The sequence below is a fragment of the Arachis stenosperma genome, chromosome 6 (genome assembly GCF_014773155.1).
Source record: "Arachis stenosperma cultivar V10309 chromosome 6, arast.V10309.gnm1.PFL2, whole genome shotgun sequence".
Taxonomy (NCBI): domain Eukaryota; kingdom Viridiplantae; phylum Streptophyta; class Magnoliopsida; order Fabales; family Fabaceae; genus Arachis; species Arachis stenosperma.
Genome location: NC_080382.1, coordinates 141,532,540 through 141,604,628, shown reverse-complemented (window position 1 = coordinate 141,604,628; position 72,089 = coordinate 141,532,540). Strand labels below are relative to the sequence as shown.

The 72,089-nt window shown below is 29.4% G+C and overlaps 3 protein-coding genes across 3 annotated transcripts; 2 read left to right on the top strand and 1 right to left on the bottom strand.

Annotated features, from left to right (window-relative positions):
• Window positions 1–323: 323 nt before the first annotated feature.
• LOC130936186 (ethylene-responsive transcription factor ERF016-like) lies at window positions 324–1,436 on the bottom strand. The gene has a single exon (XM_057866218.1). It carries the CDS (start codon window positions 1,423–1,425, stop codon window positions 691–693), a length of 735 nt encoding a protein of 244 aa, XP_057722201.1. The 5' UTR covers window positions 1,426–1,436; the 3' UTR covers window positions 324–690.
• Window positions 1,437–4,222: 2,786 nt separating this feature from the next.
• LOC130934863 (glycine-rich RNA-binding protein blt801-like) lies at window positions 4,223–8,399 on the top strand. The gene is made up of 3 exons (XM_057864388.1): window positions 4,223–4,408; window positions 8,120–8,194; window positions 8,340–8,399. The coding sequence occupies exons 1-3, from the start codon at window positions 4,223–4,225 to the stop codon at window positions 8,397–8,399; spliced, it is 321 nt and encodes a 106-aa protein (XP_057720371.1).
• A 53,043-nt stretch (window positions 8,400–61,442) lies between these two features.
• LOC130932586 (probable flavin-containing monooxygenase 1) lies at window positions 61,443–65,551 on the top strand. The gene is made up of 5 exons (XM_057861933.1): window positions 61,443–61,877; window positions 62,749–62,989; window positions 63,676–63,739; window positions 64,508–64,864; window positions 65,173–65,551. Exons 1-5 carry the CDS (start codon window positions 61,443–61,445, stop codon window positions 65,507–65,509), a joined length of 1,434 nt encoding a protein of 477 aa, XP_057717916.1. The 3' UTR covers window positions 65,510–65,551.
• The last annotated feature ends 6,538 nt before the right edge of the window (window positions 65,552–72,089 follow it).

Here is a 72,089-nt window from a genome sequence, read left to right as displayed (position 1 = left end):
ATATAAATTAGAGGACTATTAGAATTTATTATTTTTGTCATAAATTAATTATTAATATTTAAAAAATATAAAATAAAATATATTATTAAATTACTACTAGACTAAAAAAATTAAGTTGATGACGAAAAAATAAATGATTTCTAACATTTTTCATATATATATATATATAGAGAGAGAGAGAGATATATATATATATATATAGAGAGAGAGAGAGAGAGAGAGAGAGAGAGAGAGAGAGAGAGAATTTTGTTGGATAGTAACTAAGCTATCTACACAAACCCATACAAATATCTATGCATTTATTATAGATTTAACTTAATATGAACAAAAAAAGTATACGTATATAGTTTACAATATAGTAGTTTATCATAAGTACAAATCATTATAATATAGTACTAGTACAACTAGTCAAATACATATCACTAGAATAGAAATCATAAGTAGGTATCTTATCAGATATTGTTGGTATTTTTTAAGGGAGAGGGCCGGATCAAAGTGCTATTAATCAGACTAAAAAAAATGGCACTAAAAAAACTTGGCCACGTTCCACAATAATACCAATGACATGTGGTATGGTACTATATATTATAGTATATATATATATGATGTAAAAAAAAAAACAAAGATACTTGTACTGATAATTAAGAAACTTGGCATAGTGTATGAGGGATTTAGGGCCTGCAAGGTGAATCAAAAATTCCAACTCCAAAGGAATGAATGGTTAGAAAGAGCATCATCATCAGCATCACCATTATTGTTATCCTCAAAAGTTGTTGGTGGTGTAGTAGTATACAAAAACTCACCTGAGTGCACCTTATCTATCCCTCCATAGTAGAGGCCAAAATCATAGCCAATAGTGTTATCAAAATTGGAATCATTTTGATCATCCAACACGTTCAAAAATGTCCAATCCATGTCCCCATGGTCCACTTGCACGTTATTATTATCATTGTTGTTGTTATTATCATTATTATTATTACTCCCATCATAATCACACACAGAGCTTGCACTATTAGCGCCATTTTGTGATGACGGTTCCTCTTCTTCCTCAGCATCAAAATTATTGGCGAATTTGGACGCAACTTGTTGAATTTCATGGTGGGAGAGAGAATGGTAGTGACTTACATTGTTGATCTCCAAATGAAGAGGCGTGTCGGGGAAGTTGAAACTGGCGTGGCGGCCGCGAAGGCAGTAGAGGGCGGCGTCGAAGGCTCTAGCCGCCTTTTGTTGGGTGTCATAAGAACCCAACCATATCCGTTCTCGGCTGTTGGGAAGCCTAATCTCCGATACCCATTTGCCCCATTTCCTCTTCCTCACACCTTTGTACATCTTGCAACTACTTGAACTAGAATCTACGACTCTGTTCAAAGTAGAGTTTTGCAAGGTTGAATCAATGTTAGGTGTAGTAGTCATGGTAGTAGACATGTATGTGTATGTATGGGTGTGGGGTTTGACGGCGGAAGGGTGGGGAGTGTGGTTATATAGTAGCCATGGATGAACCAGATTTTGAAAATCAAAACGTGTTGATTTTAAAGACTAAAGTGCGTAGAAAGAGTGGGCACGTGGCTAATCATAGGAAGTTGATATCGCTGCAGTGACGTAGGGTAACGCGGTAGGACCAACCACAGTGAAAGAAAAATTCACGTGCGCAAATTCTGGGTTCAACTTGACAGGGACTTCCAAATAGAATATAACCATACACTACATCATAATTATATGGAAAAGATCGAGGAGCCAATGAAATATTTATACAATGTGTATAATAGAGATTTATAAAGTATTAGAGATATAATTATTAGTGTTATGCTTATTTATCAGCTGAAACTTTTGGGATGAGTGATATCATAACATAATATTAAAACATTAGATCTAAAATTATTGTTCCTAGTACTCAAATAATTATTTTAGATAAAGAAGAATCATTGTATTATATAATCACCTACAACCAATCATATAACTAATTTTTAAATTTGTTATTCAGAAACAGAAATAATACGGGTATTATAATTTTAGTCTAGCTACACATCTAAAAAGTATTTTTGGTAATCAAATTTAATTAAATTAATTTAAACCCAACAAAAATCATTTTCGTCACATCAGCATGTATATATGCACATATTTTTTTTTTGTCTTTTCCTTCTCCTTTTCCATTTCATCCTCTTCCTTCTCATTCTTATTTTTTTTCTTTTTGTTTTTTTTTTAAATTTGTGTATGTAGGTTCTCCTCCTCCTCTTCTTTTTTTTTCTCTTTCGTTATCATCATCACCAACAACACTAATATTTTGCTAACATTTTTATTGATTCTGATTTTCTCTGGTACCATCAGTAAATAATTTCGGTTTATTTGTGAATTAATTAATGTTCACTTGATACTGCTAATAAGTATTGACTAAATTTATTATTTTTTAAGTAATTTCAGTTTATTTCTTAGTTTAATTGATGTTCATTTGGATTTAAAAATAAATTGTATGTATGTTTTTTATTATTAACTTCTTTTGACTGCTTGTTCAAAATTAAATTAATTTTAGTTCATTTGTGTCTTAATTAAGGTTCACCTGATGTTGTTGATAAGTATTGACCAAATTTTTTATTCCTTAAGTAATTTTGATTCATTTTTTAGTTTATTTGATGTTCATTTAGATCTAGAAATAAATTCGATGTGTTTGTACTAATTGAGGTTCACTTGATATTGTTAATAAGTATTAACCAAATTTTTTAGCAAATATATATATATATATATATATATATATATATATATATATATATATATATATTATCACTTTATTCAATTGTATTAGATTTCACTCTATTCCATTTAATTAGTTTAGATTTGAACAAGCAGTAAAAAAACTCAATTATCAACAAAAAATAAAAAATACATCAAATTCATTTATGAATCTAAATAACCTCAATTAAACTAAGAAATGAACCTAAATTACTTAAGGAATAAAAAATTTAGTCAACACTTATTAGCAGCATCAAGTGAACCTCAATTAGCACACAAATAAACCGAAATTAGTTTAGATTTGAACAAACAATAAAAAAGACTCAATCATTAATAAAAACGCATCGAATTCATTTCTGGATCCGAATGAACCTCAATTAAACTAAGAAATAAACCAAAATTACTTAAGGAATAAAAAATTTGATCAATACTTATCAACAGCATCAAGTGAACCTCAATTAACACACAAATAAATCGAAATAAATTAAGAAATGAACCGAAATTATTTAATGATGACATCTGAGAACATCAGAACTAATAAATATGTTTACAAAATTTTGGTATTATTGGTGATAACGATAACGAAAAAGAAAAAGAAAAAGAAGAAAACGCAATATTAGAGGAGGAGGAGGAGGAGGAAACGTGTGATTTAAAAAGTTGTTATAACAACTTGGTTAGCCTTGGTTAAATATTTTGTTTAAATACAGAATTTTATTGTTAAAATTTATTTTTTTAAGGGATAAGTACGATTTTGGTCCCTAATGTTCAGGGTCAGAATCGAAATCATCCATCTTGTAATTTTCGATTTAAAATCATCCTTAACCTTTTTTTCGTATTAAAATCGTCATTTTAAATAAAATTTTTAATTTAATTCCTAAACTACCCCTATTTTAATAAATAAAATAAAATTTTAAAATAAAATAAATATAGAATAAAAAAAAGAAAGAAATGGATCAGAGAAGCGGGGTGGGTGGGGACTGGGGAGAGAAAGAAAGAAAGGGGGGAGGGGGCCGAGAAAGGGGGTGGGGGAGGGTGGAGGGGGGAGAGAAGGGGGACGCACCGCCGCCGCACCGCCACCTGCCGCCCGCCGCTTCTTCTTCTTCTTCTTCTTCTTCTTCTTCTTCTTCTTCTTCTTCTTCTTCTTCTTCTTCTTCTTCTTCTTCTTCTTCTTCTTCTTCTTCTTCTTCTTTTCTTCTTCTTCTTCTTCTTCTTCCCGCCGCCGCACTGCCGTTCACCACTTATTCTTCCCGCCGCTGCACCGCCGCCCGTTTTTTCTTCTTCTTACCGCTGACCCACCGCCGCACCGCCGCTCGCTAGTTCTTCTTCTTCTTCTGTGAATTTCTGGATTTCTTCTTCTTTTGTTGTGGAATATTATTGTTGCTGATTTGTTGATTTATTATTTTCTGTTTGTTAATTTGTTGATTTGTTGTGGAATATTATTGTTTCTGCTTGTTGATTTATTGGGGGTGGGAAAAGAGAATACGGGGAGGGGGAGGGAATGGGTGGAAGGGGGAGGGGAGGACGCGGGGTGGGGGTGGGGGGAAGGGAAAGGGGGGAGGGGGACGGCGGTGGCGTTGGTGGTGGTGGAGTGGCAGTGACTGTTGATGATGCTGATGGTGGTGATGATGATGATGCTGATAATGGTGGTGGAGTGGCAGTTGGTGGTGGTGGTGGTGGTGAAGAGGTAATTATGTTGGTAGTGGTGAGGGTATTTTTGTCCAAAAAAAATAAAAGGACGATTTTAATATGAAAAAAAACGTTAAAGACGATTCTAAATCGAAAATTAGAAGAGGGACGATTTCGATTCTAACCCTCAACGTTAGAGACCAAAATCGTACTTATCCCTTTTTTTAACCATCACTTATCTATTTATTTAATTCTTTTAATTTTAGTCTAATAATTCAACAACGTACTTTATTTCATACTTTTAAATATTAATGATTAACTGATGGTCAAAAATAATAAATTCTGATAACTTTTTAACATTTTTCATTCAAAAATTTATCTAGATATATAAAATTTTTAAACACACGTATATATACACATAAATCAATATAACATATGTATATAATTATATGAAAAATACTAATAAATTATCAAAATTTATTGTTTTAACTATCATTTAACTATTAATAATTTTTTTAGCCTAACTAGTTCCTCTAATTTATTAATTTAATAATATATTTTATCTCATATTTTTAAATATTAATAATTAATTAATAATTAAAAATAATAAATTTTAATAACCTTCTAATATTTTTTAATATTATTTGAAAGCTGCTGCATCACCTCCAAAAATCATATGGATATGATAGCATAAGATTTATCAATTAGATAAAATTTAAAATGCTAAATTTATACAAAAAGTTACATTATTTTTTTTTAAGTGAGGTAGTGACTTTCAACCTTGATTGCATATATATATATGGGGAATGTTAGGGGATAATGATTTTATTGAACAATGTGAATAACCACCAATCAAATAAAAACACATGATACCTCTAAATTAAATTTCTAAATTTTAATATTAAAATAACCATTCGTACACTAATAAAATGAACATCCGATATATCTAATGTTTACATTGTTTAATATTTTTATTATTTACCTATACTCTTTCTATATATATAATGAAATAGAACATATATTAGATTTATCAAATTCAGATCGGCATCAACAAATAATTCAATAATCATTCTTTTTTTATTTAAAATATTTATAAAATACTATGATAACTCCGTTGTTTTATTATTTCGTCTGTTCTTCAACAATTTTAAAATGTTTTTTAATCAAATAATTAGAATATATATATATATATATATATATATATATATATATATATATATATATATAATATTTTTGTATAACATAAATATTGTTTAAATCTCCGACTTTATAAACTCCCACTTAATAGGTAAGCATTTGCTACCAATGGAATATATATATATATATATATATATATATATATATATATATATATATATTAAATCGCAATTAAATTTTAAAGATTTTGATTACTTTAGATTAATTAATTTTTTAAAAAAATATTAATTTGGTCTTTTATAATAACAAATAGTAGACATATTATATTTTTCTATTAATTTATTACGTAAAATTTATCAGTAGTACTTATATGTATCTTTAACTATTGTGACGTGTTTATTTATAAAAAATTATTATATAAATAACAACTTTTAGAACAAAACTCTATCTATTTTAATGGAATTTGTGATAAATAAAAAATAGTTGATAAATATTATATAAAAATTCAAAGAATAATAAATATTTTATTGTCTAAAATTATATTATTTTTATATTTATATAACAATAACGGAATATATACTACTGTAGATAATAAAATATATCAATAAATTTTTTTTCGGATTATTTATTAATAAAAGAATATATATTTATTATTTATTATCGTAAAATATTTTTTTTAAAGAGTACTTAAATCAAAATTTTCGAACATCTTATCGTCACTTTATTTTTTGTATAATGTAATTTCCTTTTTCTCTACTGCTTCTAGTTAGTTTGTTAATAGGTGGGGTACCCTTTCAACATGGGAATCCCACTTCTCTGACCTTATGGGTTATATGATCTAATGTCAACAAGTATCTATTTTTGTAGGTTTATCTTTTTTTTTAAATATTTTAATATTTCCTATTGAGTATTTTTTTTTTTAACGAGAAAATTTTATTAATAAACGATAAATTTCTGCAAGTTAATCACTGTTTTAAGTAGATAGATTGGACAACTCCTAATTCTTTTAGATATTATAGGTAAGCTTTAAAAGTCCATTTACAAGTTAAAAGAAATGCTAAAGAATCTATCACTATCACTAGTCAATAAATTATTACATGTATAATTTACTTAAGCGGACGAGTAAGCTGATCACTCAACCAATCCAAATTAATTTTATGTGTCTAAAAATATTTCATGACATAGTATTACAATTTCTATACTTAAAATCTAAAATTCGATTGTTAGTTTGCTAACCTTAAAAAAAATTAGCATAGACAAATAAAAAAAGTTTATAAAAAATAATGTAAATCTAAAATAAATTCTTATATAAAATTTTTATAATTGATTTTTAGTAAATATAAGTAATATTTTTATTAATAAGGTTAAACATAACAGTTTTTTTATTTTTGTTTTTTCCCTAAAAAAATGACTCACTGATGACTTGATCCCAAAGGATTAAAAATGCTAGTAAATAAGTCTTTAAAAAAAGTCAATATGAATTCTATTTTCTTAGTTATTTAGTACTAGAAAACCATATTTTATAAACTAGTTTGTCAACTCATTAATATTTTAACAACTACATTCAAACTTTATATAAACCTCTTATCAGAATTTTAGTTCTTATTAGTAGATCAAATTGATAAATTTATTAAAGAAAGGTCAAATTTTATATAAACATCTCACCCTTTTTTTCTCTTTGTTATTATATATTATAACCACAGAATAAAAAAAATTCAAAATAAAAAACAACAGAATACAAAAATATAAAAAGACAGCTATACTGATTATGTTATATGCATTTAAATTATCACTGATAAAATAAACTGAGTGATATATATTCTTTTGATTTTAAAAGCATGTATCTTATAAAAAAAAGTCACGTGGTGTTAAAAAAAATAAAGACAAAATTAAATTATATATATATATATATATATATATATATATATATATATATATATAAACTAAAAATTAAAAAGTGGGCGCAAACCCGCGCTGGCAATTTGATTGTGAACCATGCAGTGTAAAAAATAAAATAAAAATAATTTATCTAAAATTTTTAAAATTTAATTATTTTATAATAAATTTTATTATTTATTCAACATGTATATATAATATTAAAAATTTGATTAAAAATAATAAAAATATTTATTTGTCCCCCTAAATTCATTAGGGAAAAAGTTGAACTTATTATTGATAAATAATTTAGCGGCAACTACTTAATTAATTTATTATACTTTATAATTTGTTACAAATGAAGCTGAGGGTAACTAATAAGTACAAAATAACACTATTCCAGGTTAGAAGGTCAACTGAACATCAATCAAATTAGTCAAAAAATGAATATTATATATGTTTTATAAAGGTCAATTATTGAACTATAATATTGATATTTTAAATATTATATATGTATTTGTTACATCTTTCAATGATATGAATTGAGTTTGAAGATGAAAAAGCTTATATTAGAAGAGACATAAAATCAAAATTTTGTTTAATTATCGAAGATTTTATAGAAGTCATGGTTCTTTTGCAGCTGATTTTATTATTACCAAATTCAAATATAAAATAATTGGTTATTGAAAGAAATAAGTATTTTTCTTATATATTACCACTTGTATGTGGTCATATATGTTGGCAAATTGATATGCAGCCCAGTAATGTTGTCAGAAAATTATTGACAGGTTTGGTTCCCAATTCCCGCTACTCAATAGTCCTTCAAACATGTGTAAGTGGAAAAGATAAATTTGAAAAATTAAAATAGAAAAAAGCTAATAAAGTAATTAACTATTTTTTTTTATATGGAAAAAATATTGGTGTTTTTGTTAAAAATGGGAGTATTTGGTGTAATTACATATGAGTGGATTTTTTAGGTGGAAAGTCAACATGTGGGAGGCGTGTTGCAATACGTGGGAGGCGTGTTGGACACGTAGCAGCATTCTGGCCAACACGTGAAGGGCGTGTTGGACACGTAACAGTATCTTAGCCAACACGTGGGGGGCGTGTTGCACCACGTGAAGGACGTGTTGGACAATATCCACAATACTATAAAATATTTCAAATATCAATATTTAACTAAAACACCATCTCTCTTTTCATATTAAAAATAATTTCTGTAATTTCTAATTATATATACATATATATTATTAAGTGATTTTGAATGTCACTTAATATGATGGTAATTGAAAGGGGTACAGTAGTGTACTTGTCTTTGGAGAGTACTGACGGCGATGAGTTCCACATGGTTTTAGTCACTATCTATTAAAAAACGGCGGCACTACTCCTCACTTAGAAGTTTGAAACAAAACTTGGACCGGATCAAACTACTATTAATTTTTGTTCTTAATGTCTCTCTCAAGTCTCAAGGGAGATTGATTCTCTCTATTTTTTAATAATTAAAAAAATAAAATATAATTTTTTACTACTAATTTTATAAATAAAATTAAAAATAAATATAAAAAATAATAATAAAAAATTAGTGATTATACTTTATATTTTTAATTTTTTTTAATAACTAAAAAGATTTATTATCCTCAATTTATTAGCATACTAACAGTTATTTTGCTATGAATTTAAATTTTATTTAAAAATTTGTATTGACTAATAAATTATTATATATATAAAATAAAATTTAAATGTAATATTTTATTGTTGATGAATAAATTACTATATATATAAAATAAGATTTAAATTTAATATTTATTTAAATAAGTTAGTAAGCTAACTATTAGACTAATTTAAATTAATTTTAATATAGATTTAACTATAACAATATTATTGTTGGTAAAAACTTTTAAATATTTATTTTAATAAATATATTAAAAATTTAATTTTTATAGGTTTAATTTAATTTAGTGTAATAATCTAAATTAATCATTAAAAAATTAATTGTATATTTTAATTTCTAACAAATTTCAGCTAGCAAAACAATTTCTATTTTTTTTATTTTGATATGTAAATTAGTCTACTAAAAAAATTAGATAAACTTATCAATTATTATTTTAAACAGATAGAAAAATCTTTAAAAATTCTTGAAATTTTTAGATTAATTTTCCAACACAAACAAGTATAATATGATGTAGGGACTTTTGTTTACGAAATAAAATTTTTAGTATTGATTTAGTAATTAAAATTTATAAATGACTAAATTATTCACCAAAAAATTCTTTAGGAATTGATTTGTGGTATTATGTAATTTTAAATTATGGCTTCTTAAAGGATTTTTTCAAAAATTAAATAAATTAATATTTTATTTATACACATGTGTTATTAATATAGTTTAAATTGATTTAGAAGATAAAACTGATATAACTTATTACAATTTTAATTGAAAATTAATAATTTTAAATTATAAAATATTAAATTATTAAATTTAAAATTTAAAATTTAAAAAAAATATAATATAAATAAGTCTAATTGAAATTGAATTAAAAAATAGGTTCAAATTAATATAATATATAGTCGTTTAAATCTCAAATGGGTCGAAAAATAAAATTAAAATCATGCAATTTAAATCACAATAAATTATATCAATTTTATTTATTAATACTTTTTTAATATGCAAAAAAAGGCCTTTTTTTTTACCGCAGAAGAAAATACAAGGAAAAAAAATGCGAGAAGCTTTTAACCCCATATACTGAGGTTTCACCAATACGCCCCATTTGGGGGCATTTCACTAAATCTAAAACCATAAAAGAAGTTTCAGCCCAAGATGATAGTGTAACCTTTTTAAATTAGCCTAGTTTATTATATATGTATTGTGAAAGTGAAAGATGTTGGTCGGTTCAAAACCATGGACGAAAGGGTATAACCGTTGTTTTCAAATTAGTTCAGCCCAATGTTTTGGTTTTGACTTGGGTACTGGACTTGGTCAGTGACAGATTAGTCCATGGAACACGAATTAATCAACATGCCGAAAGAATTAAGATTATGATTGAAATCAATTTGGATTAATACAGTGATTAATCTTTAAATAAGTGTTAAGAGTTTAAATATTATTTCATTTCGTACATGTAATCAGGGTGACAAATGAGTTAGTTTGCTTCGTCAAAAGTTCACTATTTTGTGGATTAATTTGTCCCGTTTTATCTAATAAGACGGTCCCAAATTTTTATCTGACTCCGTCTAATAGTAGATTGGCAGAATAACTCCGTCAATTTTTTTTAATTATTAAATATTAAAATAAATATATAATTTTACAAACATTTCAATAATCTTATAATTTCTAAAGATAAAAAAAAAATTATAATTTTTAAATTTACAAATACTAAAATCTTTATAATTTTAAATATCTAATAAACATAATTATTAATTAAATTTTTTGAAGCAAAATAATAAAACCGACAGTTCTAATTATCTAAAAATATATAATTAAATTAAATATTGTCCAAATCTCTAATCAATCAAACATAGTTCAAATTATAATTTAAAATAAAATGGACAAACATTCTAAATACAAGTACAAAAATAATGTTCTAAATTCAATTATTATCTTCATCCTCTTGAGAATATATAGCGGTCTCAGCAGATAAGCTCGTCCCCACCCCACCAAAACTTATCAAAATTTGTGGGTTAGACCGTACAAATTAAGCGAATTTTTATTATGACGATCTCAAATTTTTAGCTTGGTCCTTTTTTTGAATGACACGTACCAACTCGGCAGGTTTTGCTTTGTTTGTTACTCTTTTATCTAACAATTCACACTATTAAATAGAATTTAGATTTGTAATAAATTAATCTTTAATTTGTTGAGTTAGAAGATATTACAAAAAAATGTGATTGAAAATTAACCAATTAGAATTATTGACATGCACCATCTAGGGAACAGTATTCTTATAAGAGCCATTAAGGTTCAATTTTTTTTTGGGGGTCTAAAAGTTTCAATAATTTATTACAGGGGAAGTTGTTTTTACATGAGCTAATAAAACATAGCAATATTGTGTTTTGAAACTTCAGTCAAAGAGTAGCTTCAAATTCAACGAACAAATTGACGAATAAAACAAAATTTAACCTTTTTTAATATTTTATTTTCAGGTTTTAAACTTATTTTTCAAATATAAAAGAATATGAGAATTTATTTAATATCCTATTTTATTTTAAATAATGATTACTTTTTTTTCCACCATTCTTTGTTTTTAAAAATTCATATCATTCTCGAAATCTTTTTTTTTTCCTCTTATTCTTCTTCAACATGTTGTATCATAAATAATTCATAATAGAGAATTATAACAACCGTTCACTATAACTCGACATCCCTTATAATTATTGCCATTAATTTGTGTTGTTTCAACGACGACTGGTACTCCAAAAGATCAAAACCATATATAGTTTGATACTTTGATTATTCTTAAAGAAAAATAATGAAAATGTATTTTATTTAAAATTAAACAAATATATATTATGAATAAATTCACAATTTTAATTAAGTTTTTTAATTTTACTAAAAAAAATTTACGTTAATTTTAAAATATTAAATTTTATTTATTATTTAAATTAACTAAATAATTAATTAATATATACTTACATATACATACACTACCTTCTCCTGCACAAAAATAAGTATTCTTTTTTCCTCAAAATAGCTGTTTATCTTTTTATTTTGAAGGTCAAATATATCACTGAAATATTTTTAAGTATTTTAAAAATATCAATATTTTAATAATTTTAATCGATTATTTTAATTAATATTATATATTTTATAATTAAAATCACTAATTAAAATCATAGAAATACCTATATTCCTAAAATGCATGAAATATCTAAAATTATTCTTAGGATAAATGATATGATTAAATAAAACAGAACTCGAAATTACACAAACATAACATTTAAAATTTGATTACATTAAAATTCTCTTTTATATCTATATAAACTGCGTTGACTTCTAACGTAAATCACTATAAAACGTAAGATTTATGTATATTTTAAATTTAAAGAAGAAACTGCTACAAGTGGTAGGGTTTATCGAAGAAGATAAAAGTTGGCCAATAAAATCCCATAGATAGCCGCAGTTTATGAGGCAAGAACCATAAGCCATAAACCACTTTAAGTGGTCCCGGTTTATGCACACAGAAAAAAAACCATTTTAAGTCATAAACCGCTGTGACCTGTCGCGGATCATGTGGAGATTTAGTTGAGAAAAAATCGTGATGAATTACAACGGTTTATGTTGTTGTTCTATGTAAAATCGCAATAGCTTGGCAAGAATTATTCATTTGGAGAGTTTTAAAAGAAATCTTGGAAAATTTTGTAGAGAGTTTTAATGGTGCTTCCCACATTGCTCGGTGCATTAACGAAGAGGTTAGTATAGATTTTTTTTTGTTAGATTCCAAAAAAAAATTGATTTTATTGATTAGAAGTAGATTGTTACTGATAGTCACAAAGTTCATGATATATTATTAGACGTTGTATTTTTGTTGGCTATTAGTGATTTTGTTAAGTAGTATGTGTAGTTTATTGTTGTTGTATCAGATGATATATTATTTTTGGAACTTTTAATAATGATTAGATAACATTATAATTAGGGTCAACTTGTCACTTTATGATATAGCCAACTAGGTATATATACATTGTTTGGAGACAACAGAACATGCCTCTTCACAAATGAGTCATCCCCTACTTAAAGACCGTTGAGTTTTACCACTTAGCGAGACTGAATAACTATTAGTTCAGGCTATATGAGCCTTTAGTAAGCGCATTCATGTGGAGATGGCGTCTTGAGATGCACATTTTTCATATGTTATGCGAAAAGTGCATGATAACCTTACATAACGTGGTGTACCATTTGGAGTTGCCTATCGATGGCAAAGGGGTTAGCGGGTGCCTCACGGACTTTTCATGGTTCATTCCTGATGGAAAGCCAATATGAGAATGGTTTGAAAAGCTTTTGGGTGAGCATCCGCTGCCGAATAAGGTAAAGCAGATGACAATGTACTTTACGTGGTTCCATGGGCAGTTTAGGGTGCTCCCAGCCGATACTACCAAGGACATAGTATACTAAGAGTTATGCCTGTCGAACAAAATGACTATGAAGCATCTTGAATTCCTCAAATTGTGCTCTATTCCCTTCATCAGTGCTTGGCATAACTTATGACTAGACCCTAACTATGCCCCCGCAGCTTGTCCTCGTAGAACAAATAGCTCTGCAAGTCTCTTATAGTAGACTTCACTAACGAAGTTACTAAAAGATTCCTAATGCCTTTTAGAACAAAGTTAATACATTTAGAAATATTTGTGGTCATGTGTCTGAAGCGTCTCCCACTATCTTGATGTTAACAAAGTCCACTTGTTGTAGTTTATTCTGTTTGTCCAATCACACATAGCCGGATCCTTCGTCCACAGAATATCAAACTAGTAATCAAACTCAAATTTCGTCTTCGCATATGCAATATTGACAAGTAGCCTTTTAACATCTTTACTCTTAAAACTCAAAGCAAAGTTTCATGCGGCATGGTGAATGCAGAATGCATGATAAGCACTTGGAGGAAGCCAACTACCATCAGGGGCCTCCCGTTGTGCCTATCAGAGACAACAAGAATGGCCTGTTGCAGAATCATGTGGTAGAAAAGATTGGACAAGAGAAAAGACCACGATTATGCATTTTCACCATCAACAAGTGCAAACGCCACCGACATAATATTTGAGTTCCCATTCTACGCAATTGCCAATAGCAAAATACATCTATACTTGCCATACAAATGAATCTCATTGATGCTCACAAGTGACTTGCAATGCCAAAATGTCTCGATACATGAAGAAAATGTCCAGAACAGACGGTGAAAGTACATCGTAGAATCATAAACCTAATCACCAACTCTAACTGGAGAAGTCTTTAACACTGCAATGCTTCATTGGTAAACTGCATACCGAGAATCTATCATAGCAACTCGCTATAAGACTCCTCTCAGTCTCCATATATATGTGCTATTGCCTTCTACTTTGCGAGCTAAACCTTTATGTAACTAGGTCTGAAACCATAACTTGCTTCTGTTGTTTGCTGCGAAACCTTTATTGTTACCACATCATTTTCTCTAACCAACAGAAAGATAAAAGCACTATCACGTGATAATCAAATGTGAGGTTCATTATACGTCCTAACCTCCTAGGTAACCTTTTTCTGCCGAAGTGAGATCCATATCAACCAATTGTAGCTTTTACCAAATTTCTTGCAATTTTCATGGTATTTAAGATGATATGACTCTAATACTCTATACTCTACTCCATGACGAATGCTATAACTCTTGACACTAAGCATAACTCTCTCTTTATTTTGGAATGATTTCTTAATCTGAAGTTTCGTTGGACCGTTTGTGTCGTGCAATCTCTAGCCACTAAAAGTATACTCAAACCCAGCTATTGCACCATCACATCTAAGTTTAATGTGAAAAAGTGTGCCAGGTATTGCTGTGTGTTAGAACTTGATGAACCATGCTGTATACGTGAATTGCTCCTTCGATCCTTATCATTGTCCCCAACTATCTCAACTAGATCTTCATCCGAATTATCATCTTCTCGCATTGCATTTTCAACTCAATTTGCTTCTCCATCCTCCTTACCAACAATAATCATGTGGGGACTACCACATGCACCCCCATCATTGCAATTTAAATCAACCGCAAACAATGGAGATACAACCAATGCTGTAGTTGGTGAAACACATGCATCGAACTTGAAGCTCCCCCTAAGCTAATCAATTAAGGGTTTGGAGCTGATTCCCTTGAACTGACGATAACATCTTCTAACTTCGCAAATAACTCACGGGTTCTCACCTCTAAAAAAATTCTCTACCAATGAAAAAGAACTTGCATATCTTTATTGGACCTTATGATAAACGTGTCATACTTCACCCCGCTTAATACAACGGCGATAGAGATCTTGTAAAATAGTTTTTTCACTTGCTCAGTTCGACACACCCCAAGATTTTGTAATATATTGATTTAAACATCAACAAAATTATTTGATAAACGGATAAAAACACTCAATAGTTTCTTGTCTGTAAACTTTATACCATATCTTTTGCTCTATTAAATCTTTTTTGTATAGTGCATATGAGTTAAGAAACTATTTTCATAAGACATTGTTTGTTTATTCTATATCACATTAATATTCATCTAATATTTATAGAGCATATAATTCATGTTCATAAACTGCTACAACTTATAAAATATTATATTTAGAGCATAAATTACCACAATCTGTCGCAATTTATACTTTTATTTTTCTTTCTCATAAACTATTGTGACTTGTAGCGATTTATACTTCGTCATTATTTCTTTATAAATTCCTATATATAACTTTATATTTTGTATGATATTGCATCTAAAACTTGATATCCTAAAGTAGATTATATGTAAAAACCTAAATCACCACACCAGGTCGCAATTTACATAGAATTAGATTGAAATTTTAATGTTACCAGATTTCAAATATTATATTTGTATAATTTAAACCCACGTTTTATTCAATCATGTCATTTACCCTTATTCCTATATCATTTGGCCGCATAAGATTGTCAAAGGACATTGTTTTCTGTTCTCTCTAAATTTGGCTTCATTCCCTGTCAAGTATTGTACTAGACCCTAATAGGTTACCGCTGCCACACCCTAGTAGCCTATGTATAGATGCTTTTGTCCATTTCTCATTATCATTTTAATTCCTCTGAATAATTTTTATGTATTTTCTACTGGACTAGCCGCATTTGCTACAGTTAGACTATCACTTAATTCTTCCTTATCATTTTGTATATTTGCTAATGAATTTTGTGGCTAGTTAATTCTGCTAGAAAGGCCATATGTCTAATAATAATTTTGACTTGGACAAAATAGTGTTCTATTTTCCATATCTCCGTGACACCGACATTATTATCTAATCTAATAAGTAATAATAATAGATACAACAAACAAAAGGTCTTCAGTGGTCCATTATTACCAACTAACGCACGAACCATGCACATACATGTACACTTTGTTTGGATATTAAAAAAAAAAAAACAAATAAGATAAAAAAAAATTATTTATATATTATTTAGATAAAAGAAAAATAAAAAAAAATTATTAAGATAAAAAAAATTATAGTGATATTAATTATATTAATATTTTTATTATAAAATAAAGTATAAATATTTTTATTTATTTATATTTTATTATATTTTATAAACATTATAATTTTATATATTTAATTTAAATTATTTATCTAATATATATAATATTTAAATATAAATCTATATTATAGAAATATATTAAAATTATTAAAACTAAATTTATATTAATAATTGTTAATAATAAGGGCAATTTACTATAATAAATAATGTAGGATCCATTATTACCAGAATGCATAAAATGAAAAACGGATACTAAAATGCATTTTTTCCATAATTTATGTAAACCGCGACAGAGGTCCCGCAGTTTACGAATATACGTAATCTGCCATAGGGGTGTCACGGTTTACGTGTGAATGCCATTTGTTCATAAACCGCGACAGGGGTCTAGAGGTTTATGCGTTAGTGAGCAATTTGCATAAACATAGAATAAAGTAAGTCTATGGTTAACAAAAACATACATAACACACACCTAATTCAATGGTAGCGTTGGAAGTGAGTCAAGCCAGCTCATGAGCCAGCTCGAGCTCGACTCGTTAACAGCTCGATAAGCTAAGCTCGTGAGCTTGTGAGTGAAGCTTGAGCCTGGAATTAAACTCATAAATTAAATGAGCCGAGCTTGAACTTGGATAAGCTCAGCTCATTAGCTCGTGAGCTGGTTCGATTATATATATTATAACAATCTTAATTATTTAATATTTATATTTATTTTTTACATATAATTTTAATATAGGACATAAATAAAAAAATTTATAATTTATTGATAGATAAACAATATATAAAATTGATCTTTTCAAATATTTTTTAAAATAAATAAGTTATAATTTATTGATATAGAATTATAAATTATGTATTTATGTTTCTCTTATTTAAGCCAGCTCGTGAGCTCGAGCCAGCTCGTGAATTTTTGGTGAGCCGAGCTTGAGCTTAAGAAATAAGCTCGATTGTTAATGAGTCGAGCCGTGAGCCAAGCTCAATTTTCGTGAGCCGAGCTTGAACTTGGTCTAGCTCGACTCACTTCCAGCCCTATTCAATGGAAACAAACTAAGTACAAAAGTACATGACAAATTTGACATACATAGGTATCATCAATGAAAACATAAAATAGTAAGCTACGGCTCCTGTCTGTCCTCATCTTCCTCGTGAGAGCGAGTCATGTCCAAATGCGCCCAGGAGATGCGACCCTGTACCACATCGAGTGGCCCGTCTCACTCTAGCTGGCCTCTGGTGTTGCTGTGCTGGAGGATCAACAGGCATGCCCACGCCATATGCAGATGGAGGCGTCCCTCTCATGCCTAACCAACTGTCATACATGCTGCCAGCAGGCTCATTCAGGCCTACATGAAGTTCGGGCTGGAACCCATGAGGGTTAGACATCTGCGGCAGGTACCGTTGCATATCCTATATATCTGGGGGATACCCCTGCGCAACGTCCATCTGGGGCTGGGTCTCCGGCACCTAATCTTGTGGGGTCTGCTGCTGAAAATGCGGAGGGTCGTCATCCCGGATGAGATCTGCAAAGTCGGAATAGAACTATGAACTCCCAACCTCGTGGTCCAGTCGGACCCACCAGGTCATTATATATCTGTCCATGGATCTCATGATATATCTGCGAGCTTGAAACATGTGTAAGAAGAACCTCCTGGGTCTCCGCCCCTGTCTGCTCAGTGGGTCTATCACCAGGACTACCAGATGCGACCCCTGATGAACCACCCCGACGCTGAGGACGGCCACGCCAGACATAGTGATCGGCATGTCTGACTCCATCGCCACCAGATTTGTCATCATGAATCATGTCATCCAGCCATCGCCACTCCCAATCTGTAGCGCGGGTACCAACGCGTCGTCGCCGCTCAACGCGCCTGTTATCAGGCACGTCCGACATCGGAACCCTAGAAGGCGCCTGTGACGATCCTCTCTAAACAACATCCTGACTGATCTCCTCGGCCCTAGGATCGGCAATCAAGAAATCTAACGACAGAAACCTATGGGCCACTCTGTACCACCATCGCAGAAAGTCTGCGGACAGCCCGGAATCAGGCACCCGGGGGATACTCAGGACAGCATCAACCCTATTATGCCAACTAAAGTGCCATACCTGATAGTGGCTCGGGAACCATCTGTCCCCACCCCTCCCATCCTTGGCATGGAGCCAGTCTATATTCGAGGCTGGCTCAGGTTTGTCCAACCAGAACCACCTCTCAATGAAAGCGCTGACTAAGGGCTCATCCAACCAAAATCACCTGGCGTTGAGCCTCGCTAGGTGGTACGAACCAGCCTTCTCCAGATAGGGTACGATCCTGTCATGCAGAGGCATGTTCTGCTACCTTCGAACACTATAAATACACCTAGTCGGCTGGAGCATGTGACAGAAGAAACCAAACATATAAAAAATTCAACACTAATTTAAAGTAATTTAACACACAAGAAAATACCATATTAAAGTTTAAACAGGTAACATACAATTCCTATTTTCTAATCACAAAATTCAATGAAAGGCATAAATGATTCAAGACCTTAATCTAAATTAATTAAATAATACATTTTATGATTTAAAATAATAATTTAAATACCTAAATCATAGTCATAGAAAAAATATTATACGAAATACATTAACTAAAAACAACCAAACTAGCCTCTTCGTTTATGCTGCCAGCAACGTGCGCAACGCCGTTGAGCCTGTAAAGACTGCGTGCCTCCGCCATAGTCCCGGTTTCGATCTCAACTCAACCAACTCACACTTTTCTCTCTTTTCCTCTCTCTAGAAAACCTCTCCTTCTCTCTCTAAAAAACTTTATCTCCACTACAAATGTTAATCCGCGAAATCCCTAAAGCGTATTTATACTAACGCATAAAAACCGTTAGACCCCTGTCGTGGTTTATGCACAAATGGCATTCACACGTAAACCGCGACACTCTTGTCGCAGTTTGTGCTTATTTTCCCTAGCACGTAATCCGTACACTCTATAGCGGATTACGTGTATTAGTAAACCGCGAGACTCCTGTCGCGGTTTACATAGATTATAAGAAAAATACATTTTAGTATTTATTTTCTATTTTATGCATTCTAGTAATAATAGATCCTTCATTATTTATTATAATAAATTGTCCTAATAATAATATAACTAAAGATAATATTAAAAATATAAAATATAGCTTTTTTTGTTTTCTTGTTTGTGATGGACTCACAAAATTGTTTTTCTATCTTTTTGTTATATTCAAACAAGAAAAAATCATTTTTTATTTATTTTTTTTTTATCTCCAACCAAACATAATGTAATGTAACATCGTGACAAAAATTATTTATTATATTGGTCTGTTATTGGTGATATGCATGTAAAGGGGAGGTAGAAGGTTGAATAAGTATATGAGGATTATGCTGAGGTAGAAGGTTGAATAAGTATATGAGGATTATGCTCTTCTTCGCACATGCTAAAAATAAATGTAGTCTTATTATTGTACTCATGATTAATTATATTTATTGGATTTCAAAAAAATTAACAGTTTAAAATGAGTAATTTTAAGTTAGAAATCAATATTATTTTTAAATTAAAAATATTAATAAACAAAATTTTATTATTTTTAAATTTTAAATTTAAATAAACGTATTCGTCTTATTTTTTAAATAAATATTTTTGTATTATTTTTTTAAAGAGACTTCAACCGACAAAATATGATCTTTAAGCATCTCAATAAAAGAGATAGATATATATAATCCTTTAAATATGAACTTTAATTATATATATATATATATATATATATATTCTAATATCATTAATTTGAATGATTATATATATCCATATTTTTTGTTAAGGTATTTAAAAGCTATAATTTAAATGTCTCTTTAAAAAAAATAATACGAATATGTTTATTTAAAATAAGATGAATATGTTTATTTAAAATTTAAAAAAATTAAATAAATTTATTTGTATTAATTTTAAAAAATATGAGTTTGTTTATTTAAATTAAAATTATTAATTTTAAACCATTATTTTTTTTTTAAATTAAATAAACTTAAAGCATACGAGTATAATAATATAATTATGTTTATTTTTATTAAATTAAATTTAATTATTAAATATTAGTTAAATTATGACAACAAATAATAAAAAATATTTTTCACAGTAAACAGTTTGATTTATTAATTTAAAAAAAAAAAGTCTTTGTCGTACTAAGGGAAATGTATGGAAAAATGTTTTCTTGCAGCACCCTTTTATGTGGTGCGAGATAGCATACCAAAAATTTTTTAAAATTAAATAAATTTTATCCAGAAATAGAGAACGATCACATCTGCAGATAACATTTTTAATCCTATTTTTAAGCATATTTTTAGTAATATTTTTATATCAAAATCTTTTAACCACATTATGATTTAAATATTCTTTTTATTTTTCAGTTAACATGTCACAAACTAATTCTTCATCACAAATGAAGAATGAGCCTTAAAAATATTCCAACCTATTCATCATTCTTTATACAATTTTTAGGTGCCTTACTATAGACAAAAATAAAATATATTTAAAAGATAAATATTATTATGTAGTTTAAAAATTAAAAATTTATACAATATATATATATATATATATATATATATATTCAATTTTCAAAAGGTTAAAATTAATAATTAAATTTTTTATGTAAAATTATATCAATTTTAGAATAATTAAGATTAAGATATAAGAATAAATTTTATATTATATTTTGTGCAAGTTAACATGCATGGTGAAATGATTAGGAAAATATAATAGTTGAACATATCTATAGCATGATATATGAAGGTAGCGTCTCTTGATAATATAATTATAATTTTTTTAAAACACAAATTTAATAATATTAATTTTTATATATAAGTCATTTAATTAAACAAGTCTAACAAGTTATTTACACTCACGCATCTCTGTTACACATTTTTTTCTCTTTCTTTTTTTTGTCACTTTTTCGTCTTCTCTTTTTTTTTTTCATTATTTTTCTCTTTTATTATCGTCGTCATTAACACCACCTCCTCTTCTTCCTCTTCCTCTTCTTCCTTCTTTAATTTTTATTGAACTTTTTTCTCCTCCTTTTTCTCCTTCTCCTCTATCATCTTCATAATCATAATTATCATCGTTATAATTATTGTCGTCTTCTTCTTATACGTATCGTCGTTATCTTTATCGTCGTTATTGTTATCGTTATCGTAGAATTTTTGCCATATTAATAACGTTGCTTGATCTAAAATTTTTTTCATAGAAATTTCTCAAGTTTTTTTTTGTTTTGCTCTCTTAATAAGAAAAAAATAAAAAAAATCAAACAAAGAAGAAGAAGAAACACGTAATACTACAAAATTACTTGAAAGATGATAAAGCTATGTTCATTCAACTAAAAGAAAGAAAAAATATGAAAAAAAAAAGAAAAAAATACAGCACTAAAAAAATATTTTTGTGTATTTGCAGTAAATTTCGGTATAAAACTAAGATATTTATGTGTATTTTTAAGAATTTTCAGTGTATTTATACTGATAAGTTCTGCATAATTCAAAACTCTTACTCTTCCTCCTCCTCATCTTCTGCTGTTTCTTTTTTTTTTCATCATCATCATCATCTTTTTCTTCTTCTTCTTCTTTTCTTATTCATCTTTTTCTTCTTGTTTTACCTTCTCAATTTTCTTGTTGTTTTACTTTCTTAACAAGAATAAAAACAAAAAAAATCAAACAAAAAAGAAGACAAAACACATAATGCTATAAAATTACTTGGAAGAGGATAAACCTACATTCATTCAACTAAAAATAAATAAATAAGAAAAAAAGAAGAACAAAAAATATAGTATTAAAGAAAATATTGTGTATTTATAGTAAATTTTGGTGTAAAACTAAGATATTTATGTGTACTATTAAAAATTTTCGGTGTAATTATATTGATAAGTTATGCATAATTCAAAACTCTTCCTCTTTCTCCTCCTTATCTTCTACCATTTCTTCTTCTTCTTTTTTCATCATCATCATCTTTTTCTTTTTCTTTTGTTATTCATCTTTTCCTTCTTATTTTACATTCTCAAGTTTCTTCTTGTTTTATTCTCTAAAAAAAAATAAAAAAAATCAAAATAAAGATAAAGAAGAAACACACGATGCTGCAAAATTACTTGGAAGAGGAAGAACCTACATTCGTTCAACTAAAAGCAAGAAAGAAATAAGGAAAAAAAAAGAAGAAAAAAATGCAGCATTAAAAAAAATATTTTTATGTATTTATAGCAAATTTCGGTGTAAAACTAAGACATTTATATGTATTGTTAAGAATTTTCGATGTATTTGTACTGATAAATTCTGCATAATTCAAAACAACTCCTAGAATAAAAAAATACAGCAACAACAATAAAAAAAAAATAATAAAGAGAATGAAATAGGTTTGTTGAGTCAGTGTTAATTTGTCTGGACTTGTTTGCCAAAAAGACTTGTATGTATAATAAACTTCAATTTAATAATAGTATCAAAATCAGAAGAGAGAATTATATTATGAGTTAAAAAAATATTTATAATAATATAACTCCATATGAAAAAGCATTTATTTTATTTAAGTAATTTATCCTTTATATTATTAATGGTTTAATATTTTTATCTAGATTTTTTAAGTTTATTATATATATTTATGTTTAGTTATTATAGGATTATATCTTCTGATCTATATATTTTTGATCTTTTGAACTGTTAAAGAAATGCTATATACACAGTTAAATTTGAACTTTTTTTAAATATTCTTTTACATAAATTTAAATAGCTATTTAGTGAATAAAATTATAAAATCTATTTATTATGCGTTGGACAGTAGTAATATTTTTTTTTTATCAAAACTATTGATAATAACCTTCTGTAAAATACAATCGATTATTTTTCGATGAAACAAAACTTCTTTATTTTTCTGAGTTTTACAATTTAATAATTTTAACATTTATTTATTTATTTATTTATTTATTTATTTGGCAGTGATTAAGAAGTAAGGACACCTAGCTAGTTGTAAATTCTACAGTGAAATTGTGTGGCATTAATATTTCATGTAGGTTGCATAAATACCAACATGTTGTTGTGATGAGTTAAAGTCCAACACCAAACAATGTTGCTTTCATTCCTGGTTGGTGTTATTCTATGCGAGCTCCGAAAAGGGACCATAAATTAGACGCACGTAGAAGTTTTAAGATAAGGTGTAATAATACACTAATAATTATATTTATATATATGCATGGACGGAGAGATGAAACCAAAAATGTATATGTGACTATGTGACTACCTTGCTTTTTGCGGTTTTTGTGGAAAACATAATCATAATTTTCTTAAAAGATAATATATTGCTTATCATAAAAAGTAATACGTTGGCTTCCTTGGAGTTGTTGTTAGCCATATTTTGAGAGTTTTCACACTGTGAACGGTATTATTCTTTTCCAAATACTGGAAAGGTTGAGAAAAAAAAAATGCTACTTCCCTCCTTTTTCTTATTTTAATATCACTCAAGAGAAATGTCGGTTGATGGGAGGAACTTTAGCTATGAAAATGATTTAGAAGTTTTTATATATATTGACCAATTCTTCCTCTTGTACAATAGAATGGAGCAAAGGGATAATGCTTGAGGCGTTTTTTTTAATATACAAAATACTAGTCAAATTTAAATATCAATCATAATAAAGAGTTTAATAAAAACAAATAAAAGGTATATAGGGAAAAGTTAAAAATAAGATGATATAATATATAAAATCTATATATATTTTTTTTCTCAAGGTATTTTTAGCTTGACAAACCAAGGAGACAATAACTAATTACTGCAGATATGATGAGTTTCATTTAAAAATTTATCGTAGGTTAGTAAATTGCTACACATATACTAATATACACAAAATTATAATAATAGATGAGTTGATCATTCGATCAGCCTAAATTGATCATATAAAATCTGTAGCTAATAATAATATAATAATGTGATTTCTTTGATATCCAATTAATTTAAGAGTATTACATATTCTTCTTACATGTTCTAATTAATTGATGACATGTGTATTTATTAATTCTAATCAGCAAATGAATTTTTTATTTTTAAAAATAAAAATTAATAAATTTAATACATGTATAAAATATTATATATACATATCTTAATACACTGTACATACATTTAAGTTTGGTTAAATTAAACTACCATACGTGATAAACCTTAAATAAATTATTTAAAAAAAAATAGAATTGAACCGTTGTATATGTTGTTGGAGAAAGAGGGAAGAACATAGAACCCTAATTCTTTTCATCTAATTTCGTTTTTTTCTCTTTTCTATATTCAAAAAATAATTCGTTTTCGTCTTCTATGTTTTTATTGAAGAAAAAAAAAGAGAACAATAAAAAGAACGATCGATTGTTCTGGGTTCCAACAATAAAATAGGCAACTTTGAATTGAAGAACAGTAAAAAAACAATCGATTGTTTTAGGTTACAGCAACAAGATCGATGACTTTCGAAGATTAGAAGGAGGAAAAAAATGTATATTCTGAGAGTGAAGGAGATGAAAGAAAACGAAGACGAATTTTTTCTGTGAATATAGAAAAGAGAGAAGACGAAATTAGATGAAAAAAAATTAGGGTTTTATGTTCTTCCCTCTTTCTCTTATACAACAGCCCAATTCTATTTTTTTTTCTTTTTAAAATAATTTATTTAAAGTTTAGCACATATGATGGTTTAATTTAATCAGACTTAAATGTATGTACAGTATATTAACTATTAAGATATGTGTATATATAGTATTTTATACATGTATTAAATTTATTAATTTTTATTTTTAAAAACAAAAAATTCATTTACTGATTAAAATTAATGAATACACATGTCATCAATTAATTGGAACATGTAAGAAGGGTATATAATATCTTTAAATTAATTGGGTATTGAAAAAATCACCATATAATAAAAAGGAAAAGTGATTGCTCAAAACGGTAACGTTTCCTTAACTTAAATATATAAAGTGTGGCCATTTACGAATGAATAACTTAACAACACTAAATTTAATAAGTTCTGATATTATATATTTGGCCACCATTTATATAAATGATAAAAATATTTTTTTTAATTTGTTTATTTGGCCATAGTTAAAAAATATATTTTAAAAATGTGAGTTAATAATAGAAGTATAAACTATGAATAAAATGGAATCAACAAGTAAATTAGAAAATTTAAGAGAATGAATAATTAACTGATTCAAATTGATAGATTAAAAATTAATAATTTTAACTAATATTAATTCAAATGATATTAGATTTCTTAAATCAATACAGATAATTTTTTTCAAATTTTTTATTTTATAATAAGTTTTATTCATAAAAATAAAAAATAAATAAGAATTGTTAGACTAAAAATAAAATAATTAGTAATAAGAATTGATACATTAAAATATAGATAGATCATCAAAAATAAAAAAAACAAAAAATTATAAAAATTATAAATAAAAATTAAACTTGTAAAAAATTATTAAATTCAATAAAAATGAAAAAGTATCAAAATGATAATGAAATAGAAGTAGAAAAATGACATTATAAAATTTATAAAAAAAATAATAAAAAGATAAAACAGTCTTCTAATAAAATTTTTGTTAAAAATTTAAATTTTAAACAAATTAAAAAATTGATATCAAAATTAAAGTAACGATTTCAATAATATAGTAACACTTTTTAATAATGACAACACTTTTAATCTATGTCATATGTCAAAAATGTTTTAAATATCTTTGCTTAAATCTTCGTCTATATATTTTATAATCAATTGAATCTAACTTATCCCATAAATTAATTCAAGAAGTGAATGTTTCACACTTATAACATCATAAAAAAAAATTATTTTTGATAAATATAAAACTTGTAATAACGGTAAATAATAATTAGTAATAAATTTCAACCACCAGCTTGCGATGACTTGTGTACCCTCCTGTAGTTATTGGTTGTAGGTTCCCTTTAATTTCTAGTGATCAATTCAGTATTTCCCTCAAAGATATATATGATCTCTTCATGCAAGAATTTTGTTTTTGTTTTCTTACTCGAAGCATGAATAATAATGCACAACGTATCTCATCTTATTAGTATATATTCACGGACGGGTGATAATAATACCGTGGGTAGGGGTAAAATTTTGTTCTATTCCTTAATTCTATTCTGTTTTATAATATTTTGTATAGAATTTATTTCACTTTTATTCATTAGTAGTAAAAAATTGAACTATAACTTATTTCGCAGGTATCCGCATCGTCCTTTCCTTATAATTATTAAAATTTATTAAATTAAATTAAATTTTAAAATTTATATAACCATCATCATATACATAATATAAATTAAAATAAAAATTTTAATATGATATAATATTATTAATTCTACTAATTATTTTATATATATTATATATTAATTAAAATTATATATATTATATATATTAAGATAGGTAGAAGCGGGTATATTACCTAAATTTAACTCCGTTTCATCTAAAATTCTGTCCCACTAAAAATTTATCCCGCACTAAATAGGTAATTATTCGTCCTAAATGGATAATAAAAACATAATATATACCTATAAATTTGAATAGTACTGTCATCACTATTTATATTATGTCAGAATTTTATTTTCATTATAATTAAAGTTTAAACTTTTAATTTTGACCCGATAATTTTATTCTGTTACCATAAAAGAATAATGTTTTTTTTTTTCAGTCAATATTAGTTAATTTTTTAAATATTATTTTATTTATCTTAAATTTTAAATATTAAATTATAAATTATTAATTCTAAGTTCTAAATTATAAACTTAAACCCTAAAATTAGCTAATTAAAAGTTGGTTTCTTTTACTTTTTGATCATAAAATTATCTCCCTACAACTTAGATTATTATTAAATACAAGTCTATAAATTTTTTTATATCTAAAAGTCATGTATGTATTTTGGTTAAGTATTAAAAAAAAAGTCATGTATTTTGGTTAGTTACATCTTCGTCTATCTTTTGTGGAGAATGAGAAGATAGATCATCGATACAGTTATTTTGTGTTTCGCATGTAGCTTGTCTTTTTTTTTTTTTTCTTTATTTTAGGAAAAATGTTGCTATCCTAGGTCCATAAAAATACCGGTTTCACTATTATAAGGAGAAAATTAAGGTTAAAAAGGAAACGAAGTTCAAATAATAAAATGATAACCACGTGATAATTAAAAAAGAAGGCATAAATTTAGATGGAAACACGGATCAGAGAATTAATGTATGTGAAATGTCACGCTTAAAAAGAAGAAGAAAAATTGAAAAAAAGAAACGATATACTTTGCTACGAACCTTTATTCTGTACATTTGGTCCTTTAACAGATTTGATTGTTACGTTACGTATGTGATGTGATAATTAGGTATTTACTTCCTTATATGTCAAACACTGTCTTTATCATTTGATTATGAATCTTGTTTCAAGTAAAATTAGTGGCCATGAATCTTTCATAAATTAAAATATGACCCACTACCTTTTCATGATTTCATATTCATACTAGCTACTATTCTAAAAGGAGAAGGCCTTTTGTTTAAAAATAAAACCTTCTCATGAAAAGGGATTTGATTAATTTCCACCTCCCAAACAGTAATTAAAATGAGGGCACATGTGTGAAAAATGAACCAATTTAGAATGATCTAATAGTTATCTCTTTAGTCTGTTTAAATAAATGTAGGGTTCGAATCTCGTCTTTACATGTAACAACTTATTATTCAGCAACAAATTTTTAAATAGAACTTTAATCCGCTACAAATTAATTTTTGGATTATCAGACTAAAAAATACAAAAATAAATATACTAAATAATACATATTTCTTTTTCTGACTAGGAATAGCAATGGGTCTCTATGGGACAGGAATTCCACCCCCACATCTCCCGTTTCCATTTAATAAAATGCCCCCGTCTCATTCTCATCTTTGTCACATGTTACCGTTTATTTCTTTTCATGAGAGAGACAGATATTCGCAGGTATCTATGAATATTAAGTTTTAGAGAAAATACCATTTTCCTTCCTTGCGAGATACTAAAATGACATTTTTCTCCCCTTTATTTATAAAATGTATATTTTCCTCCTTTATAATTTTTAAAAAACTTTCTCTTTAATCCGTTTTAAATTTTTTGTATTAATTAATGTTAACTTTATCCATTTTTCAAGAAAAAATAAATTATTTTTATAAAAATATCTTTTAGTAAAATTTTTATTTTTTATCATTAAATTTTGCTTACTAAAATACTCTTTAATAAATTATTTTTTATTGATTAAATTATATTTTTACCAAAATATTTTTTTAAAAATTTAATAATTAAATTTTTTTTCTAAGATACCCTTCAATAATTTTTATATATTTTATTATTAATTTTTTGATATCAATATATATTATTTTAACATTAAATAAAAAATTTTAGTAAAATTATTTTTTAATATAAATATATATTAATTGTTATACATATTAACAATAGTAAGGTTTTTTTATTTAATGTTAAAATAATATATATTGATATCGAAAAATTAATAATAAAATATAAAAATAATTGCTAACAAAAATTTTGGTTAAACTATAATTTAATAATTAAAAAATTATTGAAGGATATCTTAGAAAAAATAATTTAATTATTAATTTTTAAAAGAATATTTTGGTAAAAATATAATTTAATTAATAAAAAAGTAATTTATTAAAGAGTATTTTGTTAAGTAAAATTTAATGACAAAAAATAAAATTTTTGTTAAAGGGTATTTTTGTAAAAAATAATTTATTTTTTCTTGAAAATAGATAAAGTTAACATTAGTTAACACAAAAAAATTTAAAATGTATTAAAGATGAGGTTTTTTAAAAGTTATAAGGGAAGAGAATATATATTTTATAAATAAAAGAGAGAAATGTGTCATTTTAGCATCTTATAGAGGAGAAGAGTAGTATTTTCTCTAAATTTTAATATTTTTAAAACAACATTAATACAACCATAATAAAATCTAATACAATTTAACAAAATATATTAAATCAAACACAAATCAAATATAAATTAAAATAAAATAAATTGAGATTACTTATATAACTTTTATATATATATATATATATATATATATATATATATATATATATAAAGGAATTTAAGTAAATTTTTTTTGCAAAAATTTTACAAATTCCTGTGGGACGAATACCTCGATTCGATTTTTGATATAGATTTTTTTTTCATCCCTATTCCTGACATTCCCAAGAATCTTAAGCATAATTGCTTGGAAAATCACATTTGAAGTTCACTGATATAGTTAGTTATATATAGGATTAATTAATGTTTAAATTAAATTTGACTCTATTACTTTGAACAATGGAATAATATGTAGTCCATATCTGATTTTGTTTTCCATGTGTGAGATATACGACAGATTTATTTTTTATGGTAGAAATGATGACAAAATTTTTACATTCATTCATCAAAATATGTTCATTAAAAAAAAAATTTACATCTTTATAAACTATGATTCAGTTTTTTTTCCTCCAGTCGATATAGAATTTCACATTATATGGAGTTTCACATACATTATTATATATTTGTTTGAGTTATTCTAAATTATTTTGTTTTGACCTACTTAAGAGTTGAGAATTGAGATCATTATTAGTAATAATTATCTACCACTTTTTAAAAATAGTCCTGGGCATGACACATATTATGATTTTTTATGTTCAAATTTGCCTAATAATGTCACTTTTAAATCCATAAATAAATTCGAATTAATATTTTTAATAATATATTATTAAAAGTGACTAACAAATATTGTGAGAAAAATACTCCTATTTCACTATTAATATTTTCCAATACATTATACTGCCATATATTTTTAAATCATTTTATAGCCTGAGATATAAGAGAGTTAAAACTTATAATAAAAGACTTAATTAGTGTCAAATACTCATTCACAAACCGTACATATTTTTTTTTGGGTTGACTAAACCGTACACATTTAATGTCAAATAAAGTAATTACAGAAAGAATTAGTCAAAAAAAATGTTGATCAATCTTGATTAAAAAAAAAATTTAATCTCGCGATTACTTTTTTTACGAGGATCTATCTCGTAATTATAATTGCGTATCAAAGACAGGTTTTGCACTATCCAAGCACTAGTTTTTTACTTTTTTGAGTTTTTACCGACCCCTTTCATTCTTTTTTTTTTTTTTTTTTTAACATAAGCATTTTCTAAACCACTCAACCTTCTTTTCTTGCAAGGTAAGAAATTTCACCACTAAACTAAGCACCTGCAAGTTTAATTTCAATCAAACTAATAATTTCAGGATTTTTTTAGGTTGGTACTCTAACGAAAATTTTATAATTATCTTTATATAAATTTTAGGGAAAAAGATAAATAGGTCTCTGACTTTTCAAACTTTTGACAAATACATCCCTGACAAAATTTAAATATAAAAAAGTCCCTGATTTTAACGAACGGAGGACAATTTAGTCCTTCCGTCTATTTGCCTCTCATACACCTAACGGAACTGGCTGACGTGGCTGAAACGGTGTCCAGGTGTCTGTTACGGTGCCACGTTGGAAGGAAAAAAAAGTTCGAAGGACAAATAAGTCCTTGACGTCATTTTACAAATAAAGTTCGAAGGACAAATAGGTCCTTGAGAAATTTTTTTTTCAAAATTAATAAACTCATTTCCTAAATTCTCTCATCTACCTCTCTCCATTTTTATATTTCTCTCTACTATTTTTACTCTATATATAATTATATTTTATATTAGTAATTTGACAAATCAAAATATGTCATTCGATATTTTTTTACAATTAAAATATTTTAAATGTAAAATTATACATATTAAATTATTTTAAATTTTAGATAACGAATGTTAAAATTAATTACTAATAAAAAATTAGACTTTTCATATAAAAATAATAACTAAAAATCTTATTATTTAATTTTTTATCTGCAGATATCTTGGTCTTCTTAGTCAGAAACTTTTGTCAACTTACGACTTTTTTGTAAAAGTATTTTGATTTTATAAATCTTTTGTGTCATGCATAATTTATACTGTTAGAACAAAGTGAACTATAATTTAAAAAAAATATTCTCGTAATGTTATTATGCATAAAAATACTAGTTCTAATATAATACACAAATGCACTAATGCTAACTTAATACATGAATGATGCACAAATGAACTAATGCTAACTTGATGCATAAATGAACTAATGCTAACTAATGTCACTGGTATGATGAAAACTGAACTAATGCAATTTAATAAATTCTAATATAATACACAAATGCACTAAAACTAAACTAATACAATTTAAGAAAAAGAGTAGAAACATAACAAGCCCAATTTCTACAATTTTAATACAAATAATTTAAATTGTAGAATAAAACAAGTTAACTAGATTTCAAAATATAAGCATAATTTTATCAGAAATTATTTTTAATATGGAAAGAAAATTGGTGTTTTGGTTGAATATTGACATTTGAAGTGTATTACAGCATTATGGAAATTATTCAACACACCCCCATGTGTTGGCTAAGATGCTGCCACGTGTTCAACACGCCCCCACGTGTTGGCCAGAATGATGCCACGTGTTCACCACGCCCCCCACGTGTTGCACCACGCCCCCACGTGTTGACTTCCCACAAAAAAAATCTACCCATCTATAATTACACCACATTCTCCCATTTTCAACAAAAACACCAATATTTTTTTCATACAAAAAAAAAAATTAGCCTAATTTTATAAACTAAATTCTCATAATAGAAGCATAATAGAAGTATAATGAAAAAAAAAATTCTCAAGGACCTATTTGTCCTTCGAACTTTATTTGTAAAATGACGTCAAAGACTTATTTGTCCTTCGAACTTTTTTCCCCTTCCAACGTGGCACCGTAACGGACACCTGTACACCATTTCAGCCACGTCAGCCAGTTCCATTAGGTGTATGAGAGGCAAATAGACGAAAGGACTAAATTGTCCTCCGTTTGTTAAAGTCAGGGACTTTTTTGTATTTAAATTTTGTCAGGGATGTATTTGTCAAAAGTTTAAAAAGTCAGGGACCTATCTATCTTTTTCCCTAAATTTTTTTTTACTCTTGGATAATAAATTATAGAGTTAGATTTTGATATATTATAAAAGTATTATTTTTGTTTAAAATATGGTCAAATAAATAAATCACACTTTTTTTATTTCTCACGGTATCCCTAAACCCGACAGGCCAAGGACTAATCTGCCGCTGTACTGAACTCCATCTAAGGGTTAATGGGTTGCTGCATGCACAAAACGAAATTTAAACTTTGATACTTGTTTAAGCGGATTAGTAAGCTAACTACTAGACTAACCCAATATGATTAAATCACACTTTTATACAAAACATTTTCATGAAATATGTTTTGGGCATTTTTATTTAAGTAGTTGTTTATTTTTTTATATTTCTTTTTTTATGCCCAATTTTTTCAGTTTAGAGAAGAGGGCCGAATAAATATACGTTTTTTTGGTCAACAATAAATACACATCGATATATTACAATAGGTTTGCTGTAGATCCACATGAGGTTTTGGCCCAATATGATAGACAATGACATTGGCACATTGTTATATCAGTCCCGTCAATAACCAATACATTTTTGTTTAAATACCAAAAAAAAAATCAGATTTTTTCTTTTTTTTTGTTAATTAAAAAATAATTTTAAATACTATTTTATCAGAAATATTTAATGTATAAACAGTATTAGTATATTATTGTTGCATTAAGGTGGAATGTGGCTAAAATGAGCGTTTACAGTGTCCTGATTGTGACTTGTGAGTGACCTAATGAATGTGTGTCACGTATGATAAAAAGTAATTAAAATCCTGATATTTTTAAAAATTTTTGTTTCTGGCAAAACAAAAATTATATTTATATTTGATTTTAATATACTAACAATAAAAATAATTTTATATGACAATCAAATTCATATATTTAAATAACTTTTTAAATAATAAATTTAAAAATAAAATATTTTTGTTACCATCACAATACACGATTAACTTTGTAAAACTCTTTCACATTTTTGCTAATATGACAATATTCTTCAAAGTTGTAAGTTTATTTATGTATCATTATTTTACAATGTTTTTACTTAAAAAATTTGATACGTTTATAAATTAATATATTCTAATTAATAATGTATTTAAATATATTTATTATTTATGAGTTTTCCAAATTTTTAAAATGGCAATTACTAATTAGTATTTTGTATTTCGCTAAAGTTAGTTACCTTAAATAATGTCGTAGAAAATGTCAGATTTTAATTCATGCACAATTTGTATTTTTTTTTATATTATTCAAATGAAACAAATTATTTTATCGCTTTGAACTATAAATTATGAGCAATTTAGTTCTATGATTATAATTTTTAAAAGGGGATAAATTTATTTTGTTTTCATTTTTTAATAAAACAATGCATATTAAAAACAATTTAGGGATATTTGGTTATACATAATTAAAAACAATTATGTTAGTTCTATACTAAAATTATCTATCAAAATTAATTTTTAGGATAAAATATCCATTGTAATACAAAAGTTATATTGAAATTGAGTTAGACAACACATATATTTATACAAAAATACATAATGGCTGATTTTAGTGCATAAATAATATTTTTAAATTAAAAAATTGTAAGAGTGGATTCACATGTATATATCGAATAATTAAGAGTATAGCATGCTTATTTATTTATTTGTTTATTTATTTATAAAGATGCACGTTTAAGAAGATTAAATTTCAAAAAATAGATTTACATTTTTCTTAATTATAAAATATAAAATGCATATATATGACTTATATTTTATTTTAGTAAAAATTAAAGTGACTTAATTTTATATAGTTTAGGCAGAGAAATTACCTTTTATTTTTACATTATGAAATAGTATTATTTTCAATACAAAAATTTAATCAAACGTGATGAGTATTTTTACGTGAGAGTTATACAGGAATAAAATTTAGGCAGTTTCATATTTACTATGAGCAGAGACACTTTGTGTTTATGTGTCCCACATATTTTAAACATGATATTCAATATTTGTCTAATATATGTGTTTTATATATCTAATTGTGTCTTAATAAAAACTAAAAAAAAATTTTTCGAACACGCTTAGATACACCTAATATTCTTAAAATAAATTTACAAATAGTATATATTATTTTATTAAAATAAAAAATATTTTAAATATTTTATATAATTAAATAAAACATTAAAAATAATTTAAAATTAATTTATATTTTAATGTCAATAAAATATCAAAATATCATTATGATATATCTAAAAATACTTTATATTTTATATATATACATGCTCCTATATATTATAAAATTTAAAAATTCGTGTAGTATCCCGTATCAACATATGTACATCATAGCATATATATAAATGCTTTTTAATTTTCGTATAAGAGACGAAAAGGTGTTTTCCACGGATATTGGAGTTGTGTTGTGTTATTCTTAGGTATGGAAGATGACGACAAACAAATCGTAGGGTCAAAATTTAGAGAATCATAAATCAAATCCTCATATTTGGGTTTTATAAAGTTTAATTTTTTTTTTTACAAAATCTACCATCAAATTTAGATTTTTTATTTTTTTAAATTCTTTTTACAAAACCTACTTTTAGATTTGAGTTTTTAAATTTTAAATTTTTTTTTACAAACCTATCCACCGATTTATTTTTCCTTTAGAATAAAAAAAATTATTCTACACAAATCGAAGGCTCAGTTTTGTTTTTTTTTTATTTAAATTTATTTTGTCACAAATTAGACGTTTTTTTTTATGTCAGCTAAATCTAAGCCTCCGATTTATCATTTAAAATTAAAAAAATAATCTTCATATTAACAAAAAATACACCACTAATCCATAATTGAGCATATCACATACATGCTCATTCTCTATTACTAAAAAATAGCCTATTTATAAAACGTTATATTACATTGTTAAAAAGTCAAATATTTATTTTAAAAAGTCATGCAATTTTTATTTTATTATTAACTATTCATATAAAATTTACAAAATCGAATTTATTTTTAGAAGATATATCAACTGTGGGTCGTCATCATAATTTTTCAGTTGCCGGTCTCAATTTGCAACACCACGCGAATGCGCCGTCAAAACTGAAGAACAAAAGCTTTCATAAATAAACTGCTTATATTATTAGTCAAAAACAGAAAATCAAAAGCATGCTTCTATGGTATCCTTACATTGAAAAACGATATGATTGAAGAAACAATACATCATATCATTGGAGATTAATATAGCATCTGTTTTTAGGCAGTTTCAAAATCCATAACCATACTTTTCTAAACACACACTGTCGTAGTCAAACTAGTTGAAACTTATTATGATGATTCCACCATGTCTTTTGAACGAATGAAATTTCATATTATGGATACAACAAAGCTTCCAGAATATTTGGTCCGCGTACCAATTTTCAGAGGGCATAGCGAAAATGTAAATTAATTCATTATATATCAATATTAGATTCGTTATTATTTTTTTATATTTTAATTTTTTTTCTATTACTTCTGTTCCGTGCGTATGAGGCTGAGGTATAGCAACTTCTTCTGCTAGCGACTGTGTTCAGGCGGAAGAGTTATACGTCGACTGGTAAGAATATGATTTAAGAGAAATGATAATAATCAAATTAGTGTGAGTTATGTGACCTGCTTTGCTCCAATGTTGCTTGTATGTTTATATAGGCGTTTTAGGTTGTTCGGTTGGAACTTGTTTTGGAATTTTCCGTTTTTGCCGAAGTTATCCATAAGGATATCATTTGAATTGTTAGTTGTGGTTCCAAACTTTGAATAGCTCGTCCGGATTATGTGGATTGTTGTTATTTGATTCTGTTTTGTGCCGAGATATGCGCTTATTATGGTAGCCGAGGTATATGTTACGTACCATAGCCCCCAAGCTTGCCTTGTGTTTGTAAGAAAACAAAGGCGAGCTTTTAACTTCTCCATGTACCTCGGCTGTGGATATGTTGTCGGAGATGTTCCTTTCCCCCGAGTTTGTCTTGATTTTCTTGGGAAAGAGAAAGTTGCGCATTTAATTGGCGTTTCGTTTCCCGCGCTGAAATGATTGATGTGAAAACGTGGCTCAACTTACGGTGACATTCTGGTCATTGATTTTTATTGTGATTGTTTGACGGCTAGGATGGAAACGGTTTTATTTAGAGTTGGAAACCGTTTCTCTTTCCCATGTTTTTATTACTTGTTTTATGCTAGGTGAGCCGTTTGCCTTGTCTTGATCTTTCACTTTGCGTCTTCTATCAGAGGAAAAAATGAGTAGCAAATGTTGGTTTTGAAGTATTCTGGTCCCCCCTTCTTCTTTCTTTGTTTTCTTTTTCTTTTGCTTTATGAAAAAAGTCAAGGTCACTGTTGTAGAGGATGATCCTTGTAGCTGGGTTAGTGAGCAAGTTAAATGTTGCGTTTCTAGGTTTAGTGATCTCGAGTCTGTAAAGGTTTTGGGGTCCAATGTGTGGGTTAGGGAAGGGTATAATATCAGGATAGAAATTTTACCTTGTGGGGAGAGTGACCGTGTGTGTGAAAGAGTTGACGGCTGGTCTTACTTTTATGTTTATTCTTGTTTGTTAACTGAACTGGGTGTCCGTTTTCCCTTTATTGATTTCGAGTGTGGGGTTTTATTCTGGATGAATTGCGCTCCATCTCAATTGCACCCTAACTCCTCGGGCTTTGTCCGTGCTTTTGAAATCTTGATGGATATTCTGGAACACCCTCCCTCTCTTAGGGTTTTCTTTTCTTTGTTTCATACTAAGGTGTTAGGCGTGGTTTGTGGGTGAATTTCAGTAGCCATCCTCGCCACTCTATTTTTTCTCTATATAAATCTTCATATAAAGACTTTAAGACTATGTTTGTCAAAGTTCAAAGTTAGAAGTGTTGAGGAGGAGTTTCTGTTTTATTTGAATGAGTTTATAGAGGGGAGGTTTCCCGTTTCTTGGTCGCCTGAGCCTGTCCAGGTGCTTGATGTTGATGATAGGGTATCCAATGATAATGTTGTCTTGGAGTTTCTGTTAGAGATGTTGGAGTCGGGAGGATTGTTGTCTGTTGCAGAATTGTTAAAGTGGGATTCAGATAAGAAGGCGGTTTTGGATTATTTAGGTAATTAGTTTTGGTAATGATTTTTGATATGTTGGTATTGTTGTTATTGACATTTGCCTTTTTGTAATTTCTTGCAGCTGAGAAAACTCCCACCATTGCCACTGCTGGGCTAAAGTCATTCTTCAGTCAGAGAAAGAAAAATGAGAAGGAGGGGTCGACAACCAATGTGGGTAAGAGAGGTGGTACTGCTGTTGCACAGCCCAAGGTTACTCCTCGCCCAAAAAGGAAAAGGGTGAGGGTGCGTGCTGAGGTAGTTGAGAGTAAGGAGGGGGATTCTTCTATCTTGCCGATTGTGGAATCTGCATATGAGTCTCAAAAGAGGCTTCATGCGTATCGTGAGGACGACAATATGAGGTCTTTGTGGTCGAGGTTCTTCCCTTTTGCATCCCTTGCTGACGAGCTGTGTCGCTTTCCTGAGGACTTGAAGATGATTGACGAGGTTGGCCGGGCTGGAATCAGCCGCTTCCTTCAGGTATTCTCATTCTTTTTTATTTTTTTTATCTTAATTCCTTTTGGCTGCACTGATTGCTGTCTTCTACTGCAGGTAATTGGTGCTCGGATTGTTGCCATTGGGAGGGCTCAGGAGCTTGCTGTTGAGTCGGAGATGAAAGATTTTGTTAGTGTTGCTGAGCTGTCTTCTGCTGTTCAAGAGAAGGAAAAGGTGATTATTGAGCTCTCATCTTCTCTTAAATAGAGAGAGACCGAGCTTTTGGAGGAAAAGCGACTTCAATTGTCGGCTGCCGAGGAGGCCAAAACTTTGAAGCCTGAGAATGGCCAGATTGTAGCTCGGGTGAAGGAGCTAGAGAATGAGGTATATGAGGCGTTTGCCCAGGGCTTTGATCGGGCTGCCGCTCAGGTTCGAGTGCTATTTTCTGAGGTTGATGTTGCCAAGTTGGATGCTACAAAGATTATCGTGAATAGAAAGTTAATTGATGACGAAGCAGATAAAAAGAGTGATAGTTTGAGCATTGGGGATAAGATAGAATGAGTAGTGTTTGTTTTTAAATTTGACGCTTTTATGTATTTTTCTTTTGTTGGATATTGCCGAGGTTTCTGGCATTCTGACTTTCACAGGCTGTAAAGCTCAGTTTGTTTGTTTATGACTTTTGTCCGAGTATGAAGCTCGGTTTGCTCTTTGGCTATATATTTTGACTTGATCTAGTTTGTATGACAGTAATGTTCTCATAGTACTATGTTTATTGATTTTGATACATATCATGATTGGTATTTCCTCAAATGGGAAAAAGAGTACCTTCATCCGCTTTGATACATATCATGATTGGTATTTCCTCAAGGAGGATACATTTCAGTTTCCTGGTATTAGATCTCCTAATAGTGTCTCTAGTTGGTATGCTCCCTTGCCGAGAACTCTATATATTCGGAATGGACCCTCCTAGTTTGCTGCTAACTTCCCATGTGATTGAAGCTTTCTGGCTTCTTTTGTTTTTCGAAGGACCAGGTCCCCAAGCTCGAATGCTCGAGGGATTACCCTTTTATTATGTCATCTTTGTATAAGTTGTTTCATTGCTTGTTGCCTTATTCATGCTATTTCTCTTTCTTCGTCAATGAGGTCCAGGTCGGTTGATCTTACATTGCTATTTTTGTTTTGATCATATTGTTCGGTTAATCGGTTCTTATAGTTGGTATGTCGATCTCTACTGGTATGAGCGCTTCTGCTCCATATACTAGTTTGAAAGGGGTTTCTGTTGTTGCTTACTGGATTGTTGTGTTGTAACTCCATAGGATTTCGGGGATAAGGTCGGTCCATTCACCTTTGGCATCGTCCAACTTCTTTTTTAAAGCCTGCAAAATTACTCGGTTAGCTGATTCCACTTGCCCATTCATTTGTGGGTGTTCAACCAAACTAAAATGATGCTTTATGTTAAAGTTTTGTAAGAAGTTGGCGAGGTTATGATCTGTGAATTATCTTCTATTATCGAAGATTATTTCTCTTGGTATACTATAGCGGCATATAATATTTTTCTAAAGGAAAGACCTCACCTTTTCGGCCGTTATTCGTGCGAGAGGTTGAGCTTCTATCCATTTCAAAAAGTAGTCTATTGATAACAAAAGAAATTTTACTTGCCCTGGCGCTTTCGGGAAGGGTCCAAGAATATCCAGTCCCCATCGATCAAAAGGCCAGCTTACTTCTAGGGTATGCAACTTATCGGCTGGTGTTGTTGAGATCGTGGCGTGTCTTTGGCAGTTGTCGCATGCCTTGACTTTGGCTATGCAATCTCTCTTCATTGTTGGCTAGTAATACCTTGTTCTTAGTATCTTGGTTGATAATGCTCGGCCTCCGATGTGGTTTTCACATACTCCTTCGTGTGTTTCTGCCATTATTATTTCAGCATCTTGTTTGCTGATATTGTGGATTTCGTTCCGCCCTTGGGATAATTCCTGCATTGATATACTCGAGGAAGGGTGTCCTCCAGTCTCTTACCTGTGTGATACTGAATACACAATTTAGCTAAAAACTCGGCTTTTCGAGTGTTAATTGTGAGAGTGTTGGTGTGTGCAATGTTAGCCTTGTTGTAGCTAGCTTGGATAATACATCGGCTCTTGTATTTTGTTCTCTATTTATGTGTATGATTTCAAACGTATGAAACTTTGAAATGAGATCCTTTGTTATGAGCCAATATTTCTCTAACAAAGGATCTTTTACCTAGAAGTCACCTTTGACTTGTTGCACTACTAGTAATGAATCACAGTATACTGTGAGCTGAAGTATCTGCAAATTCTAGGCGAGCTTTAGTGCAGCCAGCAGGGCTTCGTATTCTGCTTGGTTGTTGCTTGCTGCGAAGGAGAATTGTAACGACTGTTCGGCTACAACCTTTTCTCCTTCCTTTAGTGTTACCCCTGCTCCACTTCCTTCTCTGTTTGATGCGCCATCTACATATAGTTTCCAGATTTGTTCTGTTTGGTTGTCTTCGGTTGTCATCTCCGAGATGAAGTCGGCTAGTATTTGCATTTTCAGAGTCTTTCTTGACTGATACTATATGTCGAATTCAGAGAGCTCAACGGACCATTTTATCAAACGTCCAACTAACTCAGGTTTTGTCAGGATTTGTCTCAGCGGTTGACCTATTCTTACCATTATTGTGTGGCTTTGAAAGTATTATCTCAGCCTTCTTGTTGTGGTGACTAGTGCTAGTGCGAGTTGCTCTATCTTCAGGTACCTGGTTTCTGCTGGTTGTAGTACTCTACTGACGAAGTACACCAGTCTTTGTATTTTTCCTGTTTCAGAGACCAGCACCGAACTTATAGCATAGTTAGAAATTGACAGGTATAAATATAGGTTTATCGAGTTCCAGCTTATGGAGAATTGGTGGAGATGACAATATGTGCTTAAGCTCGGAGAAGGACCGCTCACAGTCTTCCGTCCAATTGAATTTTTTGTTTTTGGAGATTGTCTGGAAGAAGTGATATGATCGGTTGGCTACTGCAGGTAGGAATCGTGACAGTGCGGCTACCCTCCCTGCTAGTTGTTGTACTTCCTTTACCGTTTTTGGACTAGTCATTTTGAGGATGGCTTCACATTTTTCTGGGTTTGCTTCAATTCTTCGTGAGGTCAGCATGAGTCCGAGGAATTTCCCTCCTTGGACTCCAAATGCGCATTTTCTAGGTTAAGCCTCATGTTGTATGCTCGGATTTGTTTGAAGATCTCTTGTAGGTTGTCACAGTGTGAGCCTTATGCTGAGGTTTTTGCTACCATATCATCTATGTAAATCTCCATGTTCCGACCTATTTTTTGTTGGAAGACTTTGTCCATCAGTCGTTGGTATGTTGCTCTTGCATTCTTTAGGCCAAATGGCATTACCTTATAACAAAAATTTCCATGTTCTGTTATAAAAGTTGTTTTGCTTTGGTCTTTTGGATGCATGAGGATCTGGTTATACCCAGAGTATGCATCCATGAAGCTTAAGCTTTTAAACCCTGAAGCATTGTCTACCAGTTTGTCAATATAAGGTAAAGGATAAGCATCTTTTGGACAAGCCTTATTGAGATTTGTAAAGTCGACGCACATGCGCCATTTACCTGAGTTCTTTCTTACCATTACCATATTTAAGAGCTATGTGGTGAAGCGGATCTCTTTGATGAAGTTGGCATCGAGGAGTTTCTTTGTTTCTTCTAGGGCGGCTTTCATCTTTTCTGTTCCGAGATTCCTCTTTTTTTGGGCAATAGGTCAGACTGTTCTGTCAATGACAAGTTTATGGTAGATTACATCTGGGTCTATTCTTGGCATGTCTGTTGGTGTCCAGAAAAATAGGTCGGCGTTGTCCTGAAGCACCTTTATCAGCTTTGATCTCTCTTCTCCTTCTATAGCTCATCCGATGTAGGTGAAATGTTTGGTCGTTTCAGTCAGAGGGATTTTCTGGAGGTCATCTGTCGGTTGAGGTCTCTCCTGAAAGTTCTCTCTGGGGTCGAGCTCTGCAAGAGACAGTACCTCAGACGCGCTGTGGATTGCTTTAACTTCTTGGTTAGTCTTTTGTGTTATGTTGGTCTTCTTCAGGCTGGCGTTGTAACACTGCTGAGCTTATCGATGATCTGAGTGTACTGTTGCTATTTTGTTATTTTGGGCCTGAAACTTAACATATAAATGTAAGGTAGATACGACCGCTCTGAAGTTGTTCAAGGCGGGCCTTCCGAGAATAATATTATAAGAACTGGGACAGTCGACTATGAGGTATTGGACATCTATAGTTTTTTATAATGGGGTGTTGCCCATTGTTGTTTTTAGCCATATGTGTCCTTTTATCAGGACCCTTTCTCCAGAGAACCCAACAAGTTCTCCTCATGAGGGTTCCATGACTTTTTCGGATAGTTGCATTTTTAGAAAAGTTGAATAAAATAATACATCAGCACTACTACCTGGGTCTAAAAAGACCTTTCTTACCAATAGTTCTCCTGTTTGGATGGAAATTACTACCGGATCGTCGAGGTTTGGGCCTGGTGAAGCTAGGTCGGATTGATTGAAGGTTATCTCTGGCTCTGCCGTGTCCTATTTTGTCGGAGGTATTGTTCCTTCAATTGCTAGCATTGCTCGGTAACTTCGTTTTCGGGCCGAGCTTGATTCGCCTCCTCCTGCATATCCTCCCGATATGCAGTTTATGATTCCTCTTGGTGGATTTGGGGTTGTCTATTTCCCTTTGTCTTTTTCTGTTGAGTGTTCGTCTTAGTCTTTTTTGGCTTCTCTTCTTGTTCGCCCCTCGACATACTTGTCCAGGAGTCCTTACCGAGCTAACCTCTCTAACAAGTCCTTGGCTATCACGCATTCGTTCGTTGTATGCCCATACTTCTGGTGAAAAGCACAGTGTTTACTCCTGTCTGTGAATCGCTGATCTTGATAGCTTCCTGCACGAGCAGGAGGTTTCACTATTTTGGCGTTGAGGATCTCCTTGATTATGTTCTCCCTTTTGGTGTTAAATTTGGTGTAGCTATCGAACTTTGGTGTGAGCTTGAAGGGTTTCTTTTGTTCTCTATTGCTTGACGATTTGAAGGTCTTCTCCTCCTCGTCTCTTCTGTTTGGCTGTTTGTCTGCCTTTTGGGTCTCCCAGAGTTCTTCAATCTCTATTTGGCCAGCGGCCCTTTCTCAGAATTTCTCTAGCAACTTCGGTTTTGTTATTGCGATTGTTTCTCGGAACTTGCCAGGTCGGAGGCCGGTCTTTAGTGCGTGTAAGTGCACTGCGGGGTCTAAGTCTGGGATCTCCATGGTGGCCTCGGAAAACCGAGTCATGTAGTCTTTTAGACTTTTGTGTTGCCATTGTTTGATTGTGCCGAGGTAATCTGATCCGTGCACGTATATCCTTGATGCGGCGAAGTAATCAATGAAAGACCTCGCTAGCTCTTCAAAGGAGGAAATTGTACCTGCAGATAATTTAGAGAACCATAGTAAAGCAGTACCATCGAGATAAGTGGAAAAAGCTCGGCAAAGTATGAGCTCATTATTAGCGCTGTTAAAAAACATCATAGACTGAAATTTTTTAATGTGAGCACGGGGTCACCAATCCTCTTGTATGGCTCAAGGGATGTGGGTAGCACAAAGTTCTTTGGCATTTGAAACTGGTGATCTCCTCAGAGAAAGGGTTGTCTAAAGTCAGCTTCTCCTTTGGCGGGGTGACGCTTAGAGGGTCTGTGTTACCCAGTGCCGAACCTTTGGAGTTTCCTTCCTCATTTTTTCCGGCATTATTATTGGTAGACAGCTCAGCTATTATTCGAACTTCTGCTTGGAGTTCAGCAATCTGAGTTAAAAGCTCGGCTTGTGTGGCTGATGAACTCCATTATCGGTCATGTTGGAAGATCGAAAATCATGCAAAAGAAAAGAATACAGAACTGGGTAGAGAAGATAGTGGGGTTATATTAATTCAAGGCCCTACAGTGGGCGCCAAATGTTCCGTGCGTGTGAGGTCGAGGTATAGCAACTTCTTCTGCTAGCTACTGTGTTCGGGCGAAACAGTTATACATCGGCTGGGCTAGAACACCGCAGTGGGAGCACCTGCAAAAAGTACTCCGACGCTCAAGTGAGAATATGATTTAAGAGAAATGATAATAATCAAATTAGAGTGAGTTATGTGACCTGTTTTGCTCCGATGTTACTTGTATGTTTATATAGGCATTTTAGGTTGTTCGGTTGGAGCTTGTTTCAGGATTTTCCGCTTTTGCCTAAGTTATCCATAAGGATATCGTTTGAATTGTTAGTTGTGGTTCCGAGCTTTGAATAACTCGTCCGGATTTTGTGAGTTGTTGTTATTTGATTCTGTTTTGTGCCGAGATATCCGCTTATTATGGTAGTCGACAGTGACGGACCCAAAAAATTTTAGGAGTGGGGGCAAATATATATATTAAATAAGTTTTGTTAAATATTATTAATTATACGGAGATATAAAAATTAGAAAGAATTAGGGAATACTTTTATTCTTAAAATACTATTTATTATATATAATTTATAAAAAAATATTTTTTTATTTCTAAAACTTAAAATTAAAATATTTTTATTAAACTATAAATAACTTATTATTCTAACCAATTTTTTTATACACATTTAATAAAAAAAGACTGAATTAAGTCAATTAACTGGCATATTAACGCTTAATGATACATTAGTATTTATAATTTGAAATTAGAATTATATATAAATACTAGAAAAATTAAATCTTTATATAAAAAGTATGTTTATATAAAATAATAAAAAACATAATTTATAATTTTTTATTTCTTTTTAAAATAATTAAATTTGTTATATATTTTTTAATTTAATTTTGATATAATATTAGATGAAAGATTTTATACATCTGTTTAGTTATATATTGTAATTAAAATATTTTTTATCATTATTTTTAAAAATAAAAAATATTTTAAATTAGTAAATTAATCAGTTTATTTTAAAATTTTATATGCAATATAGGTACATATAATAGAACAAAAGATAAAAAAAAAATAAGTAATAAGGATGGATAGATCGAGAATAAAATAAAATATATAAAGTCACAAAAAATAAAATATTAAATTAATACCTAAACTATAATTGTTTGAATTAAAAATATAAAAAAGAGAAATAATAAAACTAAAAGATACATAGAGTCATAGAGGGCTATATAAAAAAATTGGAGAATTTAAAATTTATTTTTTGATGAAAAGAAGATGACCACTAAATAAGGAATAGAAAAAGAAAGTTGAAAATATAAAAATAAGAAAAGGGTTTAAGAGAATAAAAGAGTAACGGTACAATAATTAAATTTGATTAGGTTAAATAATAATAAAAATAATAGAAAAATAAAAAAATAAATTTAAAATTTTAGCTAATTGAATTTATTTTATTTGTAATAGGGTCATTTAAAATTTAAAGTAGGAACATATTATATATAACTATATTTTTAAAACAAAAATTAATAATATCGTGGAGGCAAATACTCCCTCATTGCTGTGCTTGGGTTCGTCCCTGGTAGTCGAGGTATACGTTATGTACCAACTTCCTTCTGTCGTTAAAATAATACTAACATATCGCGAATTAATTTACGTTTTCACTATACTTGGTATCATAATTAAATAAAGATTTTTAAAAATAATATTAAAAAATTATAATTAAATATTAAAATTCATAAACAGAACTGTCATTTGTTTAAAATAATAAAAAGTAGTGTGCCCATAGACACCATTTTTTTATTATTCAAATAAATTCGACCTTAAATAGAGAAAAACAATAAAGAACTTGTAATTCATCTTCTTTGTTATTGTCATTGAGGACAAACTAAAAGTTATATGAATTTATAAGTATAGGAATATAATTATTTATATTGTCTTTTTCTATCAATTTAAATTTTTTAGATAAGTGATATCATAATATGGTATTGAAACTCTATATACAAACGATTTAGAGTCCAATTCTTGGTAAATCCCATAAGATAAAAAAAAAATATAAGATAAATAAAAAAAATTTATGAAAAATTCAAACAAATTAAAAAAAAAGACTTTTGCTTAAAAAAAGTATAAAGATATAATCATTTATGTTACCTCTCATATTTTACTAGTTGTATTAAAAAAAAAACTGAAGCTAACTGGATTAACCTAACTAACTTCTTAACCACCTAACTAATAACTCTATCACCTAAATATCTTATTAGGCCCCCCTCAAGTTGATATTTGTTAAGGGAGTTAAGCTAAAAGAAGTTAGTTAGGTTCAACAACCATTCTTAAGCTTTCTGTGTGTATACATGCATGGCTGATGGCTGTATAAATAAACCGATGCAGGGTGTCATTATTATATTCAGAATATTACTCATAATTCTACATTCAGTCTCATGTAACTCTTGTTCTCAGAATGCTTCACAGCACTAATCACAACAAAACCAAACAAAATGAATTAAAACAAGTTAATCCTAACCTGTTGTCATACACACTAAAATAGTGTTGGAGCTGATAACTTAGTGAAAATGTTTACTGTTTGTTATTTGGTCAAAATTGATAGAAGCTTCCCTTATACACAAATTATTCTCTTTCCATTATATCTTGGTAATTTTTCTCTATTATGCTATTTTATTGGGAAATTTCAACAACACATTAAATTTTGATACATATATAAATTAAAGGTCATTTAATTGAAATTCTTTTGAATTTTCACTTCTTATACATTTAATTATGTTTGAAACTATGGAGATACAAATTGGATTATATTCTAAATAATGAGCTAATTTACTAGATTCAAATAATTTCGTTAACAATATTCATATATATCTACTAAAATCATTGACAATGATTAAAAAGAATTTATGGCCATTAGTGGATGGAGAGCTCATTGGTCCATATATCCATGTACATGTAATTATGTAACATATGAAACATTTTATGCATTTGTTGCGTCTTATTCAATGAAAGATGAACTAAAGGTAGTGCCATAACTAAGTGCGGATCGGAGTATCAGGCATTATTTTGTGATGCAATAATGCATATATAGTTTCTTATGTTTAATCCTATCAGTTTTTTTTGTGTGTAATCACGTATCTCATAACCAAATTTCATTACCAGAGTTGAATACTGTCAAATTTATTAGTAGATGTATTAAAAAATATCTGTCGATAATTTATTTATCATCAAAATAAATTCAACGATATAAATTTTATCGATAATTCTTTATAAGCAGATTTTTTTATTTGTCGCTAATTACCGACAAGGATATAAACTTTTAATTGTGAAATTCTAGAACTTGTTACCATCGAATTTTTTTGAAAAATCTGACGGTAAACTTATATTTTAATCTTTTTAAAAATTTGTTTGAAAATTTAATATATAATTTTAAATATTTAAATTTAATCATTTTTAAACTAACACAATTTAAAGTTTTACAATTTTTTATAATAATTTGTCTATAATTTTTAATTGAAAGTTCACAAATAAATTTAAATATCAAAATTTATTATTAAAACAAAATAAAAAGAGAATTCAATTAAATAAAAAAATCAGATTTAAAATGCACGATTAACTAACAACTAACAATTAACTAATTTATCGTCCACAATATCAACCATACATTGTGTAACTTAAGGCAATACAATAGTCAAATCAAACACTAATTCATAATTAATAAAAATTTTATTATCAACTATCATTAATATTAATCATTTGAAACAATTCTAAAAGTTAAAAAATAAATAAGTTTTCTTAGTTACCCAAGCTTTAGTCCGGGTTCTTTAATTAAGTTTGATAAAACTTGATCTGTCAAGTTATTATTTTATAGAAATCTGCAATAGACAAAGAGAGTCCAATAAAAAAAAGATAAAAGAACTACAGGAACAATAAATTAATAATACGCATTAGATAAAATAATGTGCAACCTATGTATGAGTTACTTGAAAGAGAATAAATTACTATATATACTCATTTTTATTATCAACTTTTGTATTTACATCCTTTGGCTTTACAGGTCCATATAAATCATTCTAATCATAACAGAAAATAAGATGTGCTAACAAATTTATGATTGTCATTTTACACCAAATAATGCTTAATTTAATGAAACAACAATACGTTAGTCTAAACTAAAAAAGATGTGTCACATACATATATAATATGTAATGCACTCCAGATCAATTGCAATAATGGAATATGTTCTGTGGACAAACTATAGAAACAACACAGCAAACCACAAATATAGTGCAAACTAACCACAATGTAAAATTAATATGAAGACGATTGAAACTCAAAATTCTAACAAATAACTTGCATCAAATACTCAAGCAACAATAACAGTACTAGTATCATTATTTGTATAAATTTTACAATAATTATTATCTAAATACTCAAGCACTGAAATAGATAACTTTTTCAATCCAAAATCTTTTAATTAACATTCTACAATGAATGATATCCAAATTACAAAACAGTCGCAAAATGATAAAAATTGTGAAAGGAGTAGTAAAAAATATCTAAATGACCTGAATGGAGCAATGAAGCAGCCGTGGGCAGAAGAACCAGAAGCAGCGGTGGACTTGAATGATGGCTCAAAAAAGTGGTTAGGGCAAAAATTAAATGGGTTACGATTTTTTATTAAAAAAAATGAAAACATAATGGAATAGAAAGACGAGAGATGAGGAAACCTACTTGGACGATGGAGGAGAGACAGAGCTCCAGTGACAGAGGAAGCAATGGCGGTAGCTCTTCTAAAGGTGAAAGAGTCAGATGAAACAATTCCGTTTAAGACAACAAAATACGATTCAGATAACTTGACATAGACTTTAGAGGAGAATGGAGGTGGGCAGTGTTGGCAGAGGATGGTCGGAAATGATAACTTTTTAGTCGATGAATTTATTGCTAAATCTATCGATAAATTCGCTGCTAATATCCGATGCTAAATCCAACGATAAATTCAATGGTATTTAGTGTTTTTTCTTGTAGTGTTTGTTGAAGGAAAAATGGCAATTGATTGATACTATGAGTTGAGACATGTATATTATTGTATGCAAATGAAGGAAGATCTAAAACATATTGTGTGATTCAATTATTTTGAAAAATTGACGTGGTCTAAAATTGATGCAACAATGGTTTCATTATTGCGTAGCCTAACTCTAACTAGCTAGTTTTATTTCATTACTGATAAGCTCTTGATAAGCGTTGTTATTATACTACAACGATTTATGTGATTTTTGGATACAGTAGTATAGTGAATTTTATAAAGAAATAATGAAGAAACTCATCATAAGCTATACAAGAATTTATATGTTTGTTTTACTCTCTCAAAGATCGTTGTAACCTATATATATATATAATAATTTTACCCTCATTTCTATCTCCATTTTGAGTATTTCCATGAATATCCACGTTTACGAATTTTATTACCATCTCTATGTATGAAATGAGAGAAATAATTAAACAAAACTATAAGCAACTTGTAATCGTAATATAATCCAGATTCTTCTTAGAATTTTCCTTAACGTGTTCTCGAATAAGCAAACAAACAAAGATGAATTAAATTAGTTATTGGACTTGTTCAAGGGTTGTTGCATTATTATTAGGTCGAGAGCAAAATATTTGTTTTCTCAAGGCACGTGACTCTCTATCAATGGTTTTGGTCATGATTTTATGCAACCATATATAAAAATATTATATTAACAATGACTACTAATTAGTGTGCATATGACATAAGTGTGAACATTAATCCAAATAATTCAAATAACATGTTTTCTTCTATTATCAACCAACAGTGTGAAATGTTAGATTTTGTTCTATATCTAGCCACGATGTGCTTGTACGTACTTAGATATTCGCATATATATATGTTTTAACAAAGGGAAGATGGACCAGCTGGCTTAGGGTTAGTTCTTCTAATAAACAGTTAATCATTTTGTTGACAAGAGAAAATGGAAATGTTTCATGACTTTTGGTTTGGGTAGATTTTTCTTATTGATTATCTACATATTGGGCAGGAAAAAAGGAAGGCTTCAATTAATGACTATGATCTCTAATAAGATTTTTTGTGGTGACTCGTATGCGTGTGGTGAAGTGACGTTTTCTTAATTGTTTTCGGAGTAAATAAGTGGATTCACTCTCTCTCATCAATTTATGCCACGAGGAGTATTATTAGGAGGGAACAAATTTTGTGATTTATCTTCATTAATTAGTTATTATTAGTATTTTCACTACAACAAAAACACCATTTAGCGGCGGTTTTGAACCGCCGCGAAATGTTTCGCGGCGGTTTTATGAAACGCCGGAAGATAGGGCGCGGCAAAACGGATAGCAGCGGTTTTAGTCAACCGCTGGAATGACCGCCGCTAAACATCTATCAATTTTGCGGCGGTTTGCAACCGCCGCTAAATAACAAATAAACGAAAACAACATTTGTTTTGCGGCGGTTCTAAACCGCCGCCAAATTTTAGTATTTCCGTTTATAGTTATTAGAATCGGACCGCACCGTCCGGTGGTCCAACTGACTCAATTGTTAAACCTGCGCTTTCACCATTAGACCCACAACGTGTGGATCACTGTAGAATATCAACTTTGTAAAGCCTTCCACAAACGAAGAAGGTATGGCTCGAACTTGGAACCTGGAGGAAAGAAAAGCTTTAACAATGTCATGTTACCACCAAGCCAAATGTCTTCGATGTATATAGCGCTAATAATTATATTCATATGAAACATTAATTGCACCAGATTTTTGTTTTTATATATATGATCATTGTTATTATGCACCTTATATATTGGGTAAAATTCACAATTAAATCAAATGGAGGACTAAATTACACAATTCTACCAAATTGAAAAACATTATCAGGATCTCCCAAAAGCATATTCTTATGTAATTCGAATCAGTCTCATTTGAATTAGACAAACAAACACTACTTTGAATTAGTCCTATTCGAATTAGTAGTAATGCTTGTAATTGGAATTTGTCCAATTTGAATTATGCTTGCATGTAGTTTTATGGTAGTTCGAACAAGGGTGATTCGAATTATGCACGCTAGGTCGTCCCTAGTAATTCGAATGAGTGCTTCGAATTAATTTTGGATCATAGTAGATCGAATTAATTTACGTATTTATATATGATCCAAGCATATATAAAGAGTACAATAAAGAGTACATCTAATAATATCCATAATAAATTCAATAAAGAGTATATTCAATCATAAATAAAAAAAAATAATTATAAATATTTTTTATAAATTATTAAAAATAAAATATTTTCTAAAAATATTTATTAAGATTTAGAATTTAGTCTTTAATATTTAAAATTAGTAAAATATTTGTCAAATATTATATTTTGTTGGTCAGTTAACATTATTGAATCTATTAACCATAATAATATGTAGATAATTGATTGGTTTTCATATAAAAATATTTTATTCTATTTAGTATTTAATTTTGATAAAACATTTTTTTTAAATTTAAATTAGTTATTATGAATTCTTATATCTAAGATACAAGCTAAGATTGTTATTTAAAAAAAATTAAATTTTTTATTTTAATAAATGCCCAACAAATCATTAAAATAAAAAAATGATAATTTAAAATTATAATTTTTGTAAAATTATAACATTTTGAATTTTTAATGACTTGTAGAAAATATTTTTAATTATTATTTTAATATTTATAGAAGATATATATAATTATTATTTTTAAAAATGTTTGATTTTTAATTATCCAGAATAATTTTATTTTCTTCTTTTACATCCATATTTAAATGCAAATTTAAATGCCAATAAAGTAAACAAAAAAATCTTATTGGTAAATTTGTTCACATGAGTTAACATATATATCTTATTTAACTTGTGAAATTTTTATTTATGTAAAACGAATATAGAAAAAGTGTTACGAGTTTAAGTAACAATGATTTAAACATATATAGTTTAAGATAGTAGTATTTACTTAACTAGATTATACCCAAATGATTATTACTAAAGAAAACATCGCAATATGTGGTAATACTCATTTTGCGGCGGTTTAAAAGTAACCGCCACAAAATGCCTAACAAGAGAAGTCACCGGCGGACATATCGCGGCGGTTTTCGAAAAGAAGCCACGAAATACAAACCTGACCGGCAATATAGCGGCGGTTTGAAGAAAACCGCCGCAAAATGTTAACCTTACAGCAATATAGCGGCGGTTTTAGCAAAATCGCCGCTAAATGTCGTCCTGATTGCAGCCCCAACCTTTAACCGCCGCTATATGTGCCGGAATTTGTCTTTTCGCGGCACATTTACAAAACCGCCGCAAAATAACCGTCGCTATCTTAAGGATTTGTTGTAGTGTTTTAATAATGTAAAATTATATTAAATAATGTGAAATTATATATTCAGTGTTGGTCAAATTTTAATAAAAGTGCTGATCTTATAAACTTTCTCTTATGGTATATTGCATGCATAACCAAACTTATTTATTTTATTCAACATTTAGAAATTATCAAAAAGAAAAAAAATGAAGTCATCTTTACTTTTCTAATTATCTTTTGGTACTTAATGATGACAACGGAGTGAATAAGAATGTATTTTTGTACTATCTAATTTTATTTTATTTTATATAAAATAAAATTAGGATAATAAATTTTTTTTTATATATATAACAATCTTGTAGATAAAAGTCTTTAAATTTAAATCAATCTAAACAAAATCACTTATTTATTTTAATTCAATCAAAAATTAATTAAAATTATACTAATTTGAATAAATGAGGTGGGGGAAATGGTGATGAGATGATGGAGACTGTTGTGGCAATAATGAGATTAGAGGTGTGATAGTAGTGTTGGGTTTGCAGGGATTTGGAAATAAGAGTGTGAATGAATATAAGGGATTAATTAGTTTATATTGGTACTTCACTATATATATATATAGTATTACTTTATTATTAAGTACTGTAGTTACAATTTCATTCAATGAATGAGATTCAGTTTTATCCTTTCACTTCCACTTTTACGTTTCACTCTTTCACCACTTTCACCTTTCACGTTTCAAGTCTTTTTCTCCTTTCCAATTCAACTTCCTGCATCCATGCATGAGAACATACTCATGCTTTTAATTTCTTACTCTATGCCAATTGCTATTATGATATCCAGAGCCTGAGATCCTGCTTCTCTTCAAATTTTAATTCATCTTTCATTTTTTTTCCCAATTTTATTTTGCCCCTTTCTTGATTTCTTCAATTTGGTGTTCCATAATGTCAATTACTCTATCAGAATCTTCAACCAAGAGATCGACCTCTCCAATTTCTGAGAAGTTGGATCACAACAATTATAATACATGGAAACACCAAGCTTTGCTTACAATTCAAAGTTTAAGTCTTGAAGATCACTTGTACCAAAGCAAGATTCCACAACAATATGAAGAAGATGCTGCCAAGAAGACAAAAACAGAAACTGAAGCCTTCAAACAACGGAGATTAGATGATCTTACTCTATCAACGTGGGTTCTTGCATCAGTCACAAAGCCCTTCAAGAACAAGATTCTTCAGTGTCATCGGTTTTATGAGATTTGGAATGCACTCAATGATTATTTTGCTGAGACCTCTGCCACAAGAATTCAAAGCTTAAAAGCTCAACTGAAATCAGTAAGAAAAACTGGATCGATACCAGATTATCTTTCACAAATCCAGGATCTTGTTGACTCTCTACAATCTATTGGATATCAAATTCAACAAGATGACCATATCTCAACAATTCTTGATGGTTTACCTGAGGAATATACTGTCTTTATCACTTCTGTAATGTCAAAATTATCAACCTACAACGTGCCTGAAGTCGAGTCCTTTCTTAAAGCCTATGATGATATGTTGGAAAGATACAAGAAACCACAAGGTGGCATCCCATGGCAAATCTGGCACAAGCACCATCACCCTATACCAATCAATCTCAGAGAGGTTCTTTTCTTCGAAGAGGAAGAGGGGGAAGATTTGGAAGAGGAGGTCGTTTTTTTAATCAAAGTAATCGACCTCAGTGTCAACTTTGTGGTCGCCAAGGCCATGTGGTTCAAACTTGCTTCCATAGATTCGATCCTAACTTTCAAACTTATGGAAATAGCTCACAATCACCACAATCTACATTTCCCTACTCTAACACACAACCACCACCACCATCATCACAGTTCCATCAACCAAGAGCTTATTTCTCAAATCCTCAGAATTATCAGGAATCTGTATGGTACCCAGATTCAGGAGCAAGCCACCATGTTACACCAGATTCACTCAACTTGCTAAATTCCAACTCTTCAATTCCAGATTCTGATCAATTGTTTGTAGGTAATGGTCAAGGTACGAAAATTCTAGCTCAAGGAGCCTCAATTCTTTGTGATAAAGACAGTAAAATCAAGTTTCTTTTAAATAAATTACTTCATGCCCCTGAAATCACACAGAATTTATTAAGTGTATCTCAATTTGCTTTAGATAATCATGTCTATTTTGAATTTTGGCCTTATGATTATATTGTGCGTGATCAGGACTCTCAAGAAAATTTTCTCCAAGGCAAAGCTAAAAATGGCATATACTCCTTTCAAAATTTGTTTGTTCCTGTGCCTAATAAATTTTTAATGCATAGTTCTTTGAATAACTCTGTTTCTTGTAAGCATAGCATTACAGCTTCTTCTATTAAGAAAGCATTTGTAGCTCAAAGCAACAAAAATGTAACCCTTGACCTTTGGCATAAACGCCTAGGTCACAGTTCAATAAAAACTGTACTTTCTGTCTTGAAAACATGTGGAGTTCCTGTCCAATTTGATTCTAATTTTGTTCAAATATGTGAATATTGTGCTATGGGAAAAATGCATCAGTTGCCTTTTGCAAAATCTGAATTAGTCTATACAGCACCATTAGATCTTGTTTTTGTTGATATTTGGGGTCCCGCTTCTATGATGTCTAGAAATGGATATAGATACAACATCTCATTGCTACATACAAATACATAACTATTTTTACTCACTCATAAATCTCAGTCACTACAAGCATTGAAAAAATTATAAAGTGTTTATGGAAACTCAAACAGGATTGAAGATTAAGGCTTTGCAAACTGATAGAGGTATGGAATGTCCTACACATCAACAACAAGGTAGTGTAGAGAGAAGACATAGGCATATAACTGAAGTAAGATTGTCACTTTTGGCTACTGCTGCATTACCAATGTTATTTTGGGAAGACTCCTTTCTATCAGCAGTATATATCATTAATAGATTACCAAGTTCTGCATTAGAGAATAAATCACCTTTTGAAACTTTATTTGGAAAATTACCAGATTATAAGAACTTTAAAATATTTGGATGTGCTTGCTTTCCTTATTTAAGATTTTCTAACAAAGTAAAGTTTGCTTTCAAATCAGAAAAGTGTTTATTTCTTGGCTATGATAGTAACTACAGGGGTTATAAGTGCATGACTAAAGATGGAAAAATTTACTATTCAAGACATGTGATATTTGATGAAACTGAATTTCCTTACAATTCTCTATTTCACAATAAAAATTTAGTAGTGAACCATGATACAGTTAAAGATCTGCCAGCTTTTACATTCAACACTTCACCCAAGACTTCTAACCCTTTTCAAACTCTATCTCTTCTAGATATCTCAGATTCTACCCCATCGACTACCTGTCCTAACACTCAAATTACTAAGCATACCTCTTCTAGTACTAGCCTTGATAAGAATTCTTCCATCCCAATTTCAGGTCTTGAAATCTGTTTACCTTTTGAAAATTCTACAAACACTAGTTCTACTACATCTTCTAATACTCATTATATGCTCACAAGATCAAAAATCAGAAACAATAGACCTCAAGCATTAGCTATAACTTCAATAGAACCTTATGATTTGTTTAACAATACCCCAAAAAATGTTAACCAAGCTCTTCAGTGTTTACATTGGAAAAATGCAATGGATACTGAAATCCAAGCTTTAATAAGATGTAACACCTGAAATTTAGTTGAACCACCAAAGCATAAAATTGTTATTGATTCTAAATGGGTATTTGCTATAAAAAGAGATCCATTAGGCAACATCATTAGGTACAAAGCCAGGTTAGTTGCGAAAGATTTTTTGCAGGTTGAAGGCATAGATTACAGCCAAATATATAGTCCAGTTGTGAGACCTACTACTGTGAGAATTGTAATTACTATAGCTCTATCACGTGGATGGACACTAAGGCAATTTGATTTTGATAATGCCTTTCTGAATGGTATTCTTGAACAAGAGGTATACATGTCTCCACCAGCTGGTTACCAATTTGGAAATGCATCACAGGTTTGTAAGTTGAACAAGGCAATCTATGGATTGAAGCAAGCTCCAAGAGCTTGGTTCAATACATTGACTGCTACGTTATTACAGTTTGGTTTCACTAGAACCAAAAGTGATATTTTATTATTTGTTAAACACACTAATACATCTACTACCTTTCTCTTAGCCTATGTAGATCATATTGTTGTCACTGGAAGTGACCCTGGTGAAATAGACAAACTCATTTCTGATCTTAATAAAATCTTTCCGCTTAAAGATCTTGGAAAACTCAGTTATTTTCTTGGGTTAGAATTCTCCTATTTAACAGATGGATCCATTCTAATTTCCCAACAAAAGTATGCTCGAGATCTATTACAAAAAGCCAAAATGGACACTACAAAATCAATGCCTACCCCTATGGTCTCAGCCTTGAAGCTTACATCAAATGGTGCTGAACATTTTCAGGATCCAAAACTATATAGAGAGATTGTTGGATCACTTCAGTATTTGACTATTTCAAGACCAGATCTTGCTTTTTCTGTGAACAAGGTTTCTCAATACATGCACTCTCCAACAATGGAGCACTGGAAAGCTGTCAAACGCATCCTCAGATATATTGCAGGTACAGTATCAGCAGGTATTAAATTTCAAAAATGTGCTGACTTGAGACTACTTGCATTTGCAGATGCAGATTAGACAGGGGATTTGGAGGACAGAAAATCAGTTACTGGCTATTGTGTATACTTAGGAAGCAATTTGGTATCGTGGAGGAGCAATAAGCAAGCCAAAGTTAGTCGTAGTGTGAGACAGAGTATAGGAGCATGGCAGCATCTCAGTCAGAACTAGTGTCTATACAGTATCTTCTAAAGGAGCTTTGAATTCCACAATCCATAGCACCTACTATTTACTGTGATAATCAAAGTACTTGCTTATTAGCGACTAACCCGGTCCTTCATACTAGGTGCAAACACATGGAAATCGACCTTCACTGATCAGATTGGAGATATTTTCACCAAACCCCTCTCATCATCTCTATTTCACAAATTTCGAGACAAACTTAGAAGAGTGGTTCTTCAACCCACTACTAAGTTTGAGGGGGGCTGTGAATGAATATAAGGGATTAATTAGTTTATATTGGTACTTCACTATATATATATATATATATATATATATATATATATATATATATATATTGTATTACTTTATTATTAAGTACTGTAGTTACAATTTCATTCAATGAATGAGATTCAGTTTTATCCTTTCACTTTCACTTCCTCGTTTCACCCTTTCACCACTTTCACCTTCCACGTTTCAAGTCTCTTTCTCCTTTTCAATTCAACTTCCTGCATTCATGCATGAGAACACACTCATGCTTTCAATTTCTTACTCTATGTCAATTGCTATTAAAGAGGTTGAGGTTAATGTTGGATTTAGAAATTTAGAGTTAAATTAGTGAAGGCTAAAATTAGAAAAAAGAAAATATGGCTAATCGAGTAATCGTTGACTGTTAAATTAAATATTAATTTTTTTAAAATTTTAAAAATATTAAAGATAAAAGTTTATTTTATTTTATAAATAAAAGGGTTTTGGTTATAAAATTATTGATTTATCATATTTATTACACTAAATGAATAATATATCGTTTTAAATAAGAATCGAAAATTTAAAACTTACATTGTGGCATACACAATTTATTAATGAATTATAAAATTTTAAATAAAACTTCAATTTATAATAGGTTAATTTTTAGTTTGTCGAATCGATAAATACCGTAAAAAACTAAAATAGTAAATGGTATACTAAACTTTTCAAGTTCTCATTTGAGGAATAATATTTCGTGAAATTTTCATTTGTAAACTGTGTGTGTTGACCTTGACCTGTACAACTCGGCATATATGAAGATGCATCCGAAAGCCTGATGTGAACGTAAATTATATTATTCAAACTAGCTAGTCTTTTATTCTAACTAATTATAGAATTAAAATATAAAAAGATACCATCTATTTCTTGTTAATACTGTATATTTTATTTTATAGGAGACCAAAACAATCATGAAACATGACACATATATATGATGATCATATTGATGAAGATTAAGTATAATTAACTTGACTTTGTAGATAGTCAACGAGGTTATTATTATTATTATTATTATTATTATTATTATTATTATTATTATTATTATTATTATATGTTTGTTGGTTGCTTTAATTTTTGTCTCCTATAATTACATGATGTTTGACTCTCAAAAGAGAGAAGCAAAACATCTTGTTAAATATATAATAATTTATATATGTATCTTTATATAGTTAATAATTTAAATTTTTAGAAAAAAATAATTTTATAATATAATATTAAAATTTGTATGAACAAAACTTAGTTGCTCATTTCATAACTTTTTTTTAAAAAACTAACTAAACCTAAAAACTCAACTTAATAACTTTCGACGTAAGTTTGAATTTAACTAAAGTTATCAACACTTTAGAGTGAGTTAAGCCTTATTTTAGTCTTTGAGATTGGCGAGTTGCATTGATTTAGTCAATGACTTCTCAATTGCTACAATTTAGTCTTTTAGATTTAAAAAAGTGCACTAATATAATTCTTCATGTATTTTCCATCGTCAAAACTCAATGCCATTAGTGACGTGGCTCAAGTTTTGCCATGCTGAATATATTGAAATGACGTTTACGCATTTTGACACCAAAAAAGATACTAAACGACGTCATTTGAGAGTTTGAATAATTAGTATTATTCAAAAGAGAAGGATGTAACGTTTTAGTATTATTCAAACCCTCAAAATTGTTTAGTGCATTCTTTAGCATCAAAATTCGTACAACGTCGTTTTAATATGTCCAACATGACACGAGGTTCAAACTACGTCACTAACGACATTAAGTTCCTGACGACGAAAAATACATGAAGACTACATTAATATATTTTTTAAATTTAAAAATTAAATTATAACAATTAAAATAAAATTAAAAACTAAATCAATGCAATTCACTAATCTCAAGAAATCTTTTAGAGTAGCAATACGTTATCAAAACTATAAAACTTGGCAAAACTACAAGCTAGGCCAATCTCTCGCATTCAAATTCCCATAATTTGTTATACTTTTTTAAATGCATAATCATTAGATTAAGAGTAGTATAAAGTATAAACAATGCCGGTAAACAACCCTTAAAAGAGAGAATATATAGTAGAAACTAACATTTTCAACAATCATATAAATTTTTTATTTATTTTTTAATTCAATAATAAAGTTTGCCTGTAAAAATGAAAAAAGTTGGTATTATCATAACATTATGTATTTCAAAACTTAAACTGATGATAGATAAAAATATATGAATGATTATATTTTTAACATAATTTTTTATTAAATAATCTTTTTTGCATGAATGTAGTATGTCTTTCTTCTTCTTTTTTTTTGTCTTATATATGCTAAAATTTTGTTTTCTTTTTGTTATAATAAAGATAAAATTAAAAAATATCAAAAAAATATATAAGTGATAACTTAAGAAATTACGCATAGAAATATGAAAAGTTATATATATAACAACACGGCTCCTCACAAAAAAGGAAACACTTTTTACTTTTTAGACTTGAAGTAAATATGAAGTTTAAACTTTTTCTTTTTTTAACTTTATGTTAACAAACTTAAAATCATTTCTTTTGAGTGTAACAATAGTTGAAATTCAGGACTTTTGATTATAACCATGCATGTTTATGACATTACTTACCCAAGAAAAAAAAAATTAAACTATTAACTATATATAGCATATAGTTTGTTTTCAGTAAGGACCACTTTTAGACGAAAATAAAGCTTTATAAAATGGCACCGTCAAATTAAAATTAGGTCAGCAATTTCTTTGGTAAGGTTTCATACAAAAATAAAAAATAAAAAATAAAAAATTCTTTGATAAAGTTGATAGTAATAAGTGTGTTAACTGAAAATGGCAAAACAAACTTATTAAAATGTTAGAGACGAAATAAAAATAATAATTAAAACATTAAAGAATTATAATATATATATATATATAAAATATTTAATAATAAAAAAATTAATAAAAAATAATTAGAATTTTTTATTTAATATTTATTAAATAATTAATAAATATTAAATAAGATAAATTCTGAATTTTTTTTATCTGGTTAGTATTATCGTATACATATATATAAAAAGGAGTTGACTTGTAAAAAAATAAGTAACTCTATATTATCCGTAGGCTTCTTAAGTAGACCCAGTATACAAGTATTAGTTGAATGCCTAGTTGATACTAATATGATAATCACATACTTAAGAAAGGAGTCTTAAGTTTTATTATATGTTAGTTAAGTAGATGCTACTTGCATTACACTACATTAGTAAGTCAATATTTAGTGTTATTATAATCCTAGGTAGCTAACCATGTATGACGCTTGGGTGGACCTCGATTTTTACATTCCAAAAATAGAAAAGAGTAGTGATGCTATTATTTTACAATCCTGCTACGTTACTAACACCATTTCTGTCAACATCTGCTAATTCTTATTTATAATTGTGTTTAATGAAAATGTCTTTGTGGATGTCTAATAAAAATGTCTTTTTTATAACTGTGTTTTAATAGAAGTGTCTTTATAGATATATTTTTGGATGTGTCTCTTTATATATGTGTTTAAAATATAATAACTAATCATTGTTGGTAATAAGTTGGCAGATAATATGTTGGTATCCTATACTTTTCTATTATTTTAATGTTATAAAGTAAGTGTTTATTATCTGTTACCAACACAAACAGAACTACAGGTAAATATAAGATGGATTAGAGGGTTTGATTAAAAATAAATAAATTTTTATAAAATGAAAAAGAAATACACGCATAGACTATTATACATTTTGACTTAAGCTAGCTACATTTTCTTAAGTTTTATGTATAATTTAAGAAAAGTACGTACCTTAGATAATACCTAGAACCCTCACTCTCTATTTAAAGCCACCAAAATCCAATAGCACCATCACCACAAATACAAGAGCTTAATCTAATTAAGTAACCACTTGTTAATTTGTTCATTCTCCCACTGTTTTGACCAAATTATTGCTATGGCTTTCCAACACAAAAATTATAAAGTTGGTATAATTGGGGCAGGTATTAGTGGAATTGCAGCTGCAAAGCAGTTATGTCACTATAATCCAATTGTTTTTGAATCCACCGATTCAATTGGTGGTGTTTGGAAACATTGTTCATTCAATTCCACTAAGCTTCAAACCCCAAGATGTGATTTTGAATTCTCTGATTTCCCTTGGCCTCAGAGGGACAATTCATCATTCCCTTCTTACATTGAGGTCTTGGAATACTTGCAAAACTATGCAACACATTTTGATGTGTTCAAGTTTGTTAAGTTCAATTCAAAGGTGGTCCAAATTCTCCATCTTAATAATCATCATCATCATCATGATCATGAATATGGAAGGCTATTGAGTGGTCGTCCTGTTTGGGAAGTTGCCGTGGAAAACAATCAAACTAAAATTGTTGAGGTTGTTTTAATTTCCTTATATGAATTTAATTATTTTCAACATAGACACATTTTCATAGCCAAATAATGAATTTCTTTTAAGTTTTAATATATTTAATAAAATATTATTTTATAATAATTTTAAAAAGTGTCTATGAACATGCTAATAAGATCCTTATTATTGTAGTTCAACCCTCTTTCTTTTGTTGATCTTATGAGCATTAATTATTACTAGTAATATATAGGTCAACTTTCAAATATATGAATTAGTTATAGTGTCATGACTAGTATGCATGCATGTTCAACCCCGGCCCCACACATATTAATTGTTTTACTTATATATTTGACATTAAGAAGAACAAAAACAATTTTCCTTAACCAACTTAGGTTGGTCGAGTGGTCAACTCACTTGTCCGCTTAAGTAAGTGTCGGGAGTTCGAATTTCACTTTGTGTATGCAGCAACCCTTTGGCCAGTGACAGACCCTTAAATAGAATTCAGATCTACGACGGATTAATTCTTGACTTGTCAGGTTATGGGATATCGTGGGTAACAAAAAAAAAAAAACAATTTTCTTTCATATTATTATAATTATAACTAAAATGTATTAATTAATTAAGTAGCTATTATTATTATTATTAACCATATCTAATTTTAGTGATACAACCAGTGATATAATGATCAACTTGATGCTACAGCTAATTAGATGACCACCAATTAAATTAAATTTTGATAAATATGATTATTTCTCATTATAATAATAATTAATTATTGGCATGAATGTTGAAAATTAAATAATTTTTTAGAAATAATAATATTAATTTTTTTTTGCAATATTGGTTTATATATTTACATATAAAATTTTGTGGTATATGTTTGGACTTTGGAGTACAGTGGTATGGGTTTGAATTATTGGTGGTATGCATTGGAAAATATGGAGACATACCAATAATACCAGTGTACCCAAAAAACAAAGGTCCAGAAAATTTCAGTGGCAAGGTTCTTCACACAATGGAATATTCTAAGCTTGACAAAGAAAGTGCTAAAGAACTGTTAAAGGGAAAGAAGGTTGCTGTTGTTGGTTATAAGAAATCGGCTATTGATTTGGCTATGGAGTGTGCTCAAGCAAATTCAGGTTTAATTTCTTCTTCTTAATTAATTATTATCATGTTTTTATCATCATAAGATTAGTTGAATAATAATAAGTGGGACTAATAACCTTATAAACCTAGAGTCAAAAACCGTACCACTGCGATTTGTCAAATAATAATAAATGAGTTTTATTTATTTATTTATTTTGATAAGGATACCACCTCTTTCACTGTATTTGAATAATTCGTCTACTCATGAATTTTATTATATTTTAAAAAATTTTAAACTGTTTGTAAAAGAAAAATTATTATATTTTAATCTTATTTTTTAATTTTGAAAAATAATAAGAATAAATAACAATATTGATAATATGAAAAATTATATATAGAATAAATATTTTTTTTTCTAAAAAATATTTTCAAATAATAATGAAAATTTAGCTAAAATATGTCCTTCAAATATATATTATTAAACTTTTTTAATTAATAAACAATTTCAGCTAGTTGAGATTGAAAAAAAAAAACAGAGAGAATAGTCAAACTAATGAATGAAGAGTCGCAATGATGATATATGACATGAGATGACTTGTTGACCTTCAATCTGAAGTTTCGTACGTCATGCCATTTTTGGTCAACGCCCGAGTGTAATATTCTAATAATTAATATACAAATTAAGAAAATTAATTAGCATAGTTATGTTAATGTGTGTTTTTAATTTGTTGAATTGAAGGAGGTGGAGGACAACCTTGCACAATGGTGATAAGGACTTTACATTGGACAGTTCCATCATACTGGATTTGGGGATTACCATTCTTCTTGTTTTATTCAACAAGATCCTCTCAGTTCCTTCATGAAAGACCAAACCAAACATTGTTAAGGGCTCTGCTTTGCCTTCTTTCATCTCCAATGGTAAACCTCAACTTTAATTATAAGCTACAAATACTCCACATTTCCTTCTATTCAATTATTTTTTATTAAAAAATAAAAAATATTTTTTTCACACATATAAAAATATTTAAATATAATTTTGTATCATCGTATCGAACTTTAATAGATTCTTGACTGATATTCTTAAAATATAATTAAAAAATAATATTTATTGTTAATTATTATTAGTATAAAAATTTATTCAAAATTTGTCATATAATTAACAAAATATTATTATAATGTATGTTTTTTTTATGACTATTACTATAATGTATGTAAAATTTTTTTTATAATTTTTATATATATTTTGTTCTTATATATAATAAAAATTTAAAATTAGTGTATTCATATGTTTCATATCATATTCCATTTCTGAGTCTCATTTATCTTAAATTACATGTCTTCATACTTCATAAATTAAATATAATGATAAAAAAAATGTTGTCCTTATTTCAAAATTTTGAAAAATAAAAATAAAATAAAGTAATCTATTATTAAAAAAATTAATGAGGTTAATTAGTTCACATTACACACAATATTTTTCTATTTATACTTGACAATTATATTACCAAAAAAAATATCTTATTAAAAAAGTTTCATTTAACTTAAAATTGCTCTGGCTCTAAATTGAAACAGAGAAAAGCAATTTCCAAGTTCATAGAATCATACTTGGTTTGGAAGCTTCCATTGGAAAAGTATGGTCTGAAACCAGAGCACCAATTTGTGGAGGACTATGCTTCTTGCCAAATGGCTATCTTACCTGATAATTTCTTCTCAGAGGCAGAGAAGGGGATGATACAATTCAAGAAGGTTTCTTCTTCCAAATGGTGGTTTTGGAAAAATGGAATTGAGTTTGAAGACAAGACCAAGTTGGAGGCTGATGTTGTTGTTCTTGCCACTGGCTTTGATGGCAAGAAAAAACTTCAATCTCTCTTGCCTGAGCCATTTAGAAGCTTGGTTGTGGACCAATCTGGGATCATGCCCTTGTATAGGTCAGTATTCACCATTAACCAAACCAATAACTATAATCAAATAACTAACTTGGTTGGTCGAGTGATCAGCTCACTCGTCCGCTTAAGCAAGTGTTGGAGGTTCGAATCCCACCTTGTGCATGCAACAATCCATTGGCTAGTGGCAGACCCTTAAATTGAACTCATATCTATAACGGATTTGTCCTTGACCAGTCGGGTTGGGAGATACCATGAGAAAAAAAAAAACTATAATCAAATCTTAACAAAATAGTCATGTTTGTTATTTATATTTGAAAACTAAGATACTAATAATTGAACATATGTAACAGGGGAACAATTCATCCACTAATCCCAAACATGGCATTTGTGGGTTACATTGAAAGCATTTCAAACCTACAAACAGCTGAATTAAGGTGCAAATGGCTAGCTAGACTTGCTGATGAACAATTCAAGCTTCCAAGTGTGACAAAAATGATTGAACAAACAACACAAGAGATTCAAATCATGAAAAGGACCACAAGGTTTTACAAGAGGCTTTGCATTTCAACATTCAGCATTAACCATAATGATGTCATTTGCCAAGAAATGGGCTTGAATCCTTGGCGGAAGACCAGTTTGTTCTCTGAAGCTTTTAGCCCTTATACCAGCCAAGACTACTATTTTTGAAAACAAAGAAATTCAAGATAAATAATAATGCCAAATCATATAGATATACAAGAAAATAAGATTTTTTTTAACAAAAAATAAAGAGACTTGAACTTGCGACCTCTTAAGTGAGTACGAAGAGATTATGTCATTTGAATTATAACTTATTGGCCAATAAAATAAGATCTTTTATTATTCAATTGTAATTTGCTGCATTTTTTGGCACTTTAATATAATTTTAGTGTGTCATTGTTGGAGGCTTTTTTAATTGGAAAAGTTAATAAAAGATGATTATCTAAAATATCAATTGCTAAAATTCAGGAGTGTTTATCTTTTTCTTTTCCCATTTTAATTTTTCCTCGGTGACTCTTTATTATACAATTTTTGGCTCTTATTCTTAACATTTGTACGTGAGAGTTCATCATACTTGATATTGTCAAATAAAAACAACAACAAAGCCTTGTCCCACTAAGTGGGGTCGGCTACATGAATTAAACGACGCCATTGTGCTCTGTCATGTATCATGTCTACAGAGAGACCGTTTACATGTAGATCTCGTTTGACCACCTCACGGATGGTCTTCTTAGGTCTTCCTCTGCCTTTCGCTCTTTGTCCATCTTCCATCTCATCCACCCTCCTGACTGGATGTTCTATCGGTCTTCTTCCCACATGTCCAAACCACCTGAGACGCGATTCAACCATCTTTTCCACAATGGGTGCTACTCCAACTCTCTCCCTTATATCTTCATTCCTTATTTTATCCAATCGCGTATGACTCATCCATCTCAAATCTCATCTCTGCCACACTCAGCTTATGTTCGTACTCCCCTTTAGCCGCCCAACACTCCGTACCATACAGCATAGCCGGTCTTATAGCGGTGCGATAGAATTTACCTTTAAGTTTAAAGGCACTTTTTTGTCGCATATAAAACCAGATGCACTCCGCCATTTGACCAACCTGCTTGGATCCTATGATTTACATCCTGTTCAATCTCTCCATTATCCTGTATGATGCACCCAAGATACTTAAAACTTTTAACTTTCGTAGGATGTTTTCTCCAATCTTCACCTCTATATTGGAGTTTTCCCTTCAGACTGAATTACATTCCATATATTCCGTCTTGTTACGGCTTATGCGCAGACCATACACTTCTAGAGCTTCTCTCCATAACTCCAACTTCTTATTTAGGTCTTCCCTTGACTCTCCATAAGGACGATATCATCGGCAAAAAGCATGCACCATGGCCAGGCTCTTGGATGTGCTCTGTGAGTACTTCCAAGACTAATGTGAAAAGGTATGGACTTAAGGATGATCCCTGGTGTAATCCTATACCAATAGGGAATCCTCTGTCACACCACCTTGAGTCTTCACACTAGTTGTGGCCCCATCATACATGTCTTTGATTGCCCGAATATATGCGATCCTTACTCTCCTCTTTTCTAAAACCTTCCATAAGACCTCCCTTGGTACCCTATCATACGCTTTTCCAAATCAATAAACACCATGTGCAGATCCCTTTTATTACTACGATACCTCTCCATCATCCTTCTTAATAGGTATATCGCTTCAGTGGTAGATCTGCCTGGCATAAATCCAAATTGGTTCTCTGTTACTTGTGTCTCTTTTCTCAACCTCCGTTCTATCACCCTTTCCCATAACTTCATAGTATGACTCATAAGCTTAATCCCTCTATAGTTTCCGCAACTTTGTATATCCCCCTATTCTTGTAGATAGGTACCAAGGGCTCTTTCTCCACTCATCAGGCATCTTCTTTGACCTTAAAATCTCATTAAAAGCTTGGTTAACCAGTTGATGCCTTTTCCTCCAAGACCCTTCAAACCTCAATCGGGATATTATCAGGTCCTACTGCCCTGCCATTTTTCATCTGCTTTAGAGCCTCTTTTACCTCGAAGTCTCGAATCCTTCGATAGTAGTCAAAGTTTTGATCTTCTTCCTTGTGCATAATCGACAAGGCTCGGAAGAGTCTTCTGTCCCTCATTAAATAACTCGTAGAAGTAGCTCTTCCACCTTCATTAATCTTCTCCTCTTGAGCCAACACCTCTCCATCCTTATCCTTTATGCACTTAACCTGATCCAAATCTCTCGTTCTTCTTTCCCGACTCTTTGCGATTCTATATATACATTTTTCTCCTTCTTTCGTGCCCAAAGACTGTAGAGACCCTCATATGCTCTTGTCCTTGCTTCACTTACAGCCACTTTTGTCTCTTTCTTAGCCGCCTTATATTTTTCCCAGTTATCTGCATTGCGGCATAAAGACCACTCTTTAAAGCATTTTCCTTTTTATCTTTATCTTTTCTTGTATACTTGCATTCCACCACCAGGACTCCTTGTCTCTTGGTCCTATTCCTTTAGATTCACCAAAACTTTCTTTTGCTGTTCTTCTAATAACTTTTGCCATCTCCCTCCACATCTCTTCCGCGCTTCCATTCCCATCCCACTTTGCCTCTTCTCCTACCCGTCTTAGGAAGCTTCTTTGTTCCTCACCTTTCATCCGCCACCACCTCGTCCTTAGGTTCTTCGTATGATGTCTTTTCCTCAACTTTTGCTCAACGCGAAAATCCATGACGAGCACCCTATGTTGTGTTGTCAAACTCTCTCCCGGGATAATTTTACAGTTAATGCAAAATTTCCGGTCGACTCTCCTCAACAAGAAGAAGTCGATTTGAGAGCTTGTCATGCCACTCTTATAGGTTATAAGATGTTCGTCTCTCTTTTTAAAATATGTATTTGCGATGAGAGATCAAAAGTTGAGGAAAAGTCCAAAATAGTTTTACCTTCGGCATTGATCACCCCGAAACCATGGCCTCCGTGAATACTCCCATATCCAGTCACTTCTCTCCCAACATGGCCATTTAAATCTCCTCCTAAGAAAATCTTATCTCCCAAAGGTATGCCTTGAACCAAACTCTCTAGATCCTCCCAAAACCTTATCTTGTGTTGTTCGTCTGAACCCACTTGCGGTGCATAGGCGCTAATCACATGGAAAGCACCTCCCTCTACCACTAGTTTGATAGAGATGATCCGATCTCCCACCCTTGACATCCACTACGTCCTTCTTCCACTGCTTATCCACAATTATTCCAACCCCATTCCTATTCTTCACCTTTCCTGTATACCAAAGTTTGAAACCAGAAGTATCCAACTCCCTAGCCTTTGCACCAACCCATTTCGTTTCTTGTAGGCACATAATGTTAATCTTCCTCCTTGTCATGGTGTCCACCACCTCCATGGACTTTCCTGTTAGAGTGCCTATGTTCCATGTCCCAAATCTCAACCTTCTGTCGTTTCGACCTTTATCCTTTCCTTTGTGAACTAGCTTATTTACTCTCGTCCGTTCACGAAAACGCGAGAACCCTTGCTCATTTAACACTACATCCGGGCACCGATGCAGCGGCTCTTGCTTCGACACCGTACTCGAGCCATACGACGCGTTGCTTCCGGGCAACGACCTAGCTTTAGCGCAATAATGTCTTTGATTCATGTCAAATGAAAAGTAAAAATAATCCGAAGAACTCAGAGGATTCATTTTTCTAAGATTCAATTCGATAGTTGTGATTATGTTTTTTATTTAAAAAACGGAAACTTACAATAATTATTTTAAAAAAAAAAATTGGTTGGTATAACATTTTACTAAATTTATTGCGAGAGCGCGCACGCGCGCACATATATATTATCTTTTTATTATCTTTAGCCCCCTCCCACCCTAAAAGAAAAAAAATAGTAAGAATTAATTCAATTATATTATATGTATATTAAAAATCAATAAAAATATTATGTACACATAAAAAATATTTATTAAATTAGTTAATATATATTTATATATAAATATATATTTTATTTAATTTATTTTTAATATATATTTTATATTTTAATATATTTTTTATATATACAAATGACTAATTTAATAGTTAATTATATATATATATATATATATATATATATATATATATATATATATATATATATATATATATATATATATATATATATATATATATATATATATACCAAATCAACCTATGTATATAAAAAAGAAAAGTCACCAAAAAAAACCATATGTATAAGAAAATATGTTAAAAATATACGATACAATGTGTATATAATATTTTTTGTAATTATTAATTTGGTAACTGAACTTTACTATATGCGTATTCTATTTTTAAAATTAATTTATGAGAGCTGAGTGGGCTGAGTCCTATATTACGCTTTAAGTTTTATTAATTAATTAATTAATCTTTTACTTAGCTTAATATATTAGGGATATATAATCCATATATGTGACTATACCATTTTATATGATTGGTTAGGAACTTAGGATATATATATATATATAGTCCAAAATTAAAGTCTCAAAATTGAGCCAAATGAATCGAGTTCATTCTTTGTATTTCATAGAATTCAAATATTAGTGTTCTATCAAACTAGATATTAGGATTAGTTATAGCAGGTTCTATTACGATCGATCTTCCTTAGGTTCTATCAAAATCTTATGAATTTAATGTACCTAGTGGTAAGATTAAATTGTCTTTTATAAATTAAATGCAGCATCTTGCAGTGGTTCGATTCACACCATCTTTGCCTCCCCAAATTGTAAGGTCACTTTCAGTTATAATAACGGCATGGCTAGGGACCACTAATTTTCATGTTTTAAATTGCTACCAACACCACCAACTTTTATTCTCTTATACAGTATCCTTATTGTGTGCATGCATGCATGCCCTTATATGAGAGAGATATTTGATTTGATTTGATAAGATAAATAATAAAAATGGTGAATTAGATAATTTAATAAATTTAACTAAATTACCATCTAATAACTCTTAATTATCAATTTTTAAGAAGCCAACACAGTTTTCACCAATAAAAACACAAACAAGTGGAAGTTTATAAGAGATGTATATACACAGGATGCATTATATATAGTTACGCCAAGAAAAAAAATATTTTACTGTTTGTAATTCTTGATCTCAATTATGTATATATATTATGATTAATACTAATAATTAAAAATACTAAAATATTTTAACTTCGACATATCTAAAATGTTTTCATCTATATATATATATATTGTCTCTATAATTTGATAGTAGCTAAGCAATGATAAAATTGAACTTTTTATCCACGGATATGATATTGATAAGATCGCTCGCTAAAGATATTTATGTGAAAAAAATATTTTTTTTTTATCCTCTAAACTGTCTAGAGTAAACATACAGTAGTAAATCAATAAAGACTAGCAAATGCAGAGGCACATAAATGTTAGCACATGATAATTTTTGCGATAAAAATATTTAAAATATGATAGAAAATTAATTTAAAATTTATATTAAATTATGTTATTTTATATTTATTAATTACTATTGAAATAATTAAATAATATTAAATATAATAAATATATAATTATAAATATTATATATATGAAATTATAAATGTATATTAAGTTAAATAAGATAATTATTATTGTATCTCTGACATTATTACTATTTAACGATGTGCTATATATATACGAAGATGACAAATTAAAACATTTATGTATATTTATACATATCTTAAATAATTTTTCAGTTAATTAATTACTAAATTTTGAATATATTATTTAATTTGTAAAATATAATTATTATTATTAATATAAAAATAATTATTTTTTATTTATATTTTTATAAAAATAATTGATTAATATTGAGATATAAATGCCTATTTAATGATATATGATTTTTTTTATAATATGGGCGGCTCACTCACTACAACAATTTCGGCAGATAGCGGTGGAAATTTTATGGCAGTTTTACAAAATCGCCACCAAATGACATATTGCGGTGCATATCGCACCGGTTAGGGGCGAGGCTGCAATCAGGATTGTATTTAGCGGCGGTTAGCAGCGATACTTCAATCAGGATTGTAATTAGCGGCGGTTTTTATTCATTGGTTTCCTTTGAACCGCCGCAAAATGCGTATAACGACATATTTCATTGGTTTCCTTTAATAACAACCATTTGGATATAATCTAGTTAATTTAAGACTATTATATTTTAGCTTACATATGGTTTAATCATTGTTACCTAATTTCGTAACACTTTTTTTTAAATCCGTTTTACGTAAAAAATTTCACAAATTAAATAAGTTATATACGTTAACTCATGTGAACAAATTTACCAATAAGATTTTCTCGTTTACTTTATTGTCATTTAAATTTGTATTCAAACATAAATGTAAAATAAAAAATATAGTTATAGGCTGATTTTATAAAATTAAAATAAAGTTCTAACGAGCATATATTAAAGTTACTCCTCTTTGAAGTTATACCTTAGTAAACATAAATTAGAAAACTCTGAGAGTAGATAAAGTTATAAAACTGTGACCCAAATCATTAAATAAAGAGCAATGCTAGGGAACCAAAAGGGTATTAGCAAAAAATCAGCCAAATACCTTTGGGTGAATCTAAAATCTCTACAAGTTAATATATATAGATGTTTCTTTTGCTAAGTATAAGAATGTTTCTTTTTCATACTAAATGGATGTTCTTTTATATATATTTCGAATTTTTTTATATTGCAAATATGAATGTCTCTATTTCTTTAA

What these genes read in the sequence shown, in the direction of transcription:
- LOC130936186 (XM_057866218.1), bottom strand. Translation starts at nt 1,425, where the DNA reads ATGTCTACTACCATGACTACTACACCTAACATTGATTCAACCTTGCAA.
- LOC130934863 (XM_057864388.1), top strand. Translation starts at nt 4,223, where the DNA reads ATGGGTGGAAGGGGGAGGGGAGGACGCGGGGTGGGGGTGGGGGGAAGG. An exon ending in GTGGTGGTGGTGGTGAAGAG is followed by an intron (nt 4,409 to 8,119) that starts GTAATTATGTTG and finishes ATTGATATGCAG; the next exon opens with CCCAGTAATGTTGTCAGAAA. An exon ending in CAATAGTCCTTCAAACATGT is followed by an intron (nt 8,195 to 8,339) that starts GTAAGTGGAAAA and finishes TGGATTTTTTAG; the next exon opens with GTGGAAAGTCAACATGTGGG.
- LOC130932586 (XM_057861933.1), top strand. Translation starts at nt 61,443, where the DNA reads ATGGCTTTCCAACACAAAAATTATAAAGTTGGTATAATTGGGGCAGGT. An exon ending in TGGACAGTTCCATCATACTG is followed by an intron (nt 63,740 to 64,507) that starts GATTTGGGGATT and finishes TAAATTGAAACA; the next exon opens with GAGAAAAGCAATTTCCAAGT. An exon ending in GGGATCATGCCCTTGTATAG is followed by an intron (nt 64,865 to 65,172) that starts GTCAGTATTCAC and finishes CATATGTAACAG; the next exon opens with GGGAACAATTCATCCACTAA.